Here is a 62,998-nt window from a genome sequence, read left to right on the forward strand (position 1 = left end):
ATTAGTTTTCGTACAAAGTTTTAAAATTTATTGATCAATTTTTTCTTTTATTATCCAAAGGCATGCACTTCTTATGTATCAAAAGTTTGATAAAAGTTACAAAAATCAACCCTTATTACTTGCACTAGGTGGCTCTGCCTTGAAGAAAAAAATAGGCAAATAAATGGGGCATAATAAACAAATAAGTGGGGAGCTACATATTAGTTTGCGTACAAAGTTTTAAACTATTTATCAATTTTTTCTTTTATTATCCAAAGGATGGACTTCTTACTTATTACAAGTTTGATTATAAGTTAAAAACATCAACCCTTATTACTTGTACTAAGTAGCTACCTTAAGAAAAAAAATAGGCAAATAAGTGGGGCATAATAAACAGAGAAGTAGAGAGCTACATATTAGTTTGCGTGTTTTAAAATTTATTGAACAATCTTTTCTTTTATTATCCATAGGGATGGACTTCTTATGACAAGTTTTGTAAAAGTTACAAAAATCAACCATTATTACTTGCACTAGGTGGCTGCCTTGAAGAAAAAAAATAGGCAAATAAGTCGCGCATAATAAATAAATAAGTCGAGACCTACGAATTAGTTTTCGTATAAAATTTTAGCATTTGCTCATGAATTTTTTTATTATTATCTAAAGGGATGCACTTCTTATGTACCACAAGTTTTATTATAAGTTACAAAAATCAACCCTTATTATTTGCATTAGGTGGCTGCCTTGAAGAAAAATATAGGCAAATAAGTGGGGCATAATAAACAAATAAGTCGAGAGCTAGGTATTAATTCTCATAAATAATTTTAAAATTTACTGATCAATTTGTTCTTTTATTATCCAAATGGATGAACTTCTTATCTATCACAAGTTTGATAAAAGTTAAAAAAATAAACCCTTATTACTTTCACTAGATGGCTGCCTTCAAGATAAAAATAGACAAATCAGTGGGACATAATAAACAAATAAGTGGAGAGCTATGTATTAGTTTCAGTACAAAGTTTTAAAATATATTGATCAATTTTTCTTTTATTATCCAAAGGGATGGACTTCTTATGCAAGTTTGATTATAAGTTAAAAAAATCAACCCTTATTACTTACAATAGTTGGCTGCCTTGAAGAAAAAAATAGGGAAATATGTGGGGCATAATAAACAAATAAGTGGAGAGTTACGTATTAGTTTTCGTAAAAAGTTTTAAAATTTATTGATCAATTCTTTCTTTTATCACAAGTTTGATTATAAGTTACAAAAATCAACCCTTATTACTTTCACTAGGTGGCTTCCTTGAAGAAAAAAATAGGCAAATAAATGGGGCATAATAAAAAAAATAAGTGGAGTGCTACGCATTAGTTTGCGTACAAAGTTTTAAAATTTATTGATCAATTTTTATTTTATGATCCAAGGGGATGCACTTCTTATGTATCACAAGTTTGATAAAAGTTACCAAAATTAACCCTTATAACTTGCACTAGGTGGCTGCCTTGAAGAAAAAAATACACAAATAATATAAGTGAGGCATAATAAACAAAGAAGTAGAGAGCTACGTATTTGTTTTCGTAAAAAAAATTTCAATTTACTAATCAAATTTTTTTTTATTATCTGAAGGCATGCACTTCTTATGTATCAAAAGTTTGATAAAAGTTACAAAAATAACCCTTATTACTTCCACTAGGTGGCTGCCTTGAAGAAAAAAAAAATAGGCAAATAAATGGGGCATAATAAAAAAATAAGTAGAGTGCTACGCATTAGTTTGCCTACAAAGTTTTAAAATTTATTGATCAATTTTTATTTTATGATCCAAAGGGATGCACTTCTTATGTATCACAAGTTTGATAAAAGTTACAAAAATTAACCCTTATTACTTGCACTAGGTGGCTGCCTTGAAGAAAAAAATAGACAAATAATTGAGGCATAATAAACAAAGAAGTAGAGAGCTACGTATTTGTTTTCGTAAAAAAAATTTCAATTTACTGATCAATTTTTTTTTATTATCCGAAGGCATGCACTTCTTATGTATCAAAAGTTTGATAAAAGTTAAAAAAATCAACCCTTATTAGATGCACTAGGTGGCTGCCTTGAAGAAAAAAAATAGGCAAATAAGTGAGGCATATTAGTCGAGAGCTACGAATTAGTTTTCATACAAAGTTTTAACATTTGCTCATCAATTTTTTTATTATTATCCAGAGGGATGCACTTCTTATGTACCACAAGTTTGATTATAAATTAGAAAAATCAACCCTTAGTGGGGCATAATAAAGAAATCAGTGGAGGACTACGTATTAGTTTTCGTACAAAGTTTTAACATTTGCTCATCAAATTTTTTATTATTATCTAAAGGGATGCACTTCTTATGTACCAAGAGTTTGATTATAAGTTACAAAAATCAACCCTTATTACTTGCACTAGGTGGTTGCCTTGAAGAAAAAAATAGGAAAATAAGTGCGACATAATAAAAAAATAAGTGGAGTGCTACGCATTAGTTTGCGTACAAAGTTTTAAAATTTATTGATCAATTTTTATTTTATGATCCAAAGGGATGCACTTCTTATGTATCACAAGTTTGATAAAAGTTACAAAAATTAACCCTTATTACTTGCAATAGGTGGCTGCCTTGAAGAAAAAAATAGACAAATAAGTGAGGCGTAATAAACAAAGAAGTAGAGAGCTACGTATTTGTTTTCGTAAAAAAAATTTAATTTACTGATTAATTTTTTTTTATTATCCGAAGGCATGCATGTATCAAAAGTTTGATAAAAGTTACAAAAATAACCCTTATTACTTCCACTAGGTGGCTGCCTTGAAGAAAAAAAATAGGCAAATAAATGGGGCATAATAAAAAAATAAGTGGAGTGCTACGCATTAGTTTGCGTACAAAGTTTTAAAATTTATTGATCAATTTTTATTTTATGATCCAAAGGGATGCACTTCTTATGTACCACAAGTTTGATAAAAGTTACAAAAATCAACCCTTATTACTTGCACTAGGTAGCTGCCTTGAAGAAAAAAAATAGGCAAATTAGTGAGGCATAATAAACAAATTAGTCGAGAGCTACGAATTAGTTTGGGTACAAACTTTTAAAATTTATTGATCAATTTTTTCTTTTATTATCCAAAGGAATGACCTCTTCTGCAAGATTGATTATAAGTTAAAAAAATCAACCCTTATTACTTTCACTAGGTGGCTGCCTTGAAGAAAAAAATAGGCAACTACATGGGGCATAATAAAAAATAAGTGGAGAGCTACGTCTTAATTTTCGTAAAAAAATTTAAAATTTACTGATCATTTTTTTCTTTTATTATCCAAAGGGATGCACTTCTTATGTACCACAACTTTGATTATAAGTTACAAAAACCAACCCTTATTACTTGTACTATGTGGATGCCTTTAAGAATAAAATAGGCAAATAAGTGGGGCATAATAAACAAATTAGTGGAGAGCTACGTATTAATACTCGTTAAAAAATTGAAAATTTACTGATCAATTTTTTATTTTATTATCCAAAGGGATGCACTTCTTATGTATCAGAAGTTTGATTATAAGTTACAAAAATCAACCGTTATTACTTGCACTAGGTGGCTGCCTTCAAGAAAAAAAAAAGGCAAATAAGTAGGGCTTAATAAACAAATAAGAGGAGAGCTACGAATTAGTTTTCGTACAAAGTTTTAACATTTGCTCATCAATTTTTTAATTATTATCCAAAGGGATGCACTTCATATGTACCACAAGTTTGATAATAAATTACAAAAATCAACCCTTATTACTTGCACTAGGTGGCTGTCTTGAAGAAAAAAAAAAGGGAAATAAGTGGGGCACAATAAAAAAATAAGTAGAGAGCTACGTATTAGTTTGTGTACAAAGTTTTAAAATTTATTGATCAATTTTTTCTCTTATTATCCAAAGGGATGGATTTCTTATGTATCACAAGTTTGTTAAAAGTTACGAAAATCAACCCTAATCACTAGTACTAGGTGACTGCCTTGAAGAAAAAAATAGGCAAATAAGTGGGACATAATAAACAAATAAGTGGAGAGCTACAAATTAGTTTTGGTACAAATTTTTACATTTGCTCATTAATTTTTTTATTATTATCCAAAAGGATGCACTTCTTATGTACCATAAGTTTGATTCTAAGTTACAAAAATCAACCTTTATTACTTGCAATAGGTGGCTGTCTTGAAGAAAAAAATAGGGAAATAAGTGGGGCACATTAAAAAAATAAGTGGAAAGCTACGTATTAGTTTTCGTAAAAGTTTTAAAATTTATTGATCAATTTTTTTTTTATTATCCAAATGGATGCACTTTTTATGTATCACAAGTTTGATTATAATTACAAAAATCAACCCTTATTACTTGCACTAGGTGGCTGCCTTCAAGAAAAAAAAAATAGACAAATAAGTGGGGCTTAATAAACAAATAAGAGGAGAGCTACGAATTAGTTTTCGTACAAAGTTTTAACATTTGCTCATCAATTTTTTAATTATTATCCAAAGGGATGCACTTCATATGTACCACAAGTTTGATTATAAATTACAGAAATCAACCCTTATTACTTGCACTAGGTGGCTGTCTTGAAGAAAAAAATAGGAAATAAATGGGGCACAATAAAAAAATAAATGGAGAGCTACGTATTAGTTTTCGTAAAAAGTTTTAAAATTTATTGATCAATTTTTTTTTATTATCCAAAGGGATGCACTTCTTATGTATCACAAGTTTGATAAAAGTTACAAAAATCAACCCTTATTACTTGCACAAGGTGGCTGCCTTGAAGAAAAAAATAGTCAAAAAAGTGGGCCATAATAAACAAATTAGTCGAGAGCTACGAATTAGTTTTCGTACAAAGTTTTAACATTTGCTCATCAAATTTTTTTTTATTATCCAAATGGATGCACTTCTTATGTATCACAAGTTTGATTATAATTACAAAAATCAACCCTTATTACTTGCACTATGTGGCTGCCTTTAAGAAAAAAATAGGCAAATAAGTGGGGCTTAATAAAAAAATAAGTCCAGAGCTACGTATTAATTGTCGTAGCAAGTTTTAAAATTTACTGATCAATTTTTTCTTTTATTATCCAAAAGGATGCACTTTTCATGTATCACAAGGTTGATTATAATTTTCAAAAATCAACCCTTATCATTTACACTAGGTGGCTGTCTTGAAGAAAAAATAGGCAAATAAGTGGGACATAATAAACAAATAAGTGGAGAGCTACGTATTAGTTTGCGTACAAAGTTTTAAAATTTATTGATCAATCTTTTCTTTTATTATCTAAAGGGAAGGACTTCTAATATATCACAAGTTTGATAACAGTTACAAAAATAGGCAAATAAGTGAGGCATAATAAACAAATTAGTCGAGAGCTACGGATTAGTTTTCTTACAAAGTTTTAACATTTGCTCATCAATTTTTTTATTATTATCCAGAGGGATGCACTTCTTATGTACCACAAGTTTGATAATAAATTACAAAAATCAACCCTTATTACTTGCACTAGGTGGTTTCCTTGAAGACAAAAGTAGACAAATAAATGGGGCATAATAAACAAATAAGTGCAGAACTACATATTAATTTTGGTAAAAAATTTTAAAATTTACTGATCAATTTTTTCTTTTATTATCCAATGGGATGCATATCTCATGTATCACAAGTTTGATTATAAGTTAAAAAAATCAACACTTATTACTTGCACTAGGTGGCTGCCTTGAAGAAAAAAATAGGCAAATAAATGGGGCATAATAAACAAATAAGTGGGGAGTTACATATTAGTTTGCTTACAAAGTTTTAAAATTGATTGATCAATATTTTCTTTTATTATCCAAACGATGCACTTCTTATGTATCACAAGTTTCATTATAAGTTACCAAAATCAACCCTTATTACTTGCACTAGGTAGCTACCTTGAAGTAAAAAATAGGCAAATAAGTGGGGCATAATAAACGGAGAAGTAGAGAGCTACGTATTAGTTTGCGTGTTTTAAAATTTATTCATCAATCTTTTCTTTTATTATCCAAAGGGATGGACTTCCTATGGATCACAAGTTTGATAAAAGTTACAAAAATCAACCGTTATTACTTGCACTAGGTGGCTGCCTTGAAGAAAAAAATAGACAAATAAGTTGTGCATAATAAACAAATAAGTCGAGAGCTACGAATTAGTTTTCGTTTTAAATTTTAACATTTGCTTATCAATTTTTTTATTATTATCAAAGGGATGCACTTCTTATGTACACAAGTTTGATTATAAGGTACAAAAATCAACCATTATTACTTGCACTAGGTGGCTGCCTTGAAGAAAAAAATTAGGCAAATAAGTGGGGCATAATAAACAAATAAGTCGATAGCTACGTATTAATTCTCATAAAGAATTTTAAAATTTACTAATCCATTTTTTCTTTTATTATCCAAATGGATGCACTTCCTATGTATCACAAGTTTGATAAAAGTTACAAAAATAATCCCTTGATACTTGCACTAGATGGCTGGATTGAAAAAAAAAATAGGCAAATCAGTGGGGCATAATAAACAAATAAGTGGAGAGCTATGTATTAGTTTGGGTACAAAGTTTTAAAATATATTGATCAATTTTTTCTTTTATTATCCAAAGGATGGACTTCTTATGCAAGTTTGATTATAAGTTAAAAAAATCAACCCTTATTACTTGCACTAGGTGGATGCCTTGAAGAAAATAATAGAAAAATAAGTGGGGAATAATAAAAAAATAAGTGGAGAGTTATGTATTAGTTTGCGTAGAAAGTTTTAAAATCTATTGATCATTTTTTTGTTTTATTATCCAAAGGATGCACTCCTTATAAATCAAAAGTTTGATTATAAGTTAGAAAAATCAAGCCTTATTACTTGCAATTAGTGGCTGCCTTGAAGAAAAAAATAGACAAATAAGTGTGGCATTATAAACAAATTAGTCGAGAGCTACGAATTAGTTTTCGTACAAAGTTTTAACATTTGCTAATCAAATTTTTTATTATTATCCAAAGGGATGCACTTTTTATGTACCGCAAGTTTGATTATAAGTTTCAAAAATCAACCCTTATTACTTGCACTAGGTGGCTTGCCTTGAAGAAAAAATAGGCAAATAAGTTGGGCTTAATAAACAAATAAGTCGAGAGCTACGTATTAGTTTTCGTTCAAAGTTTTAAAATTTGTTGATCAATTTTTTCTTTTATTATCCAAATGGGTGCACTTCTTATGTATCACAAGTTTGATTATAAGTTAAAAAAATTAACCCTTATTACTTGCACTGGGTAGCTACCTTGAAGAAAAAAATAGGCAAATAAGTGGGGCATAATAAACAAAGAAGTAGAGAGCTACATATTTGTTTTCGTACAAAGTTTTAAAATTTATTGATCATTTTTTTTTATTATCCAAAGGATGGAGTTCTTATGTATCACAAGTTTGATTATAAGTTACAAAAATTAAGCCTTATTACTTGCAGTAGGTGGCTGTCTTGAATAAAAACATAGGCAAATAGGTGGGGCATAATAAACAAATATGTAGAGAAGTAGGTATTAATTTTTGTAAAAAAATTTAAAATTTACTGATCAATTTTTTCTTTTATTATCCAAAGGGATGCACTTCTCATGTACAACAAGTTTGATTATAATTTTCAAAAATCAACCCTTATTACTTGCACTAGGTGGTTTGCCTGGAAGAAAAAAATTTGGCAAATAAGTTGGGCATAATAAACAAATAAGTGGAGAGCTACGTATTATTTTGCGTACAAAGTTTTAAAATTTATTGATCAATTTTTTCTTTTATTACCCAAAGGATGGACTTCTTATGTATCATTAGTTTGATAAAAGTTAAAAGAATCAACCCTTATTATTTGCACTAAGTGGCTTCCTTGAAGAAAAAAATAGGCAAATAAGTGGGCCATAATAAACAAATAAGTGGAGAGCTATGTATTAGTTTAGGTACAAAGTTTTAAAATATATTGATCAATTTTTTCTTTTATTATCCAAAGGGATGGACTTCTTATGCAAGTTTGATTATAAATTACAAAAATTAACACTTATTACTTTCACTAGGTGGCTTCCATGAAGAAAAAAATAGACAAATAAATGGGGCATAATAAACAAATAAGTGGAGTGCTACTAGTTTGCGTACAAAGTTTCAAAATGTATTGATAATTTTTTATTTTATTATCCAAAGGAATGCACTTCTTTTGTATCACAAGTTTGATAAAAGTTACAAAAATTAACCCTTATTACTTGAACTAGTTGGCTGGCTGCCTTGAAGAAAAAAACAGCCAAATAAGTGGAGCATAATAAACAAAGAAGTAGAGAGCTACGTAGTTGTTTTCGTAAAAAATTTTCAAATTTATTGATCAATTTTTTTTTATTATCCAAAGGGATGCACTTTTTATGTATCACAAGTTTGATAAAAGTTACAAAAATCAACCCTTATAACTTACACTAGGTGGCTGCCTTAAAGAAAAAAATAGGCAAATAAATGGCGCATAATAAACAAATAAGTGGGGAGCTACATATTAGTTTGCGTACAAAGTTTTAAAATTTATTGATCAATTTTTTCATTTATTTTCCAAAGGATGGACTTCTTATGTATTACAAGTTTGATTGTAAGTTAAAAAAATCAACCCTTATTACTTGCACTAAGTAGCTACCTTGAAGAAAATAATAGGCAAATAAGTGGGGCATAATAAATAGAGGAGTAGAGAGCTACGTATTAGTTTGCGTGTTTTAAAAATTATTGATCAATCTTTTCTTTTATTATCCATAGGAATGGACTTCTTATGTATCAGAAGTTTGATAAAAGTTACAAAAATCAACCATTATTACTTGCACTAGGTGGGACTGCCTTTTTGAAAAAAATAGGCAAATAAGTCGGGCACAATAAACAAATAAGTCGAGAGCTACGTATTAATTTTCTTAAAGAATTTTAAAATTTACTGATCAATTTTTTCTTTTATTATACAAATGGATGCACTTCTTATGCATCACAAGTTTGATAAAAGTTACAAAGATAAACCCTTATTACTTGTACTAGGTGGCTGCCTTGAAGAAAAAAATATGCAAATCAGTGAGGCATAATAAACAAATAAGTCGAGAGCTACGTATTAATTTTCGTAAAGAATTTTAAAATTTACTGATCAATTTTTTCTTTTATTATCCAAATGGATGCACTTCTTATCTATCACAAGTTTGATAAAAGTTACAAAGATAAATATTATTTGCACTAGGTGGCTGCCTTGAAGAAAAAAATAGGCAAATCAGTGGGGCATAATAAACAAATAAGTGGAGAGCTATGTATTAGTTTGAGTACAAAGTTTTAAAATATATTGATGAATTTTTTCTTTTATTATCCAAAGGATGGACTTCTTATGCATGTTTGATTATAAGTTAAAAAAATCAACCTTTATTACTTGCACTAGGTGACTGCTTTGAAGAAAAAAATAGGAAAATAAGTGGGGCATAATCGAAAAATAAGTGGAGAGTTACGTATTAGTTTGCGTATAAAGTTTTAATATTTATTTATCAATTTTTTCTTTTATTATCCAAAGGATGGACTTCTTATGTATCACAAGGTTAATAAAGGTTATAAAAATCAACCATTATTACTTGCACTAGGTGACTTCCTTGAACAAAAAAATAGGCAAATAAGTCGGGCATAATAAACAAATAAGTCGAGAGCTACGAAATAGTTTTGGTATAAAGTTTTAACATTTGCTCATCAATTTTTTTATTATTATCCAAAGGGATGCACTTCTTATGTACTCCAAGTTTGATTATAAGTTACAAAAATTAACCCTTATTACTTGCACTAGGTGGTTGCCTTGAAGAAAAAAATAGGCAAATAAAAGTGGGGCATAATAAACAAATAAGTTGAGAGCTACGTATTAAGTGTCGTAAAGAATTTTAAAATTTACTGATTAATTTTTTCTTTTATTATCCAAATGGATGCTATCAGAAGTTTGATCATAAGTTACAAAATTAACCCTTATTACTTGATTTAGTACTAATACATAGGACATAATAAACAAATAAGTGGAGAACTAATAAGTGGAGAAAAAAAAATGAACTCTTATTACTTGCACTAGGTGCTTGGCTTGAAGAAAAAAAAAATAGACAAATAAGTGGGGCATAATAAACAAATAAGTGGAGAGCTACGTATTAGTTTTCATACAAAGTTTTAAAGTTAAGAAAAAAATAGAAAAATAAGTGGAGCATAATAAACAAATTAGTGGAGAGCTACGTACTAGTTTTAGCACAAAGTTTTAGAATTTACTGGTCAATTTTTTCTTTTATTATCCAAAGGTATGCACTTCCTATGTATCACAAGTTTGATTATACGTTACAAAAATCAACCCTTATTACTTCCACTAGGTGAAGAAAAAAATAAGCAAATAAATGGGGCATAATAAACAAATAAGTGGAGAGCTACGAATTAATTTTCCTTACAAAATTTAAAATTTACTGGTCAATTTTTTCTTTTACTATCCAAAGGGATGCACTTCTTATGTATTACAAGTTTGATTATAAGTTACAAAAATCAACGCTTATTACTTGCACTAGGTGGCTGCCTTGAAGAAAAAAATAAGCAAATAAATGGGGCATAATAAACAAATAAGTGGAGAACTACGAATTAATTTTCCTTAAAAATTTTAAAATTTACTGGTCAATTTTTTCTTTTACTATCCAAAGGGATGCACTTCTTATGTATTACAGGTTTTATTATAAGTTACAAAAATAAACCATTATTACCTGCACTAGGCGGCTTTGTTGAAGAAAATAATAGGCAAATAAGTGGGACATAATAAACAAATAAGTGGAGTGCTACGTATTAGTTTTCGTACAAAGTTTTAAAATTTATTAATCAATTTTTTCTTTTATTATCCAAAGGATGCACTTCTTATGTATCACAAGTTTGATAAAAGTTACAAAAATCAACTCTTATTACTTGCACTAGGTTGAAAAACAAAATAAACAAACAAGTGGGGCATAATAAACAAATAAGTGGAGAGCTACGTATTAGTTTTCGTACAAAGTTTTAAAATTTGCACATCAATTTTTTTTTTACTATACAAAGGGATGCACTTTTTATGTACCACAAGTTTGATTATAAGATACTAAAATCAATGCTTATTACTTGCACTGGGTCGCAGACTTGAAAAAAAAATAGGCAAACAAGGTAGGCAAATAAAATAAGTGGGTCATAGTAGACAAATAAGTTTAGAGCTACGTGTTAGTTTTCGTACAAAGTTTTAAAATTTTTTGATCATTTTTTTTATTATTATTCAAAGGATGCACTTCTTATGTACAATTTGATGATAAGTTACAAAAATCAACCCTTATTACTTATACTAGGTGTGGCTTAAAGGAAAGAATAGGCAAACAATTTAGGAAAATAAGTGGGGCATAATAAACAAATAGTGGAGAGCTACGTATTAATATTCGTACAAAATTTAAAAATTTACTGATCATTTTGTTCTTTTATTATCCAGAAATGCATTTCTTATGTATCACAAGTTTGACTATAAGTTACAAAAATCAACCATTATTACTTGTACTAAATGGTGACTTGAAGAAAAGAATAGGCAAACAAAATAAACAAATAAGTTGGGCATAATAAACAAATAAGTGGAGAGCTACGTATTAATTTTCGTACAAAGTTTTAAAATTGACGGATTACTTTTTTTTTTATTATTCAAATGGATGCACTTCTTATATACAAGTTTTATTATAAGTTACAAAAATCAACCATTATTACTTGCACTAGGTGACTAATAAGGACAGGTGAGGAAAGATGTGATGATGTGATTCTGAGTAGGTTTATATTTATTGGTGATTATCATTGATATAATCATGTGCAAATAATCTAGACATTCATAATATTTTTTCATTTACATTTGTCGGAGAAGAAAATATCTCCTAAGAAATTATTTGTACAATAGAAAGAAAAAAAATACAATTAATAACCCATTAAATACAGTTAAAACAATGAATTTACAAGATTTTGAAATATTAAAATTTAAAAATAATTCGAACTCTTTATACTTTACATTTTGTTGTTGTCAAAAATTTAAGAAAATAAATATACGTATATTGACTCTTCTACGTTACTTTTCATATATAAATGGAAAAGATTAAAAGAAAATGAGAGGAACTAAACAAGGGTGAATCAAGACAATAGAATAAGACCAGAAAGTAAATAATTTAATTTTTTTTTTCAGTGAAATTTAAAATTCTATAGTTATAAGAACTTAATTTTGCAATATTTTTTTACCATTTAATTTTTTCTTAACTGAATAAAACACTTTAAATCCTCTGAAAAATAAACTATCCCCATAAGACTGTCGTTCAAACAAAAAAATTTCTATATCTTCTGGAGGAGCTTAAGCTACTTTGCAATGGATGATATTTTTGAGACTTGTTTTTTAATCATTATAAAGACTCTTGTGATATAATCAAGATAAGAAGAGGAAATAAGTTCTTTCTCTCAAGATTTTGATGTACAATGGTGCTTAAGGCAGACGTGTCAGCATCGTAATTCCAATTACATTTATACAGCCATCGTTAACTGAGACCGTATTTATAATTAGAGGAAGTCACAATTACATTCCGAAATGTTTTCACATTTACGATAATCACTCTTATAATATTAAATTATATTTTTTCTACCAATCAAGAAGAATTAATATAATTTATAGTGTTAGTATAATATTAAAACAATTAAAAGAATTTTATATTGATCTGAAAACATAGAAGAGGTATAGGACGAAATCCTAATAACCCAATAAAAACAAGTATAATTTCCTTTAGTAATTATATACTATTCAAAAGACGTATATATTATATAAAATTATAGCCAGTGTCTACTTTTTGTAGTAATCCTTCTATAAATTTGACAACATACATACATTGTATGAACAACTTACAGAAAGAAAACAAATGCGATAACATAAAATAACTGTTCCATAACAATAGAAAAAATTTAGTAGATGGTTGGAATTCAAAAAGGTCCATCCGTTTAGTTAAAAAAAAAATTGTAAGCAAGCTGCAAACCAATTCTGCAATATAATCTTACATTGAAATTCAGTGTATGGAGACCGAAAGGAAGGTTTCGTAGTTCTGGATTCTTACAGTGATTTGTACTGCTCAATAAGATGAGACGCATGAAGACGAGATGTAGGGGTAACGGTGCAACCAAGTTTTTTCAAATATGAGATCTGCGAAAACAATTGCTACGTATGTCATATTCAAACTACAAATTTACATGCCTAACAATACCCCCAAAAGACAATAAAGCACAATAATCTCCATTTGTACACCGAATCATTATCAAGAAATAAATGCAAGTTATCTACACTACCGAAACAAACTATGAATCTCAAAATGGAAAAATTGGTGATATGAAAAGTATTCTAAGGCATGCGAAGAAAACAATTTGATGCTTAAGAAAATATTGAAGTTTCAACAAGAAAATCAATGAACCATAGTTGGAAAAGTTTCGTTTTAATCGTCTTTCTATGTGAAAGTTGACACAGATCATTAGCAATGCTAACTAAGGAATGAAAACATTGGAGATGGAGACTTCTTGTGAAATGTGACACCACCACCATTAGGTATTAAGTTAGTAAACGAAAGGTATGTTAAGTCTAAATCACTTTGTAAGATTATATCGTCTTAGATCCACTAAAAAGGTCGCTCATCGTATTATCTATGTTCCAGGCCTAGTAGTGATGGATGTGAAGGGGTGTACGGGGAAAACACTAAGTCCATCATTGACTAGAGATCATTCCAAATTACTATATATAAATATATAAGTGGGGATAATCATCACCTTAGAAACCAATTTTATAAGATTTAAGTTAGATATAAACTACTTTGTAAGAAATGCAACACAATATTTTATCCAAGTCTTCTGAATTTTTGTGAAGTTCATTATGAAGAATAACTTCATATCCTAACTTTAATTAACCATATACCACAAGACATGAATTCCAAAAAATTAAATGTCTTCTAACCAAGAATTGTTACCTGCTTGACAGTCGGCGTTGCCGAACCCATTGCATTCTCAATCTTTAATTTCAGAAAATGTTCCTGAAAAAGTGAAAAACATACTCCTAAGTCTCATATTGAATATGAAAACAACGAAAATCATGGTTACTATAGACATACCTCAATCCCACGAAAATACTTTTTATGCATATCACTCAGTAGCAGCGGAAAAATTACATAAATGCTTTGCATAGTGTTGGTTTAGTGTATCGACTTATTTAGACCAACAATTATAGGATCTTGTTGAGCCACTCGCACCTATTAATATAAACGATTCAATCTAGTGCCTACAGATATACAATCACTACAATTCTGTGTTGCCCATTGCCCCATCCTAATAAGACTTCTAACACAGATTCCTAAAGCAATTAAGAAACCTAATATTCCTAAAACACACTTTCTCAGGAAATAAATAAAAAATACCAAGGTCCCTAAATTACAAAATATTACATGAGAGACAAAATCAAAAATGACAAATCCCAAGACGGAAGGAACACATGTAATGTTACATGACCAAGCAAGAAGTACTGCATTAGCACAGCCCCAACTTATCAGAAGCACCTGACAAGTATTACCTCGAGTTTGAACCCAAAAGACCCAAAAAGTATGGAAAACATATTTTTAATGTGAACAGGTGAACTAGGTTTAAAAAAAACTAAAGAGAGCATACAAGACCTGAAAATCAAGGCCAATTAATCATGAAAGATAAGCATATTTGATACGCACTAAATATGGAAATAATTATCACTATAAATTAGGGATCCAGTATCTGCAATTTAGGGACTTGATTCTTTCTCTAGTATAATTGTATTTATGACCGATTATTTTGTACCCTAATATGTGATCATAAATAAGATCCAAGTGTAGACATATAATAGAATTGTATGATAGTGTATTAATAGTAAATCGATTGTGAGAAGAATTATCAACAGAATTGGTCTGCATGTGAGTGAACAGAATACAAGCAGGACGTGCAACTTAATCAGGTGAGCGCCGAACAGGATTGCCAACTGTTCAAGTTGAGTTTCCTATTATGCGTCTTTATTTCATCAAATGCGAACAGCCCTGGTTTGCCGTCAATGAGAGAAACTAGAGACTCGTACTAGAGGAAGACATTTATACTCACCTCCAGAAACTTGATTGATGCGTAAAAAGAACTCACAATCAAAGCTCAGTTTACGATTGACACTACCTAGCTTTGGTAAGAGAATTTAAGTTGCATGTGGATGGTATCTCAGTGGAGAGCAAAAGACTTAAAGATTTTGATGAGGACAAAGAATCTCAAACAAATCGAAAGATAATTTGAAAACAAGCTTTTAATGTTTAAAGTCTTCTTGTAAATAAGTTAATCATGTTGTAAAGTAGTTTAGATTGACTCACAATCATCAGCATGCTCTTAATCTTTTTGGATTCTCTTATTTTTGTAAAATTCGTTATGATAATTGATTATCACTTAAGGATAATCGATTATCTTAAATTGTGTTCAATTTTTCAAAAACCCACTAGAATAATTAATTATTTCCTTGGATAATCGATTATCTATTTAAACTTTTGTTTTTAGAAAATGCACTGAAATAATCGATTATGATAATCGATTATCAATGGCAGTTTTGGATTTGCCTTTTCAGCTACCAGAACCAAATCTCGAATGGCTTTAAATAGAACTCCTTTTCACTTGAAAACTTACCTTTTGAGAACCAGAGTTCTAGTGCTATGATTGCAAAGAGTTTATCTCAGTGTTCTTAAAATAGGTTTGAAAAACTTAGTGTGGGTAGAGCGATAACTTTTCCTAAAGGGGTTCTTAGGTATTACTACTATTGCTAGGAAAGTTGATCTATTCTCTGTGTGATTCAGAGGAAGTATTTATTCATCTTTTGTGTCTTCAAGAGACTCTAGGCTAATATTAACTATGCAAAACTTCTTCAAACAAATAAAACCCATTAGTACTAAATGGTAAATGCATTTATCATGTGATGCATGACTATATTATTTCCTATCTGTATTAACTAAAATATTTCCAACAGATGAAAACAATTTAAAAATCTAAAAAATATAATACGAGATGATGTAAGATACAAATTATTCACATTAATCTATACTAATTTTCTAAGCCAAATAGTAACTAGTGAAAATCCAGAAAACCTGTTTTTCTCTCATAAGATAAGCACGTTTATCAGCAGGAATCTGCTCCCATCTCAAAACCTATCAGGAAATAAATATTAGATTTGTTCTAAAGATGCAGTATCCTAGAAATGGAATCATGTTTAGTTTAAATAATATATAAAGGTGCTTACATATTGAGCATACTGAAATGCTTCGTCACAGCTTAAGCAAGGTTTTAATGTATTCAATAAGTCCTGAAAACGAAATTAGAAATTAGGATCCAAAGCAATTATCAAGATATTTTTGTAAAACGAAAAATAAGACATTTACACCATAAACAGTTGTCATGTGAGATTGGAGAACTTTCATTAAATGAGAACAATATTGGACAGATACCCAAGCAATTATCAAGATACTTTGGGAAGAATATGAATATCAACACATGAGCCCCAAAGCATTTAAGCACAGTAATCTTATTCTTAAGCAGTGTCACCAATTGCAGACCGGAGAAAGTGGCGGATACCCAATAATCCGCTATATCCACATCATATAGCAGATATCACAGCGGGCAAATAGTGGAATTTTCATAATGGTTGAAAGATATATCTATTATACATGTATACAAATTAAGCCGTATGCAAATAAAAACAAAATGAACAAAAAATTGGCACAATATTAACTCAAAAGTCCTACTGTCTGGAGACTTGACCGAGATGACAACAGGATGCATGTGACAGCCAAGAAACCTCAGTGTCCACATAAGCGGACATGGTTGCAATTGCAGATCCAAGGGATTCCGCAACGTAACAGTGTTATAGCAACTATTCAACAACACTGTTCTTAAGTAGCTCCCATATTTCATGTCCAATACATTTAAATTTAAATAGTGGAAATATTCAACACAAGCTTAATAAAATATGCACATGCACTTCAATGTAAATGACGAAAAAAGCATCCAAAGGGTTTGTTAGAGACATGTCTCTTTGTAACAGGGTTCATTCCACATAACTGAGAGTCTGTCAATACAAAGTACACAAACAAGAAAGAGGGAACAATAGGCAGCATAAAACAGAGCTCAGAAAAATATGGATATTGCTGGACCTTGTTTTTGTTTTTCTTCTGTCTCAGGCGTTCATCAATTACAAAACTAACCTGTTGATAGGAAAAAGTGATTTAGTTACCATATAAGAAAATATAAATTATATTCACGGTGTACATCCTACAATACTTATCTAAAACGATATCTTAATATTATAGCGCACAATATCTAGAAATGCTTAAGCTACCAATCGTTGTTAATTATATATAAAATGAAGATAAAATATAATGAAATATATGTATTTTATAATAACAGCATAAGGAACACTAACAGGCATTTAAAGCACTATTTCCTTGAAATCGATAGTGAGGCACTTGATCAATCACTTAGTTTGTAATTCCCAAGTCCAACCATTAAAAAACCCCATAGAAGTCTCAGTAGTTATTGAGTTCCACCACTGTTTTAAAGATAAAATGGCCTTACTTTCATATGTGTTTCATTATATGAATTTTTGCAAAGGGATTTTGTACAATCCCCGCAAATTTCCGAAATTTAAACAATAAAAGTTGGGGATATTTTGTTGATTATGAAAGACCTTTAAACATCTCCAATGTGGAAGTCTTAAAAAGCGCATTAAATTGAAGGAACCAATTTCATAAGGAACTCCTATTAGGGCAAGCTGATGTGGTACGATGGGGCCTTAAAATTAAGAACTAGGCTTGTAATCAGAACCTGAATCTCAAAAATAAAATACAATATTTGAATATAGTAAATTAGCAAAAATATAGTAAATTGCTTAAAAGTGATGTGACATGGTAAGACTCATTTAAAGTAGAGTAAGACTCCTTATGTGCATATTATAAGACCCTTGAATTTTAGATGTTCTTAGTTAACTAATATAACAACTAAGACCCTCAGAATCATGAATGTAACATTATTGACATTTATAAAACTACTCCCTCCATTTCAAAATACTAATCTTTAAAGTTTTTCATAAGGACAAACAATAACAATAAGTAATGTAATGAGTGCAACCACCCCAAACGGACTCTAACACTTCGCTAATAATCAGGGTGAGTACTGTAACCATGGATGATTTGAGGTGATTTGTGGATGAGATGCAAGTTTGGTTGCATGGAAAGGCATCGATTTGTAGGGACAGATTGTTGCAACTGTTTTGTTCACTAGCTAGAAAACAGGTGAAAGTCACGCTGACACTAATCAATGTACCATACTCGAACTGTGTAAGAAAATAAAAAATTATTTCAATGATAACAATTATACACAATACACACATCACCTCTATTTGTAGCAATCAAACTCTCCAGAAAAAGGAAACAAAAAGATGTTGAAATGAATATGGCATTGTGAAAAAAATTTCCCTCTAATCAGTATAGGAATATTGAGAATATTTTTATTCTAACAATAGGCTATTTCCAACACTTTCTCTCAAGTTGGTAAATAAATATCAATCATTCCCAACTTGGCTAGAAGATCCAGGAATCTACCATGAGGTAGACTCTTAGTAGTACAATAGGTTGTAACCACAAGACCTCTATCAAGATTATCTTTGATGAAGTGCCTATCAAATTGATATGTTTTGGATTGTGGGCAACGCTCATGGATGACTTGTTATCAAAATTGCATGGGAATGTCAACCTTCACTTTAAGGTCATGTTGTATGACTTCCATCCTCTTAGTAAGTGGGTGTATGCCTAACTCAACCTCACAAAATTTATTTGTAATGTGATAATTGCACCCCACTTATATATTATAAGGCGGCTTTATTCTTAATTAAGCAGAGATGACTAGGAGAGTTCCTAACTACCATGATTACATAAAAAATTCAAGGATGAGATAGGAAGAAAGTGAAAAACAAAAACAAATTAGACCTAAATATCTTAACTACTAACTATTCTAGAGTAAATAAAAAATCCAATTTCAATTACCTGATCTTGATATTTAATTTAAAATAAAATTACATGCAGTTATCAACAATCACCTTGTCAAGCAATCTCTTTGGATCTTGAAATGCTTTCTTTTTGGCCCATTGATGGAATAAATGGGAAACAATAGATCTGTCGTGAACACTAAATCTGCCAAAAACTAATACGTAATCATTAACATTAATGTTCTAAAACTAAATACATATTAGATCAATAACAAATAACAGTAATATGATTAATGAAATAGCGAAACCTTCTTAAGAAATCATTTCCACTGTTTGCCTCAGCAAATAGCGCAAGCTCATTGGAAATCTCACTGGAATGATTATCAAGTATTTCAGGAGGCATAGGGACCACATCTGCTTCAGTTTGTCTCTCTTTTATCAACAAGTCAGTGGTACAAGGGGTAGGTTCCTTTTGAAAAGCTTCGTGCTTTATTTGTAGTTCTTGTAAATTTGTTTCACCCTACACAAGAATATACAATTCACTGGACCTCTGTTGTTATACTTAAGCATAAATGTGATATTCCCAGAACCTAGATACATGCTAGGAAGAAGATACATGCTAGGGAACTGTGTTTGTAGACTGTCTATTTAAATAAACCTTTACACTCAAGTTTTCTGAAAGTTGCTTTTGCCAAAATCCTTTTTAAGAATATAGGCACTCATCTATTAATAGTCTACCATTTGCTTACTGTTTTCCAAGCATTTGTGAAAAAATTTAAACTGTATTCAACCTCGCCTCTAGAATTAACATATTATTTCAAATACACGAATAGATAATATGTTGAAATATTTTAGGAAGTTTCAGATTTGATTCTTATTGCTTTTGACTGTATCTTCATTTTATTACTAGCATATCAATCCCACAATTTAGGAATTTGTTTCCTAGAAGAATAGGCAATGCTTATTTCAAAATTTATCCAGTTAATGTGTGTGTGTGTGTCTATACATATATATCAGATGCATGTAATGAAACTCAATAAGAGAGAAATTGTTTTCTTCTAAACTTGAGATAATCCATTCTTTTGCTAAACCACTATAAGACGCTGACTTGGCTATTTGAGATGTTATATGTTTAATTTGGGTTGGGAAATCCTATATCACCTACCTCAATTCTTGGAGTGTGGCTTCTATATCTTCTGGACAAATTCTTTTAATGTCAATTTTAAGATCAAGTTTGAAATGGTATCAAAGTCTATAGTTCATCTTAATAAATTTTCTATTTGGTAGGCTCGCCTACCATCTCTGGAAGGCTGGGGTGGGAAGTCCTACATCACCTACTTCAATTCTTGAAGTATGGCTTATATATATGAAAGGAAACTTTGCTTAATGTCAATTGGTTGGTTCAAGATTAAATCTGACAAATTGCAATCCTCATCCTATCTATAATTTATTAAGCTGTCACACTCCCTTCCATTAAGCCCGCTTCTATGCTTTGTCATCTATTTTTGTTCCTATAATTGTCCAGGAAACTTGTGAAGTCTTTGTTCCTTCTTCTCTTGGAAAATGTAACTGCAGAGGCAAGGCACATCCCAAAACCTAGCTCAAGGAAAGATTTCAAAGTTTCACTAGTTAGGACCCATCATTTTGAGTGGTGGCCGTTATTGTGGTTCAAATTTAGTATAAATTATTATATAATGCAAGTATATAAGGACAGAGTGTTTAATTTTTGCAATACATATAACTCATTGGGCTTGATGTAATATGGTTGAATACCTTTGTTAGAGAACTCTCCTTTTTATTAATTATATTTAAATATTTAAATGATAGGAACTTCTTTGATGAATCCTAGCTACCTCCATTAAGTGATTGACATGTGTTTATTATCCTTGAGATGTTGGAAATACAGAGAAATCTCCATCAAATTTCCATTAATTTCGTTTTTTATTTGTTGGAGCATGTACTCCTTATTCAGTGTGATCCGTAAGCTTTTCAAGCTAAAGGTAATTTGAGTTGGTGTTAACCATTCTGCTAGTCATGGTTTTAGAGCGGACCATGACAACAAAAAGGGTATGTACTTCAAAACAGTTATTGTACTACAGTTTAATAGCAAAAATAATTTATAAAAAGGCAAGAAAAATACCTGAACTTCTATAAGACTACCAGGGATTTCTTTCAGAAATCTTGACGGTTGAAGCATCTAGAAATGCACAGCATTAGCAAAATCTGACAATTAAGAAGTTGAGTTTAAAATTATACTAAACAAACCTGCCAGTTTGAGTCCATCAATACGTAAAGCATAAAAAGCTTCTGCCGAGCACGAGTCATTGCAACATACAACAAGCGTCTTTCTTCCTAGGAATGACACAATAAGTAGAATCATAATTTAAAACCGTGAAAAAATGTGTAGACTGTAACCAACAATTATGGTATTATTTTTCTTGATATCAAAAAGAAACAATACATTGGTATTTAGAGGGAAAATGAAATCCTAATAAAAGGACAGGAATATCCTGAAATAAAGGAAATAAATCTCCTGAAATAAAGACTCTAAAATAGGAGCAAATCTACCAAATAAACTCCTAATCTCAATCCCTTAATTTTAGGGGTTTCTTACAATCAAATCTATATTTATTATTCAATAAATGTATATTTTTTGTACAGTAAATGTGCAATATTTACACCCATATTTCAACAAAAACAATCCAGTTGAAGACAAATGAACATACAAATAATCCATCCAACTATAAAACAATAACAACATACCTCAACCAAGGCTGCAGTGTCCTTTAAGGTACCCTTGAAATTATGTATCAGCGGGATCTCAGAGTCATTTGCCTATTTGATACAACAAATTACCAGTGAAGGAAACACAGTCCAAAAAACAAAGGTAATTCAAAAAAAATTGTAGTAAGTTGTTGAACAAACCAAGGACCTATGATCCCCCCACACAAGGTAATCAAACAACAAAAGTGAACATTAACCAAAATAGTCTAATCTTACTGGGTGAGGTAGGCTGCATAAACCATACAACAACAATTGGATTAGTTAAAAACTAATTCACAAGAAACCTGGTTAAATTTGTGACACGATTTACCAAATAAATTAATATCAGTTAGTGACTTCCAATGAGTAATTGCAAGGACATGTTGCAGATGACCAGGTTAAAATGTCGGTCAATATATTGTTAAAGGATCACAAACAAAAAAAAAATAACAAACTTTTTAAATAACAATAAAAGAATATGCCAAACACAGCAAGAAGTTACTATCATGAAAAAGGTAATCACATATAAAGATTCAGGTGACAACAAAGATGTGTTCCTCTAGTTCTAAACTGCAACAAATTGATAATGGTTGTAACTCAATATCCAATTAATTTCTGAAAGGGAAAAAAAGTATTTTTGGTGCACCTTTTCACCAAGTATGCTGACTCACTGACTTCCAATGAGCAGCATGGTCATGTTGCAGTCTATTCAGGTGTAAATATAGCCATATAGTCATCCAAGGTTAAGATGAAAAATGAGGTATAAAACTGTTATGATATATTTCTTAGAAACATAAGAAATCACATATCCCTCTGTTAAGAGCTTTGACAAAGAGCAATATACCTTAACTATGAAGACAACATCCCACTCTAAACCTTTTGCCTGCAAGTAAAGAAACTTAAACCTTCGTTATCATTGAGCTAAATTCAATTAGATGCTAATCAAGTGAGACAAGTACCTGATGGATGGTAGTCAGTGTCACAGAGTTTTCATTGTCTCTCCTTCGAGCTCGAAAATTTTCTCTCTCACGTTCAAATAAATAATCAATGAATGCTTTTAAAACAAAAACGCAGCCCTTATCTTCTGATATTTCCCTTTCCCTTTCTACCTCAACAAATTTAGTGGATAGAAACTCAGAGACATCGTCTAATAGGTATTGAAGAACCTGAAGAAACCATGGATGAACAAGGTCTGGATCAAAATGATTAAAACTTCAGACTTCTACCCCAATATCTAATACCATGTGTAAGAGTGATCCCATGTTTTCGAAAATATAAGTACACCCAAATTGTTGTAGTAGTAAAAGGGTATGTGAGTAATATGTAGAACACGAGTGTAATGCAAGAGTCCAACTAGAGTTACAGTTAAAAGAGCAAAAGCATACACGATGATTACTATTAATATTTTTTTTTTAAGTTTTCGATATATGTACATTACAAACACAACAACCATTTTTTTCCTGACACAACAATCTCTAATGGTAACCTAAGTTTTCCTCTTGCATCTAAAACTTACAGATCTGATGTCATAGTCTTCATTAAGGAATGTGCCTCCATCAACATCAGTGATTGCCCGTTGCTCAAGAAGGTATTTCTGAAATTCAAAATTCATGGAATGATTATTAAATAGATATTGAAGAATATGACATTGTATTTGTAAGGAATAATTTGATAAAAAAAAAAAAAAAAAAAAAAGCTATCTGCTTATTGTCAAATCCATCCAAATTTATGTCAAAATCTTCATATTTATCTAACAAAAGAAGCAAGAAATCTTAAATAAAATGTTAGGTAGTACACTAATACAATTGTATGACACACAAGAATGTTTCGTAGAGTTAGAGCTATAAAATATCAACAAATGATTAAAAATAAACAGAAACCGTTCAAACAACAGCTACCAGTAAGTTAAGCAAATTGATTGTAGCACTTTAAGGAAATGCAATAACCCATGCACTAATAGGATACTATAGAAAAGATTCCAAGTAAAGAAAAGATGCCAGACAAACCTCGGGTATCATGTTTGCCACAGAAGTTATGATAGCTGAGATTGATTTTTCCTGTCACCAAAAAATATAAATATTGCCCCGACTAAATTACTATTAAGTAAGAGGAGAGAATTAAACATACTGATAAGGCATCCTCTCTTAGTTCAAAAGAAAACCAACAACTACTAGAAAAACAAAGGTACTACAATAACCTAGTAAATTAGCAACATCGAGAAATAGATACCATCGAGCTTTGTAAAAAGAAAAAGGTAAAATGTGATTTTGCACTTCTATAAAATTTCGAATATATTAAATTCATCCATAATAAATACTTCTTATTTTCATCTATCTAAAATTCAAGTATATCTTTTAGGTCATGATAGTAATGACTAAAAACACAAAACTAGTGTGGATGATGATTTTCACCAGTGAATTTTATAATCAAAAGAGATATTTGTAATTAACACTACATTAAGACCGTCACACAAGGATGTTTTCCATGATTCTTTATTACTAAAATGACGAAAAATAATACAAAAAATTGGGAACGTATCTAATATCTTAAACCTATAATCGAAAACCTGTCTGGTTTCACTTTTAGTTTTCGTTTTGAATTTGTAGTTTAGCACACCATAAACTCACGCTCGCCTGTCTACCCATCATTCACCACCGATTCCAACATTTGTCGTGTCCTACAGCACCACCACATCCACATCCAGTGCCACCCCCAACTTAAAGTATATTTCATTGCTGTCAAATAGCTATGTTGTACAAAAAATGTGACATGGCACCAACATCATATTAGGCACCGTTGCAGACAACTGTAATGTCTATGTCAGAAACCATTAGCAGAGTGATGTTTGATGAACATGATCGCAAGGATGAGGAGTTGATTGTCACTTGTGCAGAGGAACAACAAAAGAAAATGAAAACATTCTCCTTTAATTTTGTTAGAGATCTCATAAGTGGGTACAAATATCGACTAATATGTGCCAAGCCTTATAATGCTTTCTACGATGGTATCAAACTTACCCTAGATCTATTAAACAGTCACTCAAGTTAAACATGTGCCAAGCCATACAATGCTAGAGAGGATGGGGATTTAAAAATCTCACATCAACTAAAAATGACAATTATAATAATAAATAGTTGCAAATATCATCGTAAAAATTGATTGTGAGACTAAGTATCGCTTAAAATCCTTTCTCAAGGTTTACAAATTTGGCTTATTTTTTAAATCATTTTCTTCAGAAAATGCTTTCTAATATTCTATCAAACATATTTTCAGCTTCATTTTCTGTTGTCTTTTGGAAATTAAAACAGAAAATGTTCAAAGTAAATGCCACCTAAATTTCTGAAAAAGATCATTTTCTAGAATAATTCAAACTGAATTTGATACAGGGTATATATATTAAGTTGTTGGAGTACACAATTATTCACGAGGGATATTTATTACATTAATCCTAACCACAACAAAGTCTAACTAACTGCAACTGAAAGCCCAACTCTCAGTAACTCATAACTAACTAGCTAGAACAGGACACAATATCCAGCACTTGATTGCAGTAAGCATCATAACCTAATATTTCTAACAATCGTTGAAGAAATATTTTTAGTACAAATGCTTAGTGCATGACCAGATGTTCAATGCATGTGTCTGTGTTTATCCTCTGTTATAAAAAAATTTCTTATTCAATGTTCTCCATACATATCTAAGATAGAACGACCAAACATCACCAAGATATAGTTTCTTTCCATTTACCAACAAAGATTGCTTCAATAATTGCAATTTGCAAATATAAATTAGATTAGTGATTGAAGTTTGCAGAAAGAGTTTACCCTCTGAGTAAGTTTTGATATCATCTCTAGAGTCGTTAAAACCTTCCTTCCATGAGTAAGCTCACTTCTGTTATCAATAACAGCTATGAATGTCATTATATCAAAGACACTATACAGCAAATTAATACAGAAAAAGCGCATCTATGAACTAATTCAAAGCACAAAGGACTAGCTTAGGTAATTATCAAGATGCCATGGAACTAAGAAATTCACATTGAAGTTTAAGGGACAACCACAAAAGCAAGAAACACGCCCTAAATAAATAAATAAATAAATAAATAAATAAAAACACCCACATTCAAAAGAAATATTGCTCATTAAAATTATTTTTGTAATAATCAATATTCCAGGGGGAAGCCTTGATGTATAGGGCTGATTATCCTAGTTTCAACAACAAGCCATTGTTATTCAATTAAACATGGATAAGTAGATTACTTTCTATGGCATTCACATTAAAACGGAATAAATAAAAATACTTTACTTATAAAAAGAAATGCAACCTCTTAGAAAATAAGATGTGTCATGCACGCTCTTACAAAGCAACAAAACACAGTATTACAATTAGATATACAAAGTTTTTCTGTTTGAGTTAGTTAGCTAGCTTTCTCTTCTATTATTTCGGTTAGCTTTTCTTCTCTACTTTGTATCCTCAGCCTTATAAATGGCTTTCTCTTGTACTGAAATAGTTGAGTTGATCAACAAGTGTAATGCAAAGTTTGGTTTTTCTTAATCCATGTTGTGGTATCAGTTTAGGAATTTCCCTCCTTGCTTCCGCATCTTTCTTTGCTATCTTTGATCAACCATTGCTCAATCCAGCCAAAACAACACACCACCAGATCATCTTATCAATCCAGCAAACCCTCTTTACCTTCATCCTGGTGAAAATCCAGCTGTTGTACTCATCTCACCACCATTAACAGAGACCATCTTTCATCAATGGCAACGTGAAATGTTGGTTGCTCTAGAAACAAAGAATAAAGAAAGATTCGTCAAAGGCACTCTTCCTTACCCTCTGCTCAGTGATCCTCTGCACAACGTTTGGTGGCGATCCAACCGAATGGTCATGTCATGGCTAATACGATCAAAGACACCCTCCATCAAGCAATCCGTGATGTGGATGGACAATGCGCTCGAAATTTGGAATGATCTTAAGGAAAGGTTTTCCCATTCCGATAAGTTTCGTGTAGCGGATCTTCAAGATCAAATCCAAAGTTGTAAACAAGGATCGTCCACCGTTTCTGAATATTACACAAGATTAAAGATCTTGTGGAAAGAAATCGAGCTATATCGGTGCGTTTTGGTTTGTACGTGCTCCATACCCTGTTCATGTGGCCTCCTTCCAAGGTTACACAAAGAAAGAGAGGATGATTGTGTCATACGGTTCCTACGAGGGTTGAATGATGATTACTCGCAGGTTCGCTCTCAAGTGATGATGATGGACCTAATGCCCTCCATTGTCAAAACCTTTTCTCTAATCAAGCAACACCTTCTTCCTCTAATCCTGCAACACGAAAGAGAATTTGTAAGCACACCTTCTTCCTCTAATCAAGATTTAGTTGCTTTTTCTGTACAATCCAATGAATCCTCCAAACAATCCAATAAACCCCTCAATACCACTGTCAAGAATCTCAATCTTGGCAAAACTAGCAAAAACAATAAGTTATGTGAAAAGTGTAAAAAGACGAATCACACAATCGAAACTTGTTTTTGGCGCATTGGATTCCCTCCTGGATACAGAAAAGCTTCTTGTTCTTCGGTTGGTGCCACTTCCTCTGCTAGTTTGGCTGAAGCAGAACTTGACACAGCTCCACTGCAATCCCAACTGGTTGAAGGCTCTACTCCTGATCAATTCAGTTTCTCCAAAGAGCAATACAATGCTATCCTAGCTCTTCTCTAGCAGTCTCAAATTAATTCGGCTTCTACCCATTCTATTCAGCCATCATCTGCAAATTCATTAGGTGATATCTCTTCCTTAACTCCTTGGATTTTGGACAGTGATGCCACTGATCACATATGTCCCTCTAAAAATCTTTTTCAGACCTTAAATACCATTTCTCCTATACATATTAAGTTGCCTAATAATACTAATGTTATTGCAAATTTCTCATGCACAATCATTCTAGGCAATTTAGTTCTTTCAAACGTCTTATATGTACCAGATTTTGTTGCCTATCTTATTTCCATTCCCAAACTTTTGTCTAATTCTGACTGCATGATTGTGTTTTTTAATACCACATGTTTACTTATGCAGAAAACTCAATTTCGGATGATTGGTGCAGCTAGATATTTCAATGGCTTATTTTACCTCCAACAAATCAGTGGTTTCCAATCCAGTGACTCTTTTTCACATGTTTCCAAAGATCTGTCAACATTATGGCATCACAGATTAAGCCACACTTCTGATCACATTTTAAAACATTTGTCTACAAAGTATAGTGACATTACTTTTCATTGTTCTCAACCTTGTGATACATGTCATTTTGCTAAGCAAAAAAAATTATCTTTTCCCCATAGTAATAGCAAAAGCTCATCTTTTTTCGAGTTAATTCATGTGGATGTGTGGGAACCTCGGGCTATTTCTTCTCTTGATGGTTTTAAATACTTTTTAACTGTTGTTGACGATTTGTCACGTTTTACATGGATACATCTTTTAAAACACAAGTCAGATGTTAAAACTATTTTGCCAGGCTTTGTTCAGTAAATAGAAACTCAATTCACCTTGAAATTAAAACGTATAAGATCTGACAATGCAAAAGAGTTCCTAATAACTGATTTTTTCAACAATAAAGGCATTATTCATGAAACATATTGTGTTGAAACTCCACAACAAAACAGTATTGTTGAAAGAAAGCATCAACACTTGCTTAATGTCAGTTGTGCCTTACTTTTTCAATCCCATCTACCTACTTCGTTTTGGTCTTTTGCTGTAAAACATGCCACACATATCATCAATAGACTTCCCAACCCTTTTTTAAAATTCAAATCCCCATATGAATTAATTCATGGAACTCTTCCATACCTAACACAATTAAAAGTGTTTGGATGCTTGGGTTTTGCGACTACCCTTCTTGCTGGCAGAACAAAATTTGATAAAAGAGCCATCAAAACCATTTTTTTAGGTGTTAAAACTGGCACCAAAGGCTATATTTTGTATGACATTACCACAAACTCTAAGTTCATATCCCGTAATGTCACCTTTTATAAAATCATTTTCCTTATGATCCAAAACTTACTGCAAAAGATGATTTTATCGATAATACACCTAATAGTACAATTTCTGACATGGATCGTTTTCATACTCTTCTTCCTTTCGACAACACAAATAACAGTGGCTCTAATAGTACTTCTTTTACAAATTGTGATTTACCTACATCACATGATGAAACTCTCACAGGATTCCCATCAAGCCACTGATTGCCAACAAAATTCTAGGAGAACAAAAAGGCCACCAGCATATCTTTCTGATTACCATTGTTCAACTGTCGTTTCATCTAATACTACTCATACCACACCTTATCCTTTGCATTCGTATCTGTCATATGCTAAATGTTCTAACCATCACACTGCTTTTTCTTTATCTCTGTCTGGTACTCTTGATCCCACTTCCTTCAAGGAAGCCAATCAACTTGAGTGTTGGCAGAAGGCTATGCTTGCTGAATTAGAAGCTCTTGATAGAAACAACACTTGGTCACTTGTAAGCCATCCACCAAGAAAGAAAGCAGTGGGGTGTAGATAGGTCTACTGCACCAAATTTAATGCAGACTGCACCATTCAACGTCACAAAGCACGGCTTGTTGCCAAGGGCTTTACGCAAATAGTGGGTGTTGATTTTTTTGAAACATTCTCTCCGGTGGTTAAGCTCACCACAGTTCGCTTTGTTCTCGCCCTTGTCGTATCCTATGGTTGGTTCTTACATCACCTAGGTGTTGATAATGTTTTTCTCCATGCCAACTTGATTAAGAGGTTTCTATGAAGCCCCCACCTGGTATGCGTCTTCCTTCTCCAAAAATGGTTTGCAAAATTCATAAATCTTTATACGGGTTGCACCAATCCAGCAGACAGTGGAATGCCAAGCTCACCACAGCTCTTATTTCCTATGGTTTTGTTCAAAGCACAGTTGATTACTCTCTTTGTTCAAAAGACCTCTGATTCTTTCACTGCCCTATTGGTCTATGTTGATGACATAGCACTCACTAGCAACAATCTTAGCGCTATCAATAACATAAAGTCTTATCTTCACTCTCAGTTTCATATCAAAGACTTAGGCAACTTGAAGTATTTTCTTAGGTTTGAAGTTGCTCGTTCTCACCGCAGGCTGGTGTTGCATCAACACAAATATTGTCTTGACATCCTCTCTGAGTTTGGATTAACTGGATGTAAACCTGCTCCCACTCCTACAAACTCATCTGGCAAAATTAATGAAACGAAAGGTGATATCCTTCCTGATCCTACCAATTACAGATGCTTGGTTGGCAAACTTTTCTATCTCACTCATACTCGCCCCAATATCAGCTTCGTCGTGCAACAGATTAGTGAGTTCATGGCCTACCCTTGCAGCTCTCATTTACACTTTGCTTTTCACATTTTGCGTTATCTCAAGAATGCACCTGGATAGGAGCTCTTCTATCCTGTTCAAAATTGCAATAGGCTACAAGCTTTTTCCGACTCTGACTGCGCAACTTGTAATACTACAAGACATTCTGTCACTGGTTATTGCGTCTTCTACGGTAATTGTTTGATTTCATGGAAATCTAAAAAGCAAAATATTGTTTCAAGAAGTTCCGCTGAAGCTGAATACAGGGCCCTTGCTACTGTTGCTTGTGAGCTCCAATGGCTCAAGTACATTGTTGATGATCTTTCTCTTGACGTTTCTTTGCCTATTCCCACCTATTGTGACAACCAATCCACCATTCACTTAGCCAAGAATCCCTCTTTCCATGAACGAACAAAACATATAGAGGTCGATTGTCATTTCATTCGTTCTAAAATCTCATATGGGCTCATTGTTCTTTCTCATGTACCTTCAAAACATCAGCTTGTTGATGCTTTCACTAAATCCTTGTATCCCACACCCTTTGCTGCCAACATTGCCAAGTTGTGCCTTATCAATATCTATCACCCAACTTGAGGGGGGCTATTACAATTAGATATACACAGTATCAGTTAGTTAACTTTCTCTTCTGTTATTTCCGTTAGCTTTTCTTCTCTCTTTTGTATCCTCAGTCTTATAAATGGCTTTCTCTTGTACTGAAATAGTTGAGTTGATCAACAAGTATAATGCAAAGTTTCGTTTTTCTTAATTCGTGCCACACACACTAATACACAGTAACTATTTTTTGAAAAAATTAATATAGCATGATAACATTTTAGGAGAGAATCCTTTGCAAAACCTTTTAAAGATACCAGAAATCTTCGCACTAAATATGTCATAGGCAGCTGACAAGAAACTACATTTTCTAATTGTTGATATTTTGTTGATATGGTCAATTATCTGCAAGGGAAAAACACCAATCAGAAACATTTACACTGAAACAATATATGCAAATTAAAGAAGGTATTTGAAGCCACAATATGGTCCATCTGTTATGAAGGTTAAAACTGAAAACCTTCATAAAAGTTGTACCCTCTTTTTTTTATCTTTCTCCAACGGCAATAAAGCCTTGAATACTCGACCATATGACCCATCATCACAACCAGGCAGTGTCGTTCGAAGCATGGCGATGATAGTTCTGACTACCTATTATAAGAAGGCACAAGTAAACAAATTATGCATACATGCAAAGACAAAGATACCATCATTTGTAAGCCCAATAATTATAAACTTATAATCATAAAACTGTCAACAGCTTGTGAACTTCAATGATAAAATAGTCTAGAACATATCTTAAACAAATCTTGTTGAGCCCTAGAGATAACTTACACATGTAAGAAGCTGGATGCAAGACATATATACAATGGCTTAGCTTGACAGATAGGAATCCTAGGGTGCGAAAATAGCCAGTTCATATTAATTTTCTATGACTTGCCCCTAGATATTCTTCACATCCTAGAAATATCTCAAGGAAAACCTGGCGCAGGATTCTACACAAGATTATTGTCCACTATAGAATTTACAGTTTTGTTGTTGCAGACTAAGGAAGGTTTTTGCTGATAGGATACATGTGACCCATTATTTTCTTGTTGGAGGTAACGTGGTATCTTGGAAAAAATACAGCTCTGGTTGAAAACACAGTTACACATAATTTGAGAAAGTAAAGAACGAGAGAAAATATATTAAGAGCTTAAAAAAGTCTCCCTTAGGTGGTCATATTTTCATACAACGGATCTGTGATACAATAATGAGAAAGGAAAGAGTAAAACACATACAATCCTAGCTACAAATAGGTACTACCAAAAAATCAGCTTTCAAATAAAGCTTACTTAGCCTACTTAGAACAAATAAATTCAGTTTGTGGTCTTGTCAATGATTTTGTCAACACATCTCCAAGTTGATCATTAGACTCACAAAATCAGTTCTAATTTCTTTGGATAACAACATTGTTCAAATGAAATGATAGTACATCTTTGTGTGTTTGGTCTTCTCATGAAACACGTGATTAGAAGCAATGTGAAGAACCACTTTATTATATAAAAATACATCTTCATTTATTCAATCTCACAAAAATCTAATTCTTGGAGAAACTATTTTACCCATACAAGCTCACTAGTGAGAGATGTCATTACCCTATATTCAACTTCTATTGATCAAGCAATTGTATTTTGTTTCTTGCTCTTCCAAAAAAATAATATTCTCTCCAATGAAAACATAATAACTTGTAGCAAAGTGTCTCTTTATAGAAGAACCTACCTAATCAGCATCACAATATCTAGAAAATTGGGAAATTCCTTTATTTTCACAATGTAGACCTTGTTCTGGAGCCATTTGAGGTATCTTAGAATACAAATGACATATTTCCAATGATCAATACAACGAGTATGTATGAATTAACTCACAACACCAATGCAAAAGATAAATTTGGTGTGGTAATCGTAAGATAAATGAGTTTTCCAACCAATCTTCCATATCTTTTTTAATTAGAGAAAGCTTCACCCTGCCATTAAATTTTGATTTGGGTCCATACAACTTATCCATTGGTTTACAATCAATCATGCATGTCTATTGAAGGATATCTAAAGCATATTTCCTTTGAGAAAATACAACATCTTCCTTTGATTGAACTACTTCAATGCCCAAAAAGTATTTAAGACTAACAAGATCCTTGGTCTGAAAATTATTGCATAAGTGTTCTTTTAGCTGAGAGATTCTAGAAACATTATTCCCCGCAATGACTATATCATTAACATACATTATTAAGCATACACATTTCCATGGAAGGTAAGACGATAGAAAACTAAAGGATTTGCTTCCCAAAGGTTTGAACAAAGTGGTTTAATTTTCCAAACAAAACACACAAGGATTACTTGAGACCATAGGGAGAGCGAAGCAATTTACAAAACAAAGCAAACTCCTCCGAGCAACATACCAAGAAGGTTACTCCACATAGACCATAAAATAGTAAGTTACAAAACTGACCAGATTCCCCCAGAGAATTAAGCAATCCAAAGACTTACAAATCGAAAGGCTATAGTTATTAGCAAAGGCCTAGAAATGTATATCTTTAACAATGGTCAATTATGAATTGTTCAATATAAATGCAGTTTTATCTTATTGTAAAATTAATTACCTTTTTTCTGTAAAAAGCCACACCGTGAATGTTAAATGGTATTTTCCTATCACGGAAAGCCATTTGGAAGGCTTTCCCTGATACCTGAAAGAGGAAGAAAGGCAATAGAAAATAACATTCAGTCAGAAAAAGGGAAATTATGTTCATAGATAATTGTAATAGCAATAAACATCACCTGCCTACGGTAGAGAATTGCAACGTTGCCAAAACAACACTTATCTGTTGAATGATTTGATGACATTTCTAAGATTTTGTCAACAACAAATGCGCATTGTGCATCCTCATTGTGACACTCCTTCATAACTATCTACACATTATTGAGAACACAAATTTTAACTATATATACAAAAATCACAATTAAACATACTTTTCAAACCAGCATAGCAAGATTGTAACCTTAGAACCAGAAGAGTTATCGGTAAGAACATTCTTTAGCTGGCATCGCTTGGAATTGTTTTGAATAAGACAAGATGCAGCCTCGACAATGCAACGTGTGGATCGATAGTTTTTGTTAAGCCTAATCTGAAAAAAAAAAACAATAATAATAAGGAGGTATCCAATGAAGAAATTTAATAACGAAACAATGTAACCATTATTCTACAGAATCATGAATGTATATGGGTAAAACCAATCACTCCATATGGCCTCGAATATAAATAGAAAAAAAAAATTAGCCAACACTAATTAAGGAATTAGTTGGCATTATTTAGTTGTACCAGTCTAAAGAATGCATGAATGGAGAAGATGAAAAAGACCGAGAGTGCACAAGAGAAATCCCAAGGAGGGTTACATGACAAAAGACAACATTCTTGCTCAAAAAAATAATTCTTGACTTTCTTTTCTATTTCTTGGGCTCGTAACTGTAGAATTTAATTTCTCTAAATTTGAGTTTTAATTGTAATTATAGTTAGTTCAAATTGGGCTACAATTGAATATTCAATCAAGCCTAATCGGAGCGATAGAACTTCAACTAAGATGATAAGATGAGGCAAGGAAAGCATGTTCTGATTTGTGCCTTGACATGCAAGCAACACAAGCATGGGAAACGAAAGCATGGGACAAATCACACCACCTCACATTTTCAGCTATTTCTTAGAATAGTCTAGATTCAAGTCTAAATTTGAATTTTGAATTTCCCTCTTGTGTTTCATTTAAATTTTAAAATTTTCATGGCCATAAATAGTCATCCCCTCTCCCTATAAAACACTTTCGAAAGCATTGTCGGTTAACAGTGGTTGTCCTTCTAAGTCTTGTCTTGAGATTTGTTAGATATATTCTCTACATAGAATGTTGGAGATTCCACGTTGACTAATGATAAAGAAAATTTACAATATATAAATAAGTGCAAACATCACCGAACAAGTCGGTTTTGTAAGATTGAATTAAGTTTAAAGTTCACATGTTAAGATGGTTTCAAACCATTTAAAAAGATAAGATTATCCTAACGAGATTTGTTGTTTGTTGTGCCTATCATGCCACCCACTATTAGACTACCCATAAATATTTAGTCTCAAACTTGTGATGTATGTCTCAGTGCGAGGGGAGGAGTTGGAGATCTCATATCGACTACTAATAAAACAAATTTACAATATATAAATTAGTACAAATTTCACCCAACAAACTATTTTATAAGGTTGAGTTAGACTTAAAATCTACTTTTTATGATAATATTTTATTTTAATTTGTTTGAAACACACAAAAGTCAAGTATCTAGCACAAACATAATAAGTCAAGAGAAGGAGAAACCTCTTTGTAGTTTGGAAAATCAGTTCGAAATGACGTAAATCCAGAAATGTCAGCTCCGTTGAAACTGTAAATAGACTGCAAGAAAAATTAAGGCTTTAGACCAACTGTTAATAGGATGACCGTTTAAGAGACCAGACAGAAACAAAAACAATACAAATATCCGACCACAGACTTGTCAAACTTTAGGTATCAAGAAGACAACATTCAAACCTGATCGTCATCACCAACAATTGTTATTTTATGATGAGATGCAAGTATCTTTAGAAACTTGTATTGCATGGCACTGGTATCTTGGAATTCATCTATAACAATAGCTTTCCATGAATCCTGACATTCTTTCAAAACTTATTCATAGTTTAAACAAACACAAGTTAGTTCAACTAATTGTAACAAATGAATAGATTTTAAATAGTTGTATATTTATGAAAATGAAATTATTACCTTCAGGAAAATCACTAAGTAGCATCACAGAACAGTTGATCAAATCATGATAATCCAGAGCATTACAAGATTTTAATATGTTGTTATAATTCTCAAGAATTTCTGCCTGGTTATAGTCCAGAAAAAAAAAAGTATGAAAACCACAAAACATGTTATTGGTGTTTGTGTGTGCATGCATGTGGAAAAGCCTTTATTTATTAACTTACTCCAATTTCATTGCCCATTGCACGACATTCTGCAGAAGTTCTTCCCGAAGCTTTGGCCTGAAATAGTGTAATATTATTGCATGTGACAGGATAAAACTTTACCTATTAAGCACAAGAATTAAAAGATCCTTACCAAGCAATTATAGGTGACAGCTTAATTTATAAGATATGCATAATTTTGCCACAAAATTTCTGATTAATAATTTAGAAGCAAACAGCTTACAGCTCAACTTTCCAGTCCCTAACAACATAAACAACCAACTGCCGGGTGAAGATTAATGAACTATCAAGCCTTGGATTACAAAGAAATTTGTACACAGGTAGATGTCTGCCAAGAATCGTCATGGATACAAGGGAAGTCACATGACCCAAATTAAGAAAATAGTGAAAATATAAAACCGGTGAAATTATAGTTTAGAGTAATTTTGTGCATGATAATTGATTTGTCCAGTAAGACCTTTTTATTAAACTACATAATAGAATCAAATATTTAATTTCAAATGTTTCTCAGATTAAGTATACTAGTCAAAGAAACATGATAAATGAAGTAGCTTGTGCTTGTCAGAAATAAAACTATTCATGATTATTAATGTTAGAGATCTCACATTGACTAAAGATATAACCAAATTATAATATATAAGTGGGTATAAACCCAACCTTAGAAGCTAGTTATAAGAGGTTGAGTTACACTCAAAGTCCACTTTCTAATATGATATCGCAGTCTATCATAGCAACGTTTGTTAGGCCCCTTAAGTTACTATTGGACTACCCACAAATATCTACTCTCACACTTGAGATGTCCAATCTTCAAAATTAGGAGGTGCGTTGAGGATTTCACTTCAATTAGAAATACGATCGTATTATATTATATAAGTAGGTGCAAGTTTCACTTTACAAACCTATTTTTAAGGTTGAGTTAAGCTTAAATTTTGCTTTCTACGATGATATCAGAGTCTATCCTAGTAAAATTTGTGGATCAATCATGTTACTCATTATCAAACCACTCACAAATATTTAGTCAAGATGTCTGGTTTTCAACATGAAAGTGTGTTGGAAATATTATATTGACTAGAGACATGGTCATATTATAGTATTGGGTGTAAATATAATAGTACATATACAAGCATTGTGAGGTTGACTTCAAGACCACTTTCTAAGAATTAGAATTTGGGCTTAAAGCTAACTCAACCTCATATAATCAACTTGTACATTGAGGATGTTTATAAGATCTAATTAAGTCATATCATATCTTTAGTCTATGTTAGAGTAAAGACACCCCCTTCAAGCCAGATGAATGGAATAGCTTAAGTGGAATGACAATTTACTTCACGTACATACACTTTAGAATAAAAATATCAAGGATAATGGAGTGAGAGCTCTTTCCTTGACATTATTCCAACAAAGATATGTTGTTATTCAATATTCTAGCACGAAATTTCTCTTCAAATTAAAATTTGCAATTTACTTAGTTATGATTTGTTAATTAGGAATATCCTTCTCAAAAAACAAGTGCTGAGACATTGTTGAGCAGGGAATACATGAGGTCTTGCCATATCAGCAGCAAGACGTCAAACCGCCCTACTACCTACTTAAATCAAAGAGTATGCTAAAATTGTATCTAAGCCATAGCGCCACATCACACATGATATATTTACACTCGCAAAGTTTTAATTACAAATTACAATAGTGATTTTCACTTTAATTAAAACTCTATACCGTACACATACACTAGATACTTTTAATAAATAAATTAAAAAAAAAACAAATTCTACAGCAAACCGGACTTTTTGTAAACATACAATTTGATTTTAAATATATACAATGAGTGAGATGATAATTTTACAACAGAATTGAGAGAGGTTAACGTAGCTTTTGCAAAAGCATTTCAAACGGAGGTTTGGAATGACTGACTCTTTGAATAGACTGAGTACCTGAGCCACAAACTTTTGCCATTTCTTCGCCTTATCCTTGAACTGTTTAGGATTCTTTGGACTATTGGATAAATCATCCATTAATAATGCACCATCTTTATTTCTACTCTTTTCATTTTCTAACAATCTGATGGCCTCAATAATTGCATTTCGCTGCTGACCCTGTCCATAAATAAAGAATTCAGATGTACGACCTAACCTGCAGCATAATTTGAATATTATTCAGGAATCATTCTAACAATAAGAGAAAAAAAAGCTTACAGATGCAGCAAATAGTTCACACAGATCCAGTCATATAATAAATGAATGCTCATGATTAAGTAACTGGCAATATGGCTTTAAAACAAGATGTGATACACCATTTTTAATGATCTTAAATATTGTTCTTGTATGTCTTTCTCTCCTTTCACAACAAAAGTTTCTTCCATGGCTCTAAGTGACACCCCATAGTAATGAGCATCAACAAGTCAATTCAAATTTTTGAGGGCTAATGCATTATGTTTATATTTGGTTGAAAAGAGTCATATGTGTCTTTAAGCATGTGTATTTGCCCTAGATCAGCTATAAGGTAGGACTAATCTTTTTGGTTTCTCCTTGGCCCAATATTCATAATATTTCATGGCAGTTTCTATCAACGACAGTAAGACAAAGTTGACAGCTTTATTGCATTATTGAAAGGATTATTTGATTTGTTTCCCTTTTTTTTCTATTTTGGATGATATCTCATTGTTCCTTTCATGAAACTTCTTTTTCATCAAGTTCCCAAGCTTGATGATTGATAAACAAACCACCATTCTGTCAAGTCATTAATTAATCAGAAATTTAATGAATTTATCTTATCAATGTTTCATCCCATTTCCCTTGTTCTGTAACACAGTGATGAATTGGACCTTGCAGTTGGAACTATGATACTGAAGGAGCAAATTTTTCAAGTAGAATGCAGTAAAAATGCTCAGTTGGATTATTAGAAGACTGATTTATAAGGTTTCTCAAGCACAATGAGCAAAAGTTTGGATCTTGTTCATCGGCAGAGCGGCATAGATAATCGGCCTGAGCAAACCTTTTTAAGCACATCTATATACAATACCTTCACATTTAATAGCCTTTACGTTTTCAACTTGGCTCTGCTACCTTAAAGCACTCCAGTCAGTGTAAAAAGCAGCATGCTTATGCAGCTTAAACAACACAATCACAATCACAGATCCTTGTCCTTCTGCTTCATCTTTTCCCTTCCCTATCTTCAAATCTAGGATCATTTGTCGTCAGAAGATATATCTAATCTAGGCTACTTACTGCAAGTTTAAGAAAACACATGAAACTCTGCACACTACTTTTATTTCATGCATGTGAAAGAACGAAAGCTAAACAATTTAGCATTATTACAATGTCAAAACTATCATACTTATTTTAGAAATTGAACTTTAAGTCTAGATCAACCTCACGAAACCAACATATAAGATGAGGTTTGCATATAAAAAAATTTGGTCATGTCTCACTGATGGAAAATCTCCAACACTCCTCTCCATGCATGAATTGGACATCACAAGAAACTAATTGATTCAGTTTTACCAGTTATTCTTCTTTCTCTATATATTTCTATTTTCTACATGTTGTTAGTACGAAAGTCTGATCTTTCTTCTCCCTCTTGGATCTCACATTGCCTAAAAGTCACAATTTTGGTGGACCGTTGGATCACCGTTATGAATCATAACTCAAGTGTGAGTGACAATTTTGGAAATGTAATCCCTCAGCGGGGCCTCTCACAAGCTTGACATTGCTCACATCACCTCTTGCAACCTTAATGTTCATTGCAGTGCAATTCTCTCGATCTCTATGCACCTTATGGTAACATTCCTCACGACAATGCTTCCTCCTGCAAACTCGATGTACCTCACGACAGCACTTCTCACAGCCTCGACATTCCTTGAGTGGCACCTTTCCTGGGCTCGTACCTTGTGGCGGAACCTCTCACCAATGTTGTTAAACTCAAGATCGTAAAAGGATCGGGAAGGGAAATGAAAACTCGTAACTTGAGGATTGTAACTTGACTCGTAAGAGTTAGAAGTAGATAAAAAATATATATTCATAAATAGGTGCATCATTTAAAAAAATATAAATGACAAAAACAACTCATACATAATTCATAAAATGAATCCATAACAATTAAAATAGTTTCATAAGTGTGGCCAAGCATAAAACATCTAATAAATTGTTCAATGTTTAATACAAACTATCCAAGGAATTCTTTCATATCAAAAGTAGGATAATCATCATTGTCCTTCATAGCATCTTCATTTTCATCTACGTCCTCTCCTCTAGGACCTTGATCATTATCAACAATTGGAGGAACCTCCAAATGATCCATAGGTGCAACAACACCACCTCTACTAGCATCTTCATTCTCTCCAACTTGAAGTAAGACTTCTTCATATGAAGCATCCAACTTGAACTTGCTTCATTTTCCTCCACAGTTCATTCATCATCAGAAGCAAGATCATCCATGTTATAGTCCTTTGTTTTCCTAACATCCTTCTTTTTCAATCTTGAATTAGCCATTGATGATGAATGGACTGTGGAGGAAAATGAAGCAAGTTCAAGTTTGGATGCTTAATATGAAGAAGTCTTACTTCAAGTTGGAGAGAATGAAGATGCTAGTAGAGGTGGTGTTGTTGCACCTATGGATCATTTGGAGGTTCCTCCAATTGTTGATAATGATCAAGGTCCTAAAGGAGAGGACATACATGAAAATGAAGATGCTATGAAGGACAATGATGATTATCCTACTTTTGATATGAAAGAATTTCTTGGATAGTTTGTATTAAACATTGAACAATTTGTTAAATGTTTTAAGCTTGGCCACACTTATGAAACTATTTTAATTGTTATGGATTCATTTTATGAATTATGTATGAGTTGTTTTTGTCATTTATATTTTTTTAAATGATGCACCTATTTATGAATATATTTTTTTATCTACTCGTAACTCTTACAAGTCAAGTTACAATCCTAGAGTTACGAGTTTTCATTTCCCTTCCCGATTCTCTTACGATCTTGAGTTTAACAACATTGCTCAAGACGCCTCTCATGCTGCACTAAGAAACACCTCTAGCGATAGTTCTCGGGCAAGCTTCTAGGTTTTTTATTAGGTTGGGATGCATGAATTGACGTGTAACGCAAAACATAGAAAAAACTTTTTTTTTCTTTTAAAGCTCAATTGAAAAATTGAAAGAACCGTGACTACCTCTCAGTCAAGGCCCAATTTTTACTATTTAGTGGCTAGAAAGGAGTTACTCCTATGTAACTAGGATGTGGTGTTTACAACTAATGATGTAGTGTTTTATATATTATGAAGCTCAATTGGGAATTTTGAATGAGATATGATAATGTTCTTGTGGACATATATATAAATTTCATAAGATTTGTAAGATCTTACAATCCCTGTTACGATCTTGATTTTGGCTATCAGTTAGTGAATTGATGAACTGTGAACCACGATAAATGCGACAACTAGCATTCAAATAACAAGGAAATTAACAGCAACTTTAGTATCTATAAAAGAAAACAGAGAAGGACACAAGTTATATGTAATAACCAGCATATCAAGGACAAATTAAAGTGAAATCTGGATCAAATTCAGAGCAACATACTTTTCTCCATGTGAACGACAAAGTTGCAAGGAAAATGAATGAAAAGTACTGATAGTAAGTTCTTTAGCTGTTGTCTTCCCAGCTATAGCCCCTATACGTTCTCTCATTTCAGAAGCAGCTGCTGTTGTGAATGTCATAGCCAGAATGTTTGATGGACTAATGCCCTGCTCATGTTTAGCAGAGAATAGAAATTACAAACAATTGAGCAACAAAATTTACAGAGTAAAAAAAGAAACTTAAATACATAAAGGTAGAAAAGATGGACAGGTATCAAAGATACGTAAGTGAAAAGCGTGTAGCTCTTAGGAACGATTCTTTTGCATCACCTCATTGAGCAGCATCAATACACGCCCGACCATTGTGGATGTCTGATATAAAAAAATACATCATAACAAAAAAAAGGACAATTCAGCTTTAATATGAAAATCCAAAAACTCAAAGGGAAAAGAAAATTGTCCACATTCAATAGGACCAAAAAGGGCATAAAGTAGAAGACCTTTCCACTTCCTGGACCAGCTACAATCATTAAAGGGGTTGAAATATCAGTGCAAGCTGCTTCTCTTTGCCTGTCATTTAGGGACTGCAAGTATTTCAAATATTCCTCAGGCATGCTGCTGTTGCTATTTAGTAAACCTTGCAAGCTTGTATCCACTTCCTCTTGTATAGTATCCAGATCCACCCCATAGTTAAGCAGGTAATCATTTCCTAAACCCACAGAAACAGTACTGCATCCTGAACTCAGACTAACCTCACCAGAAATATTGCTCTGGTTCAAAACTTTCTCGTCACATATACGATCGAACTGCTGCTCTGCTGCTTTCTCTGCAGATTTCTGCTCGACCAAAATGTCAATCTGCTCCAAAAAAGAGTCATCAAAATCGTCATCAAGAAGGCCACTCGCGGCAAAATAATCCAGCTCTTTAGGTTTAGAGCCTTCAGGTTCTCTCCTTGGAGTTTCAAACAAAGCTCGACACAGATTCTCATTCGCGGAACCAAGTGCAGAAAGAGACACACTCCTTGCATTGAAGCTGCCGTGAATTGACTCAGACGATGGACCATGGTAATTCCCAGTCGCATTGAACATATTCAGCGATACCTCCGCAAGAGGAACCCTCTTCGCAAAAGAATCGGAACCAACATCACCAGCATTCTTGATTCTACGAACAACAAAAAGATTACGGAGCTAATAACGAAATTAATTCGCGCGTAGGCGTTTAAAAATGCATTGACGTTTTTTCTCTTTCTTGCATTCGATCTTCAAAAATAGAGTTAAAGAAGAAATATCGCATTCTTGATTCTACGAACAACAAAAAGATTACGGAGCTTCAAATAACGAAATTAATTCGCGCGTAGGCGTTTAAAAATGCATTGACGTTTTTTTCTCTTTCTTGCATTCGATCTTCAAAAAAAAAAAAAAAAAAAGAGTTAAAGAAGAAATATCGCATTCTTGATTCTACGAACAACAAAAAGATTACGGAACTTCAAATAACGAAATTAATTCGCGCGTAGGCGTTTAAAAATGCATTAACGTTTTTTCTCTTTCTTGCATTCGATCTTCAAAAATAGAGTTAAAGAAGAAATATCGCATTCGATAAAATGGAAAATTGGAAGGATTAGAGAAAGAGGGTTACCGGTGAGAGTGAAGGGGAGAAGAATCCGAAGGTCTTTTTCGAGAGAGAATGGGCTTCGAAGCACTGAAATAAGCGCTGATTCGGCCACTTCTTTGGTCCGTCATTTCGGTGGGAAGTTCAGAACGTCAAACCCTGCCGCGGTTACTGACAGGGTATTCTGCGAGGCGCATGAAGGAGACCACGAATGACTATGGTTTCTTTCTCCTGCTTTTGAAAGTGTTTCTTTCCTTTTCCCTCCCTTAAAAAAAACTTTTTTTTTATTTATATGCTTTTAGAATGAAAAATAAATAAATAAACTAAAATTGTCTCAAAAAGGCAAATGAGTTGGTTGGTATTCCGAAATATTATTTTACATAAGAACATCTTACATAATTTAAAATATATGTTCGACTGTAATTACTCAAATTTGTTTAAAATGTTAACATTTTTGTAATTTCAATTTTAAAAAATTTATATAGTAAAATTCAAAAAGAGTTTTATAAATTTATGAAAAATTTAAAAGTATTTTATGAAACTTTAGAAAGTGATTAAACTTAAGTAAATGATAAATTAAAACCACTTTATATTAAGTATCTTCACTCGCTCATATTAAAAAGTAATCGTTTGGTATTTTGGTGACAATAAATTTATTAAATTTTAACAATGTTTTTTTATAAGAAATTCTACTCGAAAAATAAATTTAAAAATATTTATTTGTAAAGTTTTTAAATTTATCAAGAACTTATATGTAAAATTGTAAATTTATCAGAGATCTAATTGCAAAGTTTTTAAATATATCCAGAACATAACTGCAAAACTTTTAAATTTATTAGAGACTTGCAAAGCTTTTAAATTTATCAATACCTAATTACAAAGTTTTTAAATTTATCAGGACTTAACTGCAAAGTTTTTAAATTTATCATGAATGTAATTGCAAATTTTTTAAATTCATCAAGACCTATGTGCAACATACCTACAATTTTTTTAAATTCTTTAGGGACCTACCTATAATATTTTTAAATTTTTTAGGGACTTACCTACAAAGCGTTTCATTTATCACGGGTCTACCTGCAAAGTTTGTAAATTTTTAAAGACCTACTTGCAAGACTTTTAAATTCATCAGATACCTTCCTACAAAGTTTTTAAATTTATCATTAACATACTTGCTAAGTTTTTAAATTAAGCAGAAATTTAACGGCAAAGTTTCTAAATGTATAAAGGACCTAACTGCAAAGTTTCTAAATTTATCATAGACCTAATTTAAAAATTTTAACTTTATCATAGATGTAATTAAAAAATTTTAAATTTACGAGAACCCTACCTGCAAAGTTTTTAAAAATTTATTGAGGACCTCCCTGAAAAGTTGTTAAATTTATCAGGACTCCAAATTTAAAAATTTATGAGAGACCTACCTGCAAAGTTTTTAAGTTTATCAGGAACATACCAATAAATTTTTTAAATTCATTGGGGACTTACCTGCAATGTTTTTAAATTTATCAAGAACCTACTTGCAAAGTTTTTAAATTTATCAGGGACCTACCTGCAATGTTTTTAAATTTATCAAGAATCTACCCGTAATATTTTTAAATTTATCAAGGACCTAACGGTAAATTTTTAAAATTTATCAAGAACCTACCTGCAAAGTTTTAAAATTATAAGGGACCTAACTGTAAAGTTTTTAAATTTAGCAGGACATATCGGTAATGTTTTCAAATTTATCAGAACCTAATTGCAAAGTTTTTAAATTTACGAAGGACCTATCTGCAAATTTTTAAGTTTATCAAGAACTTACCAACAAAATTTTTAAATTTATCACGGACTTACCTGTAAATTTTAGATTTATCAGGGACATACCTACAAAATTTAAAATTTATCATGACTTACTCGTAAAGTTTTTTTAAAAATTTATCAACAACTATCTATAAAGTTTTTAAATTTATTAGGGATCTACCCGCAAAGTTTTTAATTTTATCAAGGACCTAACTGCAGAGTTTCTAAATTTATCAGGACCTACCTACCTTCAAACTTTTTAAATTTATCACGAACCTACCTGCAAAATTTTAAAATTTATGAGGGACCTATCTGTAAAGTTTTTAAATTAATCATGGACCTACCTGTAAATTTTAAGTTTATCATGGACTTACCTGCAAAACAAAGTTTTTAAATTTATTAGGAACTTACATGCAAAGTTTTTTATAATTATCTGGAACCTAAATGCAAAGTTTTTACACTTATTAGGGACCTAACTCCGAATTTTATAATTTATCAAGGACCTAATTGAAAATTTTCAAATTTAACATAAATCTAATTGAAATTTTCTAAATTTATCAGGGACCTAACTCAAAAGTTTTAAAATTTATTAAGTATCTAATTGGAAAATTTTAAATTTATAAAGGAACTAATTCACAATTTTTAAATTTATCAAAGACCTAATCGCAAAGTTTCTAAACTTATTATGAACTTACCTGTAAAGTTTTTAAATTTATCATGGACCTATTTGCAAATTTTTTAAATTTATCAAGGACCTACCTGCAAAGTTTTTAAATTTATTAGGGACCTACCTGTAAAGTTTTTTTTTTTAATTTATCAGTTAGTTATCTTCAAAGTTTTTAAATTTATTGAAGACCTAACTGCAAAGTTTTTACACTTATCAGGGACCTACCTCCAAAATTTATAATTTATTGTGGACCTAATTGAAAATTTTCAAATTTATCAAATACCTAATTAAAATTTTCTAAATTTATCGGGAACCTAATTCAAAAGTTTCTAAATTTACCATGGACCTAATTAAAAAATTTTAAATTTATAGTGGACCTAATCAACAATTTCTAAATTTATCAAAGACTTACCTGTAAAGTTTTTACATTTATTAGAGGCTTATCTACAAAATTTTTAAATTTATCAAGACCTACCTCAAAAGTTTTTAAATTTATTAGGGACCTACATGCACAATTTTTAAATTTCTCAATGACCTATCTGCAAATTTTTAGATTTATCAGATACCTAACTGCAAAATTTCTAAATTTATCAGAGATTTAATTGAAAATTTTTAACTTTATCGTATACGTAATTGAAAATTTTTAAATTTATCAACGAGCTAGGTGCAAAGTTTTTAAATTTATTCGAGATCAACCTACAAAATTTTTAAATTTATTAAAGAGTTACATGCAAAGTTTTTAGATTTATCATAAACTTATTTTGATAATATTTTTAAAATCTGTCTAATAGGTAATATTTAAAAAAAAAAAGTACACTAGTCTGGTAAAAACTACAAATAAGAGAGTGAAAATGATTGTTTTGGATGACCAACTAATTCAAATGTGGATTTTTTTACAAAAACTACGAAACAAATCAACACTTACAAAAGAAATTGTCTTTAACATGTACAATCAATCATGTGTTTTTTTCTGCTTCAGATTTTGTATATATTAAATTGCACACTAAATATCAAAGTTTCTTAGATGTGTTACAATCAATCATGTGTTTTTTTCTGCTTCAGATTTTGTATATATTAAATTGCACACTAAATATCAAAGTTTCTTAGATGTGTTACTAATGAGATAAAATCACTAACTTCACTGTGAAGTTGACAAAATATGTGTAGAAAGTCTCTCTTTTGTGTTACTTCAATGGTTATTTCGAGTAGGCCATAAATTTTGATCAATTGCTTTACCAACTAACGTCTTCATTGACACCACAAACTCACAATTGAAAAGCTATCTCCACACCACAATATTAGTAACAAACTTGTTTTTTTGTGTACAAATATATGTCGTTTCCTTTGTAAGGTTTTGTGCACATAGTCATCCTCGTTCAATTAAGTAGTTCCACACAAAATATAATTATGTAGTTTCCACACACGTAGTTCCCACGTACAAAATGGTTACTTCACAATCCTATTCATAATTCAATACTATCTTATTATTATTATTATTATTATTATTATTTACCCATATTTATAATTTCATAATTCAATATATTTTTTTCTTAATAATGACGGATTAAATTATGAAAAAATTAAAAAATTCTAAAGAAATGCTAGTATATAAATAAAAAATGAACAAAAGAAAAAAATTTTGGAACAATTTAAAAGTACGAAAAAGTTAAAAGATCCAAAAATAAAATAAACAATATTAAAAGTCTATTTTATTGATTGTGGAACAATTTATGCACTTTGATATTTTGTCAATCTCAGGATGAAATTAGTGAACTTTATCTCATTAGTACCACGTCTAAGAAACTATTCAATATACAATTTAATATATAAGCAGTCTTTATGCAGAAAAAGACACGTAATTGTAAATTTAAAAACAATTTCTTTTGAAAGTGTTTCTTTGTTTCATAGTTTTTGTAAAAAAGAAAAATCACATTTGAATTAATAGGTCATGTAAAACAATCATTTTTCACATTTTTTTAACAAACTACTGTACTCTTTTTTTTTTTAAATTACCTATGTAGGCAAATTTTAAAAGTATTACCAAAATAGGTCTAAAGTTGGGTTCAAAGAACATGATTTCAACAATAAAGTCGTATTTAAAAAGTGAGACTTATACCTTTATACAAAAGAGTTGTATATTTTTATTTTAACTATCACATCTACCATTTTGTATGTATATTTTTATTTTAACTTATACAAATTGTGGTTCTGGCATACATTTTTTTTTATTTTATTTATTTATTTATTACTTATATATGTTTAGAAGTTTGTAGTTTTTATATTTTTAAAATTTTATATAACCATATTTTTTTAATTTTATACTATTTGTTAATAATATAGCTAATGACTTTTAAAAAATTTCTTATCTTTTCATACATTTTTATACAATTATATATTATTTATTATTCTTAATTTTTAGATGTTTATTAATAATTCAATTAATGAACAAAAATAATATTTTTGATTTCTTATATAAAATAATTTTCATTTTAAATCGTTTAAAAAATTTTATTATTAAAACTTATTTATTTAAATAAATAAATATGTATATTTTTTATTTTTAATTTACTTATCAAATTATTATTATATAATTTTAATAATATATACAATTTATAGGTATAAAATTAAAAATGTTTATACAACCACTGATATCACATTTTTTTTTATTTATGCGGACCATTTCAGTCAAAAACTTTCTTTCCTAAATGCATTTATATTTTTTTAGGTATATATTTATTTTTTGCTGTTTCCTTTAGGAGATGCATTCCATCACTCAATTTTATTGTACAATTTCAAACGCACACACGTGCTTACACTTCACTCAATTACCACATCACGGATAAAAAATTAATTAAAATAAAATTAAAATATCAATTAAAGTGACACATTGGTAGATTAAGAAAGAGTAAGATTTACGGGGTTAAAGTATCACTACCCATTGTTTTTTGGGCCTTATAATATCAAAATTCTAATGATAATAGTCGAAAAAATTACAATTTGTTTTAATACTTCCTTTTGTTAATATATGTCATAGCCATTTCTTTTCAAAAGAATTTTACCGAATTTGTCCTATTCACTAGTCATGTACCTCCAACAACTGTTATTAAGTATTAGAATTATTTATTGATTTTAAGACACAATTGTAAAATAAGTTAAAAGAGAATTTTTACGAACCTAACTTATATTATTTGGAGTTACAACTCCTGTGTCTCTTTGAGAATCTTAACATTATATATATATATATATATATATATATATATATATATATATATATATATAATATTATTTAATTGACTTTATAACATTTAATTTGGTGATGTCTAGAGTTCTCAAAACACGAAATTTGGTCCGACCTGTTTTGACCCATCACGGGTTGATGATTTAGTGAGTCAATTCAATCCGGCTTACTTCTTAACAAGTCAAAAAAATTTGAACCCGGCTCGGCCCACCACGGGTTGGCGGGTTAAACGAGTTGGCTCACGGGTTTACTTAATTAAAAAAAATAATTTTTTTTTTATTTTTTTTCAATCAAAACTAAATTGTAATTCTAATTAAAATATAAATAAAGTTTAAGACAATCCAAATATAAACCAAAATAAAAAAAATTACAAATTATTTATGTATTGGATAGAAAAAACAACCTAACATAATCCAAATATAAAGCCCAACTCAATAAAAAAAATAAAAAACACTTGTGTGACCCCTATATTTGCGGGTTGGTGAGTCAACCCGGCTCACCATGGGTTCAACCCGAGTGAGCTAGGTTCTAGATGAGTCGGGTCAAAAATCAACCCGTATTCAAATTTGTAAAAAAATTTGAACCTAACTCGACCAAAACCTGTGATGAGCCATATTGGCTCACGGGTTCCAACCCATTTTGACAGTTCTAGATGTAATTGCTATTTTATTTCATCGTTTATTTATTTAATTTTATATAAATGTAAAATTTTGTAATTAATACTAAAAGTAGGAATTTAATTTTTATTAGAAATGAATAATATAATAAAGAAACATCTTGGTCGTCTACCTCAAAGTTCATGATGACAAAAGTCTCTTCGTGGTTATAAATAATGACACAAAAGTCATGAGAAAAATATGACAATCCAACTTATTTTTAATTAAATAAAATCATTTGTCATCTTACTTTAATTACAACAATGTTTTTCATTAACAAGAAAATATCACAACTCTTAACACTTAGGGGCAAGATATTGACCGGTGAAAACTAATTTCAAAGTATCAAAAATTTGTGAACAAAAATGTAATATAAACTTAATTAAAAATATCAAAATTTACAAGATGCTTAATAAAACTTAAAGTAAATTTATATTATACAATAAAATTGTAAAATATTAAGTATGTTTTTAATTTTTAAATTTTAATTGAAATTGAAATTTATTTTTATTTTAAATTATATATTTTAATTATTAAATTTAAAAAATTAATAAATATAATAATTTTAACTTAATTTTATTAAATTTAATTGATTTTATGTCAAATATATTTTTTATGTTAGTATTTAAATTATTTATATTGTTTGACAAATTTTAACTTAATTAAAATAAAAATATTATATTCATTTTCTTTTTCAAATTTGAAGATAAAATATATAAAAATTTTATAAATTTCAATTTCATGTAAAAGTTCATAAACCAAATACATATACATAATTAATCCAATAATAAAAATACAGTATATACAAAAAATAATTACAAAAAGCTTTTTATACATTACTCTAAATTAGATTATATATAAATAGACACTAATGTAAAATTAATTCGTATATACATGGTTTTAATTCAGTGGCATATTATAATTATATTATAAAAGCTCAAGTAGTGAATTATAGTGCATATAATTTACTGACGGAACAATCTTTAAAGAAAATGAAGGGTGTATATTGAAGTTAGGTAAAAATAGCGAAATTGAGTATCGTCTTTGTTCTGTGTCTTATTGTCTGCATAAATTTGTTTTTGTAACCCGATTCCACCAATCATCGCTCTCCTTCTCGCGCCAAATACAAAAACCACCACCATTTTCCATTCTCCTCCTTCCTCTCTCACTCCCACACCGGTAATAATTTAACTTCGCTCTGTTAAACATCGTCCACCCATGTCACATCTTGGATCTCATCACCAATCAATCCATTCCCTCTCCTTTCCCACACGCACATTCATCCATGTCTATAAACAGACTCTGAATTTTTTCTTCTTCCTTTCTCATTGTTTCGCTGTTGAGTCGTTGCGTTTTGTAGGGTTTGTGAGATGTCGGATGCGCCAGCCAGCCCGAGTCACGAGAGTGGGGGCGAGCAGAGCCCGCGCGGTTCTTCGTCTGGTGCGAGGGAACAAGACCGCTTTCTTCCTATTGCCAATATCAGCCGCATCATGAAGAAGGGTCTTCCTCCCAACGGCAAGATTGCTAAAGACGCCAAAGATACCATGCAAGAATGTGTTTCTGAGTTCATCAGCTTCATTACCAGCGAGTTAGTTCGCAACTATATATAACAAAAGTTTGAGTTCACGGTTTTTATTTATTTATTTTTTATTTTGGTTTGGTAACTGGGGTTTCTGAGAATGTTTGGTTAAACATTATATATCAAACATTTGTAGCTCAGAATGATTTGTTTTCAGTTTTTTTTTTTTTTTTGTCTTTTTTGGCATTTGGGGGTTTCTGAGGATTTTTGGTTACTGAATTACGTGCAGGGCGAGTGACAAATGTCAGAAAGAGAAGAGAAAGACTATCAATGGAGACGATTTGTTATGGGCAATGGCCACTTTGGGTTTTGAAGACTACATAGAACCGCTTAAGGTGTACCTGGCAAGGTACAGAGAGGTATTTTTTCTTTTTCTTTTTTAGTCTTTCTTGGTATAGTGTTTGAGGGTTCTTTACTTATCGGTTTGCAGTGTCTGCTCTTTCTATCTTAATAAATTCTTTGTTCATATATATAAAAATTCTGTCTTTTTTGTTTTTTATTCTGAGTTGATATACAAATAGGACACTGGGATATATACACACACGCATAGTATTAAAACTTCAGGAGACAATTGGACTCGTTTATTAAATTGTTGTCTAATGCAAGTGTAGAATATGAATTATTCATCCCAGTTTTCATTTCCCTTTCCATCTTGAACTGTGGATGGTTGAATGAGCCAGGTGCATGGGGAAACTTTTCAAGGAAAAAATTCATAAAGTTCTCTTCCATCCCCTTCATTTAAATGATGATGCTTTGATAATGTTGCTTATGACACTGTAATTAACTGACTTTTTCCTTTTCCTTTTTATTTGGTGGTGACTTTGGAATGTGCGCAATATCACAGGCGGAGGTTAGTTAGTCAGCCCTCCTCTTGGTTTAATTGTGTTATTTGTAATTTATCTTGGACTATTTTTGCCAATGGAAATGTTAATGTTTGGGGACACAAATTCTTATAGGGTGACACCAAAGGATCTGCTAGAGGTGGTGATGGATCTGGTAGACCAGATCAAGTTGGCCTTGCAGGTCAAAATTCTCAGGTGTGGTTGCATAACCGTTTTGGAATTTTGTTTTTAGTTTAACAATTATTAGTCTTGTGATATTTTCTCTAAGGAAAAATGATTTGGTTCATTGCGTGTTTTTGGTTAAATGTATATGGCAGCTTGTTCATCAGGGTTCACTGAACTATATTAGTTTGCAGGTAATATTCTTTCTTTCTCCTTCTCTCTTGAATGCATGAATGCTCATTTATTTAGCAAGCACTTGCATGCCCAATTATGGAGATAGAAAAATAGGCACGTTCTTATTAGAAGAAGAGCAAACTTGAATATTGTAGTAGGCTTTTTATGTTCTGAATACCCTCCACCCTATGATGCAGATATACAGTACGGCAATACAATTATTTTAAAAATATATAGGATATTATATGCATGAGATACACGTTTAGAAATATATAAAAATTCATAAAATAATAAATATATAATTGTTATTCTACATATTCAAATTAAAAACATACTTCTTAGACTTTACTAAAAGCAACAAAATTGTATCTTATTGTCATTATAATTTACTTTCAATTATTTACATATAGGAACAATATATCCATCTCATCTCTTCTTTGAAATCATTCATATAGAGAACGATTTCCACCTTTTATTCATCAGGACAATTTTTTGTTTGTTTCTATATATCATACATGCTTATGCCTATGTGTTAGATGCAGTTGTATTGGTTTTTAACGAGACACTTTAAAAGTTTGTACACTTTATCAATACATATTGGTGAAGTATCTGAAAATATCGGTATCAAATATGGATATGTGAAACAAATTGAAGTGTTAGTGTATCATAACCTCTACCCTTGTTTGTTGTATTGATTCCAATTTCTTGTAAGTGGAGGGAGGACTGATATTTACAAGCAAAGTTCAGTGTCAGTAAATTTGATATTTTCCCTTTGTTGCTTGTGCAATAGCTGTTCTTAGCTTTGAGATGATAATTTTCATTAACTTATTTTTTATGTTAAGCTTGTGAGCTTTGCATTTATATCTGGTCAATATATTTGAAATTTTTAGTTTTATTCCATGAATACTTGGTGTCTCAAGCATAAAGATTAGGTTGTCCTTTCGAAACATATAATTTAGAGGGAGCTTTTAACACGTCTAAATTGAGTTAGAATTTTGTTGGAAACTTGTTGCTTTGGAAAAGCACACACAATTTGAAGATTAATGGAGAGAGGTTTCACATCTCAGAACATTTTATTGATTTTGAAATTGGTACTCTAATTAAGCTGTCTAGCCATTGAGAGGTTCATTCCAACAGGTTTGTGTTCATTGGTTTGTTTAGTTTTGGATCCCTTTTCCCACCAGTTGACAACCCCCGTGAATAAAAAAACTTCTTTGAATAGTTCATAAAACAAAAGTGTCTCAATCTGTCTCTTGGTGGATAATTTTTTTGTCTCTGGCGTTTGTTTCATCCATTCTTGTACCTGTTTCCTTATAAAGTCTTCTTAAACTGGATAAAGACTATACTCAAATTTCATTTCATCAAAATTATTAACCTTTTCAATTACTAATGTCAGTATATTAGGAATACAATGTTTTTGAGTGTGTGCCTTCGCCCTTAAACTTGGAAAGGTGCAAAAAGCTATGAAGAATTCTTATGTGTTCTGCTCTTGTTCTTTTAAAAGGAGTTACATTTTTTATTTTCCATTTTTGTCTCAAAGTGATTCCATTTCTTCTATATTGAGGCAACTTTAGGTTCGTGGAAACATATTTTTTCGTTCAAGACAACACCTTATCCATTCTCTAGTTGTGTAACCCCTCTTCTCTTGTATGAAAACTTCTAGCCCAGAGAAGAAAAAAATGTGCAAGATTGTACAATGATAATTTCCTTAGCCTTCAAGACTTCAACTACTTTGGGATACTACACTGTTGTTGCTTGCTTTTAGTCCTCTAAAATGGTGTTATGATGAAAGTTTCGTTTCAATTGTGACGTTTAATTAAATTCATTTTCAAGAACCTTTAATATACATTCTTCTGGCAAATGTTTACCATATTTGTCACCATACTGCATTTTAGTAATTGTTGTTGGAATTGGACTTTAAACCTAATTCAACCCCACAAAATTGGCTTGTAAGGTGAGGTTTGCACCCCACTTATATATTATGAAATTACCTTATCTCTAGTGGATGTGGGACTTTCAACAAATCCTCTCAAGTCGAGGTATATACATCTTGTGCGTGGGACTAGAAATTAATGGGTGGTTCGATAATGGCTCGAAATAGTGAGTAGAACAGAATGTCCAAAAAATCTTGCTAAGATAGGCTTTAACCTGACTCTAATAACATTGTTGAGTAAAAACATTTTCGGCATTTTGTTGAAACTAGCAAATCTTATTTCAGACTAATGTTAGTGATGATATTGCAATTTATTTTTTCGGTGAATTAAAATTTAAATCCTAGGTTTGCAGAGTCTGTTACCTAGAATGACTGATTTCTCTCTAGGCAATTTGCTTGAAATTATATTAAGCCTTTTCAAGGTAACAAGATGAAGTAGGACAAATGGTGTATGCTAAAGGAACATTAGGATTATAAGCTTGGTTATTTTGGTACTAATAATTCCCAGCACAGTGGGTAGGGAGGTGGGTCCTTAATATGTTATTGTTGGTTGTGCATGAGAAAAAAAAAATATTTGTTGAGAAATTTTATCCACTTAGTGATTTTTCTTTTTGTCTAGAAAGGAATTGGTCCGCTGTGGAATACTCTTGATTCACACACAGAAAAAATGTGCAGTTAACTGAGTTGTTTTAGGGATTTGAGAGCTCCATTTAATTATAGCTTTCTATTTAGCAAGTGGATTTCTTAGCTGTTACTATGTGCTTTGATTTAAAAACTTATGATTTAGAATTGATTGTCATTGAGCTCTTTTATTCTCCCTCTCTTTTAATTTCCTCGTTCTGTATCTTTTCCAATCTTCTCCCCTCTCTATTAGTCATTGTTTCTCCTCATCGTACATGATAGTGAAGTTCTAGGCACATGATTACTCCCTCCATCCTCAGCAAAAATCCCTAGATCTGTTCACTACAAGTTAGTTACCGGGTTGAATGATGACTGTCCTAAGCTGGCAGGTACTGTGTAAGATGTAGAAAAATATAATTCTTTAGACCATTATGTAAATAAAATATGGGATGGGCTCATATTGGGGTCTCTGACAAAATAAGATGGTACTTTTCTAAAGGGGGATTTTTTTCTATATCCCAATAGTTTGAGTGAAATGATTTTGTTATGGTACTTTTCTAAAGGGGGATTTTTTTCTATATCCCCAATAGTTTGAGTGAAATGATTTTGTTATCCTCTGTTAAAATTTTTTTGTATCCAATGTTACTTTTCTAATTTGTATTATGGATTAGATAATTTGGAATGTAAATTTGCATTACGAGGTTTACAATCTGGAACGGAAATTTATATTATGGAATATAATTGGAATATATTTTGCATTTTTACTGTTTTTCACATTTGCATTACAGATCGTACAATTCAGAATCTAGATTTGCATTACGGGTTGTAAAGTTCGAAATATAATTTGTATTCTGAATTGTCTTTCAAATTTGCATTATGGATAGTACAAAATAAGGTTATGATAAGATGGTACTTTTCTAAGGGGGATTTTTTTCTATATCCTCCATAGTTTGAGTGAAATGACTTAGTTATCCTTTGTTAAAAGAAATTTGTACCCAATGTTGTTTTCCTAATTTGTATTATGGATTGGATAATTTGGAATATAAATTTACATTACGGATTTTACAATCTGGAATAGAAATTTATATTATGGAATATATAATCTGGAATATATTTTGCATTTTGATTGCTTTTCAAATTTGTCATACGGATTGTACAATTCATAATATATATGCATTATGGATTGTACAATTCGAAATGTAATTTGTATTCTGAATTATCTTCCAAATTTACATTATGAATTGTACAAAAGAAGGTTATGATAAGATGGTACTTTTCTAAAGGGGGATTTTTTTCTATATCCCCCATAGTTTGAGTTGAATGACTTAGTTATCCTCTACTAAATTTTTTTTGTACTCAATATTGTTTTCCTAATTTGTATTATGGATTGGATAATTCGGAATGTAAATTTGCATTATGGATTTTACAATTCGGAGTGAAAATTTATATTATGGAATATATAATCTGGAATATATTTTGCATTTTGATTATTTTTCAAATTTGCATGACAGATTGTATAATTCAGAATCTAGATTTGCATTACAGATTGTAGAATTCAAAATCTAGATTTGCATTACGAATCATACAGTTCGAAATATATTTGCATTATGGATTGTACAGGATATAATTTGTATTTTGAATTGTCTTCCAAATTTGTATTATGGATTGTACAATTTTAAATATAAATTTGCATTAGAATTGTACAATCCAAACCTATAATTAAAAGATGAAAAAGAATCATGCACTGTCCTTTTTCATTAGTTTCAGCAAGTGCATTTGGAATTTCTAATCCAAAACTATAATTAAAAGATGAAAAAAATCATGCACTATCCTTTTTCATTAGTTTCGGCAAGTACAGTTGGAACTTTAGAAAGTATGAGATGCAGGAAGAAAATATAGGTTCCATGAAGAAATTCCTTTTTTAAAGTTGTCTCACGTTCAAACATAGTGCCAAGACATAGTTAGCCTTTCACCACTAAATACTAGGCATTGGTATTTCGATCGCTAAATTGGAAATAACTTGGGAACTACCTGAATCCTTGTCTTAATATTGTCTTTAGCTACAGTCTATAGTTATCTACACACGCCAAAATATAATTTATAACGGCAAGAATAGATAGCTCAGTATTTTGTATTTTTCTATTTGCATGCTTAATCCCTAGAGTCGTCTTTCTTTGGAGATCAAAAGTGACTTGTTTTTTAATAAAAGGTTCATATTAGACATCACTATTAGACATTACTATGATTCTAGATATCTCAGTTTGATTGACACTCCAAACACATTTATCATTTACCATCACATAAAAATTTCATTAAAAATAAAATGAAAGATACAAAAAAACTAATGGGGAAACCCACAAACAAAAAACAGGACAGGTTGGCATAACCATAGAAGTTGGCATAACCATATACCATTTAAATACTTATCTAGAGGACAGGTTTAAACTTGTCAATTTATCGGTACAATTTTTTTTTTTTTTACACAATGATTGCCTTCTCGTAGTAAATTATATGTGATATCTTAAAATCCATATCTCTATAAAACTTTGCATTTCTTCCGACGATCTCTAATAAATCATGGTACAATCTTTTGATGAAAGAAAACTTTATAGATCAAGGTTGAATCACATTTCAACCAAAGAGTATTCTGAAACTGACTCTTCTAGCATGCTCGTGTACTTCCTCTAAAGATACATCCACAAACAGATAAACCTGGATTTCCATACCAATGTGACTTGTTTTGTCGATCATGGTGTTTTTAACGTTTAAGAGGAATTCAAATACTTGTTCAAGTGTACGAAGTGTGATTTCTTTGCTATCAGTTGTTGACATCTGCTCTACCTGCTTCTATATTAAAATGTTTGACAATTTTCAAACCTGTTGGGATTTTCAGGTGCAACCACAACATCTGGTTATACCTTCGATGCAAAGCCATGAATAGTGTAGATGTTTCCGCACATCTTTTTTATTTGACTTGAATGCTTGTACGCTTGACATGGGTGGAAACAATGATGTAATGATTAAAAAGTAGGTTATTGTGTAGAAGGTTTGAATGTCAGAGTTTTGTTACGTCACTAAAGTAGATATTTATTAACACATGTCATATTTAGCTGCATGACCAATTGAAGGGAAAGAAAGACGTGTGTTGGGGTTATGCATGTGATTCACCATGTAACTTGTCATGGTCAGAAGCATCTGTTCAAGAGTTTTCTTGAGATTATGTAATGTTTGCAGACACTCCAGTTGTTATTTTATTTAGTTTAGGTAAATAGTTGGAGTCTTTTTTCCTTTACAATTTTAAGAAAATGTTCACTTGCTAAAATACCAATGTTATTCAAAGGGTTCGCAGCTTCACTGCTGTTCAAGTGATGCTATATAAATTATATTTTTATTTTAAAGCTAATTTTCTGTACTGTTTAGAGTCACAATGTTGAGTTATAACTTTGAGCAAAATACATAAAAAAAGAAGAAGATAAACTTAACATAAGAAGAAAAATATACTAAATTACAACTGATTTAAAAATTTGTTAAAGATTTCATATCAACTAAAAAAATAAAATAGATTATTATATATGAATAGATATAAACTTTATCTTATAAATTAATTTTATAATATATAAAAATATAAACTTTATCTTATAAATTAATTTTATAATATATAAAAAATATAAATTTGATCTTATAAATTAATTTTATAATACAAAATAAAATATAAATTTTATCTTACAAATTAATTTTATAATATAAACATCCGTAAATCTTTTCTTATAAATTAATTTTATAAAATTAAATCATGCTTAAAATTTTAAATGTTGTCATAGGTCTATACAAAATTCTTCCAATCCTTACTATAAGAACAAAATTACAATTTTTTTATACTTTTCATAAAAATCGATTTAAAACGTATTTCTTATTAAAACTTTTTTAATAAAAGTACATTTAGTTATTAGTAATTTCTAATGAACAATACCTTAGAAAATACATTTATCTTAAATTTTTTGGATGTGACCTTGCCAAACACATTATGAGAACCTTGTTGTCCCTTACATAATAAAAAAGAAGTTAAACAATAAATATATTAATAGAGATTAAAATAATCAAAACTAATAACAATATTTGAGAACAAAAACAAAAACGTGTTATTAAATTATTGATAATGGATTAAATCCTCTTTGTTCCTATGGAAGTCTATTGTTTACGATGTTTCTGCCACCATTTGCTCATGGACTACAAAATTACAATTATTGAAAATATTTTTTTAAATTTGACGATAATCCTGAATGGATTAATTCATAAAACTAATTAACATAAGAATTATTTTTTAATAAATCACAATGTATATTAATAAACTATTTTCTTTACCTATCCCATTATAATCAAACTTAATTCACTCAAACCATCTAATTGACACTGGTAGCCCTTGCACTTGGTTAATGGAATTGTGTGCAATACATTATCAGTACATCTCACACTGAAGTAGGGTGTCGCATAAGAATAATAGATCCAAAACACCTTACTGTATATTTCTAAACATTTCACTGAATGTTTAGTTTTCCGTTTGCAAGACACCAGGAACGTTCACAATTTGAAAATTGAGAAGCAAAATATATTGATGTATGTCAGGAAAGATGTGGATTACCTTTATTTTCCAAACACACTCTTAATCATAAATTCTTTGAAACACAACACATTTAAAAGTATGAAAAACTAAGATGCAACAAGACTAAACCCTAAATTCAGTCCTTCAAAGTTACACCAGTCATCATATTAGTTTCTAAATTCTGCTCATTGTATTAGTTGTCCATAACTTCTCTTTGTTATATACCGAAACTATGTTTGAATTCGGGATGCTTCAAATTTGAAGAATAAGCTAAATTTTATGATATGTTTGGTTACTTCATAAGTATGTCTCCACAATAAAATTTTAACAGGAAACTCAGTTTTGTAAAAACAAGACTTGTACTTGCAAAATTTAATTGAAACATCACCAAGTTCTCCAAAGATTTTCTGTACTTTGGCAACCATTTAGCAATAAACTGGTTAAGCAGTTTTATTCAGTTATAATATGCTGTTATATTGTTTTCAGCACTCCCTATAATTGTAATTGTAAATTACTTTTGGTATGCTTACTATATTTGCTTTCCTTTGAGGTGAGGAGAAATCTCCTGGTCTAACCTGCAAAATCAATTTGACAACTCAGTTAGCAGAGTAATAGTGTACTGAGATGTGCTTTTACCTATTGTTTTTGAATATGCTATTCATCTATTTAGGAAGGATTAACAAGGATTAGTGACAGTAATTATGTAAATAATTATTTAACAAGGATTAACATGTGCTTACCTATTCATCTATTTAACAAGGATTAGTGACAGTAATTAACTACTTCAATGAATAATTTCATTGGAAAAAGAATATTATGTAAATAATTATTTTGAATCTCACTTACCATATTTCATTGTGTCTTTCATAGTAGAGTCTGGAAAATTCGCCAAACATATTGCATGTTTTGTTCTTGTCAGAATCTATGGTTGGTGCTTAAAACAATCAAATTTGAAGTAAATGACCAAATTGAGCCAAATGAAACAAGATGCATAGTACACAACACAGTAAAAATCCTAAGAAAACAGAAGTATATGTATTTTCAACCTATGGTCTACAGTGAGATTTAAACTATGAGGCCCAAAACTAGCTAAACCAAGGAAGATATGAATCAGATTCCCGTTTCAACTGCAGAAACAGGACTGTTTGCTTATCAACATTGTTAAACCAATATACAATTGAATGTGAAAATGGATCTATCTAACGTTTTTTATGCCACTACTCTGCTCCCAGACTTAAAACTTTAATTTTGTAGTGACACAGATATGTCTAAGTAAATAGAGCTGACAGAGGATGCATTGGTATCACAATAGCTACGAATCACTAATCAAACATGCCCAAGTAATACCCTCGTTTTCTTGAATATTTTTTCTTCAGCAGTCTCAAGATTGTTGCTACAAAAGTGCAAATTCTATTTTTTCTTCAGCAGTCTCAAGATTGTTGCTACAAAAGTGCAAATTCTTTTCCTTTAGGCTTGAAACGCCTGATTGAAAACAGAATGTTTGATAACATCCTCCTCTTTATCTTTCCTGTTCTGTAGTGTTTGTCAGCTGACATGCTTCCTTAAAAACATTCTAGTGGTACTAAAAATGTATCACCTGGTAAGACAATAATTCAATTAGTCCCAACTCAAACCAAAAGGAACATAAGTAAGATAATTTTATCTTCAAGCTATGCTCTAATATTGCTACTGCATGGTCCATGAGGATGCAATGCAGCTGTTGTCTCCATCATAAGACATAATGCACCTATCAAAATTATCAATTACCAAATCTCGTATATGTAATAGCAAAAAGTTACTTACCAAATAATTAGACTGTATTATGTTCAGAATTGGAGAGATCAATATGCATATCTTGGTCCTGGTCCACCGTTGTGGTAAAAGATGCAGGTTTGAATAATGTACTTGGAGTATAGTTAAGCTTGTAATTTACGAGAACTGATCCAAATATGTTGAAATTTTCAGCACTACTGAAAGCACTCTCTGCATCGGCACACTTCTTAAAAACCACTCTAGCCCGGCTATTCCCTCTGTCAACTTCTGTCTCAGATTCATTTAGAGGTCCAAATTGCCCAAAAATCTTATTCAGTTTCATTTCTGAGGGAACAGAATCCATCTCAGCAAAGTTCAAAATAAGTTCAGCTTCGGAATTCTCATTCTCATCTACACAACCGGAAGGCTTTTCAGGAACCTCAAGATGATTGTTTTCAGACAATTGTTTCCTGGGATAGGACCTACGAGTGTAAACTATAATAGGCTTTTCTGGCTCAGCGGGGGCATGTTGGTAGTCTCTTCTGCTGCTTTTCTGTGACTGCTGTTTTTCAGAACGAATCTGGATGCCTGTCTCAGATTTCTCTGCTAGAGGTTGTTTCTTCCTTTTACTACCAGCTTTATCTGCAGGTGAAATTTCTTTTCCAGAATCATTGGCCACAATTATTGAATTCCTGAAATCAGTGAAGAAGCTCACTATAACATTCAAGGAACTATAATCTCCCAGGGGTTCATGTGCCACCCACTGAAGTAAATGTAGCAAATCATCTAGAGATGAATATTCCACTGGAACAATCAAGCTTGACTTCTGAGTCTTCTCAGAACTAGAGAAGATATCAGTTCCATTTCTTGAAAAACCTTCAGTACAACCATCTTCCCTTTGAGACCTGTCTTGAGAACATTTCAACATAGAGGGTGGTCCAGTAAGTTGATTAGCAACCCTTAGAATACGTTCACCAATTTTAAATGATTGCTTTGTGGAATTAGAAACTTTGGCAAGGGAAACTGTTTTTCTCCGGTCTTTCATCCCTGAAATACCGCCCGAATGATCAATAGTCTTCTTTTTCTTGGATGAGGCAGGATAAATCAGATTATCAGTGGCATCACCTGACTGATAATCACCGTGTGTAGAATCTGAAGTCCCACCTGCTGATTCAGACAAGCTTCTTTTCTTCTTTTCTTGATATGTATTATCTTTCAAATTATGCTTGCGTTTGTGACTGGAGATGTTTGATGTTTTCATTTTTCCAGCACCAGTGTGAACATCTTTTTTAATTTCACTCAAACTTTTTTCAGCATCCTTAACTAATGCATTGGTGTCATTATCCAAAACTCCACAATATTGTAACTCAGGCAAGCAAGAGTAACCCTTTAAACGGTAGAAAGCAAGCAACTGAGCCTTAGCAATTAAGAGCTCCAATCGATCAAAGCCACCAGTTGGAAACTCCGACAGAGTTTTCAAGTATTCCAAAAGGTTCTGAGGTGAAAAGGAGTCAACATTTAAAGATTCATCCACTCTGCGTATGAAACTTAGTTCTTGTTGAATACCAGTGTTTTCAACAGTCTGGAGTTTAATCTTGTCGAGAGTATCTTCAGGTATGCAGGAACATGCTAACCCATATTCTGCACGTCTTGTGGCTTCTTCCAAAGCACTATCTACAGCATTCTGAAATGCATCTGAACTGCACTGCTTTACCATATTAGAGAAATGAGTCCTAAAGGGCTTAAGCTGAGACGAATCATTCCAGGCAAATGTTCTATCCCCAAAATAAGCAACCAAATAGCGATCCTTTTTTAAATGCTTCAGAGCCTCCACAGATGAATCGGAGGGATCAAATATCTGCCCCGGCCACCATGGATGGCTTCTCACCTTGCCCCACACCAAATCATACACAGAAAACTCACCTACATTTTCAGTTGGCAGCTGATAACTTGCCTGAAAAATGACTCCTGAGCTCTTCTTATTTGACACAGAAAATACCTTTCTGACTTTTCTACCCGTTCTTTTATGCCGTTCAGCATCGTCAAAGTT

The 62,998-nt window shown here is 31.4% G+C and overlaps 4 protein-coding genes across 7 annotated transcripts in view; 2 read left to right on the forward strand and 2 right to left on the reverse strand.

Annotated features, from left to right (window-relative positions):
* Positions 1 to 12,907: 12,907 nt before the first annotated feature.
* SRS2 (P-loop containing nucleoside triphosphate hydrolases superfamily protein) lies at positions 12,908 to 43,197 on the reverse strand. 2 transcript variants are annotated; one of them, XM_028078230.2, is made up of 29 exons: positions 42,976 to 43,197; positions 41,841 to 42,501; positions 41,671 to 41,712; positions 41,345 to 41,508; positions 37,698 to 37,896; positions 35,767 to 35,823; positions 35,561 to 35,666; positions 35,330 to 35,463; positions 35,120 to 35,194; positions 33,770 to 33,895; positions 33,549 to 33,680; positions 33,374 to 33,457; positions 31,273 to 31,386; positions 31,040 to 31,140; positions 25,650 to 25,716; positions 23,832 to 23,882; positions 23,342 to 23,419; positions 22,785 to 22,991; positions 22,670 to 22,708; positions 21,826 to 21,897; positions 21,328 to 21,414; positions 21,203 to 21,259; positions 19,371 to 19,582; positions 19,174 to 19,267; positions 17,234 to 17,284; positions 16,324 to 16,386; positions 16,172 to 16,231; positions 14,009 to 14,071; positions 12,908 to 13,197 (listed from the first exon to the last, which is right to left on the reverse strand). In XM_028078230.2, exons 1-29 carry the CDS (start codon positions 43,077 to 43,079, stop codon positions 13,108 to 13,110), a joined length of 3,390 nt encoding a protein of 1,129 aa, XP_027934031.2. In that variant the 5' UTR covers positions 43,080 to 43,197; the 3' UTR covers positions 12,908 to 13,107. The 2 variants fall into 2 exon arrangements, 1 of the variants encoding a protein (XP_027934031.2); XR_014996705.1 differs by lacking the exons at positions 12,908 to 13,197; positions 14,009 to 14,071; positions 16,172 to 16,231; positions 16,324 to 16,386 and having other exon boundaries at positions 19,174 to 19,277.
* Positions 26,449 to 29,008, forward strand: LOC114189613 (uncharacterized; the record flags this gene model as incomplete). The annotated part of the gene is made up of 1 exon (XM_085675498.1): positions 26,449 to 29,008. A coding segment is annotated over one exon (1,098 nt), but the record flags the coding sequence as incomplete, so codon positions are not given.
* Positions 43,198 to 50,309: 7,112 nt separating the features above from the next.
* On the forward strand, positions 50,310 to 57,994 carry LOC114190502 (nuclear transcription factor Y subunit B-10-like). Of its 2 annotated transcripts, none has more exons than XM_085675330.1 (5): positions 50,310 to 50,464; positions 50,646 to 50,873; positions 51,094 to 51,901; positions 52,024 to 52,062; positions 57,490 to 57,994. In XM_085675330.1, the coding sequence occupies exons 2-3, from the start codon at positions 50,656 to 50,658 to the stop codon at positions 51,245 to 51,247; spliced, it is 372 nt and encodes a 123-aa protein (XP_085531456.1). In that variant the 5' UTR covers positions 50,310 to 50,464; positions 50,646 to 50,655; the 3' UTR covers positions 51,248 to 51,901; positions 52,024 to 52,062; positions 57,490 to 57,994. The 2 variants fall into 2 exon arrangements, with proteins under 2 accessions (XP_085531456.1, XP_085531455.1); XM_085675329.1 differs by lacking the exon at positions 50,310 to 50,464 and adding an exon at positions 50,486 to 50,572.
* A 2,215-nt stretch (positions 57,995 to 60,209) lies between these two features.
* The window catches only part of LOC114191568 (PWWP domain-containing protein 5-like), a 3,710-nt gene continuing 921 nt past the window's right edge, over positions 60,210 to 62,998 (reverse strand). For both annotated transcript variants that reach the window (XM_028080811.2, XM_028080812.2), the window contains exons 2-3: positions 61,000 to 62,998; positions 60,210 to 60,793 (exon numbers count right to left, since the gene is read on the reverse strand). The exon at positions 61,000 to 62,998 is cut by the window's right edge. In XM_028080811.2, the coding sequence (XP_027936612.2) occupies positions 61,007 to 62,998 (1,992 nt within the window). In that variant the 3' untranslated portion in view covers positions 60,210 to 60,793; positions 61,000 to 61,006. The remainder of the gene's footprint in view (positions 60,794 to 60,999) is intronic.

This window comes from Vigna unguiculata, chromosome 7, assembly GCF_037176805.1.
Source record: "Vigna unguiculata cultivar grain cowpea cultivar isolate G323 ecotype 2 chromosome 7, ASM3717680v1, whole genome shotgun sequence".
In the NCBI taxonomy this organism is placed as follows: Eukaryota; Viridiplantae; Streptophyta; class Magnoliopsida; order Fabales; family Fabaceae; genus Vigna; species Vigna unguiculata.

Coding starts and splice junctions, on each gene's coding strand:
- SRS2 (XM_028078230.2), bottom strand. CDS start 43,079: ATGACGGACCAAAGAAGTGGCCGAATCAGCGCTTATTTCAGTGCTTCG. Junction 31,387..33,373: donor TGGCTTTTTACAGAAAAAAG/GTAATTAATTTT, acceptor TTCTTATAATAG/GTAGTCAGAACTATCATCGC. Junction 13,198..14,008: donor CAACGCCGACTGTCAAGCAG/GTAACAATTCTT, acceptor TTGTTTTCGCAG/ATCTCATATTTGAAAAAACT.
- LOC114190502 (XM_085675329.1), top strand. Junction 50,874..51,093: donor ATCAGCTTCATTACCAGCGA/GTTAGTTCGCAA, acceptor AATTACGTGCAG/GGCGAGTGACAAATGTCAGA.